The 72089-nt window shown below is 43.8% G+C and overlaps 1 protein-coding gene and 2 long non-coding RNA genes across 5 annotated transcripts; 1 reads left to right on the top strand and 2 right to left on the bottom strand.

Moving 5' to 3' along the window:
• Positions 1-40494: 40494 nt before the first annotated feature.
• On the bottom strand, positions 40495-47015 carry LOC106583115 (uncharacterized). The gene is made up of 2 exons (XR_001323440.3): positions 46917-47015; positions 40495-41020 (listed from the first exon to the last, which is right to left on the bottom strand). It is a non-coding gene; the product is annotated as an uncharacterized LOC106583115 (long non-coding RNA).
• Positions 47016-50056: 3041 nt separating this feature from the next.
• On the top strand, positions 50057-71523 carry klhdc8a (kelch domain containing 8A). 3 transcript variants are annotated; one of them, XM_082967460.1, is made up of 8 exons: positions 50058-50295; positions 61423-61844; positions 62086-62296; positions 63354-63518; positions 63625-63843; positions 66432-66533; positions 69589-69737; positions 69819-71523. In XM_082967460.1, the coding sequence occupies exons 2-8, from the start codon at positions 61680-61682 to the stop codon at positions 69867-69869; spliced, it is 1062 nt and encodes a 353-aa protein (XP_082823586.1). In that variant the 5' UTR covers positions 50058-50295; positions 61423-61679; the 3' UTR covers positions 69870-71523. The 3 variants fall into 3 exon arrangements, with proteins under 3 accessions (XP_082823585.1, XP_082823584.1, XP_082823586.1); XM_082967459.1 differs by having other exon boundaries at positions 50057-50276; positions 69589-71523; XM_082967458.1 differs by having other exon boundaries at positions 50057-50295; positions 69589-71523.
• LOC106583116 (uncharacterized) lies at positions 52855-54978 on the bottom strand. The gene is made up of 3 exons (XR_006761399.2): positions 53968-54978; positions 53772-53837; positions 52855-53495 (listed from the first exon to the last, which is right to left on the bottom strand). It is a non-coding gene; the product is annotated as an uncharacterized LOC106583116 (long non-coding RNA).
• Positions 71524-72089: the final 566 nt, after the last annotated feature.

The following is a 72089-nucleotide window of genomic DNA, read 5'->3' as shown; positions in this document are numbered from 1 at the left end:
GTGTCTGCGCTTTTTTTCTGTTTCTGTGTGTATTATCATTAATGGTGTATCAAAAGGCGATAATTGTGGCACTTCACTTTAGTCCCCATGGAATGGTATGTGGAATACGAGGTATGACTGTGGTTGACGTGTGTTTGTGTGTGTGTGTGTGTGTGTGTGTGTGTGTGTGTGTGTGTGTGTGTGTGTGTGTGTGTGTGTGTGTGTGTGTGTGTGTGGTGTGTGTGTGTGTGTGTGTGTGTGTGTGTGTGTGTGTGTGTGTGTGTGTGGCGCCACAAGGTGAGACTGACTGGGACTACACGCGCTCTGCTTATGAATTACTGACCATGGCTTTAGCTTCACTCCCTGCTAATTCACATTAAGCATGTAGACACACACACACACACACACACACACACACACACACACACACACACACACACACACACACACACACACACACACACACACACACACACACACACACACACACACACATGCACACACCACATTCCATGGCAGATTTAAGTATTTCCCAGGGGTGAACAAGAATAGACCTAATTCTAAATCAGGACTGAGCAGAGAGCTCGTGCTCAAACTCAGCCAGGTCACCCGTGATACAAGTAAGTATTCAATGTCCATCCATGTCTGAAGACGTTGGGAGATGAGGTTGAAACCGGCCACAAGGGGCAACAGTGAGCGCTGTTACCTTCAGTAGGTTTCGGGTTTGCTGAGGCGTTGTGGACGGGGATGATGGATGGGCGTAAGCATCTGCATCTGGTACCAAAGGTTGCAAGTTTGAATACAGCGATAGAAAGTTGTTTTGAGATTTTTGTTTTAAGCCTATCCCAAACCTTAACCCTCACCTTAACCATTCAGTGTTAATGCCTAACCTTAAGATTTTGGAGTTAATGCCTAAACTTAATCCTAACATTAAAAATTCAGAGTTAATGCCTAAACTTAATCCTAACCTTAAAAATTCAGAGTTAATTCCTAAACTTAACCTTTAACACTTTGAAATTTGACGTTTGCAACAACTTCGAAATTTGATGTTTGAGAAAGATGGATGAACGTCTAATTCTGACGTGAGACTGTGAGAGCTAGTTGCCCAAACTACTCTCATAGCACTTGTAGCCCTGGAACACACACACACACACAGACACACACATACGCATGAACACAAAAACAAACCCACACACACGCACACGTGACACACAAACACACACATTTCAGCTCAGCTGCTGCACAATTTCAACAAATTTCAAGTTCCTGATTCAAATTTCCTGGTGTTTTCAGGAGCTTATTAGGAGCCTGCTACTATAGTCCAGCTAAAATCCCAATGAGATCTGAGATGAGGATTAGAACAGGGGTTTTACCGTCTGAGTCAACCACAGATGTGGTTGTAAAATCATTGTGAGTTGGCAGATTCGACATCACACAAATCCTGTAGTGTGTGTGTGTGTGTGTGTGTGTGTGTGTGTGTGTGTGTGTGTGTGTGTGTGTGTGTGTGTGTGTGTGTGTGTGTGTGTGTGTGTGTGTGTGTGTGTGTGTGTGTGTGTGTGTGTGTGTGTGTGTGTGTTGTGTGTGTGGGGGGGGTAAAGGTATAGGAAGAGAGGAAGAGATTAGGAGAAGCAGTGAAGGCCAGATCCAGTTACAACTAAATGGGATAACGGCAAAGAAATGATAGTGTAGTGAAACAGAAGGAGCGAGGAAAAGGAAGAACAGGAGGAATGAGAGTGAAGTGGGAAAACAGGAAGAGGATGAAAGAGAAAATGTCTAGTGAAGAGAGAAAAAAGGATAAAAACAGAGGTGGAGGGAGAGTGAAGTCTCAACTGTAAAGGCCAGTGAGTGTTCTTCAAAGCAAGTGTGAGTGAAGTCAAGCCAAAACTCATTCATTCACACGCTTCCCCCTTCTCTCTCTCTTTTACTGCAGCCAGGGAGCAAGCAGAGAGGGAGAGAACGAGGGACATAGGAAAATCCATTCGTTCACACGCTCCCTCTCTCTAGCACTGAGCCAGGTAGAGGGAGGGAGGAAAGGGGGGAGGTGGAGGAGGTGGAGAGAGAGGGAGAGTTGTAGGAAGAAAGCGAGGGATAGAGGAAGAGAGGAAAAACATCTCTGGCATTGCATAGCTCTACTCACCATCTGATCAGTAATGATTTTGCATCATCTTACACACAGAGAAATAATTTCAGTTCTGCCAATTAAATGATTGCTAAATAACACTCTGAGTCAACAAAACATTAATCAGTTGATTGTCTTCCCTCCTCCTCCATCTCCTCTCCCCTCCTCCTTCTCCTCCTCCGCCTTCTCCCTTCCTCTATCTATGCCTAGGTGAGAGAATGTGTGATATGCTGCAAGGGCAGTATTGGGACAGATAAAGCTGGTTTAGCAAGATGAAATACACGCACGCACACACACACACACACACACACACACACACACACACACACACACACACACACACACACACACACACACACACACACACACACACACACACCCATTGGGATGAAAATTGAGGTAGCTTCCAGTTCCTCTGCATGTGCAGCAAGATTAATGAGCTGTCATCAGCTAATCAGGTCAGCCAGTGGGAGGGCTACGGAATACCAAAAAGCAGAGTGAGCCAGTGTAGGTCAATGCTGTGTGTGTGTGTGTGTGTGTGTGTGTGTGTGTGTGTGTGGTGTGTGTGTGTGTGTGTGTGTGTGTGTGTGTGTGTGTGTGTGTGTGCGTGCGTGTGCGTGTGTGTGTGTGTGTGCGTGTGTGTGTGTTTGCGCCTGTACGTGTGTGCATTCATGTGTGTATGAAAGTAGGTGTGTGATTGCGTGGAAAGGGTTGCTGTGAGAGATTGAGAGGGAGGATGCCCTGATTAGCAGTGAGCTTTTTAAAGTTCTCTCCTCCTCCTCAAGCGTGTTCCTCCCTCCCTCCTTCAACAAGCTCTCACAGTCTCATTGCAGAATTAGACATTCATCCACGTTCTGCAAACATCACATTTTGAAGTGTTTTTGTTGCTCCTGCTGCTCTGTATCGTTCCATTTCTCCAAACGTCACATTTCGAAGTAAAGGGTTAAGTTTAGGCACACATTACGAATAGTTAAGGTAATGGTTAATGTTCAGGATAGGGTTAACCCACTCCCCCCCCCCCCCCCGGGATTTAATACACAACCTTCTGATCCAGAGTCATGGGATTACGTCCATCCACCATCCACGTTCACAAGGCCCTAGCAAAACCCAAGTCTACTTGATGGTAATAGTGCTCACTGTTGCCCCTAGTGGCTGGTTTTGAAGGCATTTCCCGACGTCCTCAGGACATGGACAGACGTCCAATTTCAACATCAATCTTGAACAACCTGGCTGCCCTCCTTAGCTGGCTATTTCATCATCCCTCTCTACCTCTCTGTCTTTCTCAAAATGTTCTCTCCAAAGTCCTCATTTGGGGTACAGAGCAGGTGTGTGTGTGTGTGTGTGTGTGTGTGTGTGTGTGTGTGTGTGTGTGTGTGTGTGTGTGTGTGTGTGTGTGTGTGTGTGTGTGTGTGTGTGTGTGTGTGTGTGTGTGTGTGTGTGTGTGTGTGTGTTTGTGTGAGTGAGTGAGTGAGTGTGTAAGGGGTCGGGGCTACACGTCGACATCCTTTGATCACTAATCCTTTCTCTAGCCAGCCTTTTTATCCCTCTTTCTTCTGGTTCTGTCCATCTCCTGTCCTCTCTTCTCTCGTTCTGTGTGGCCCATTGCCACGTCTACATTGTGAGCAGCTTACAGAGAGCTATCTGGGGCAGGCTGCCCTCTCTCTTTCTCTCCCTCCCTCGGTCTAGCTCTGCTGCTCTCTTATTCTCTCTTTTCGTGCCTGCTTAAAGAGATCTATGCTGAGCTGACATCAATTCCTCATTCAATAGTCATTTTATTTTCCCCGACTCCTCTCTCCCCTCCTCCCTCTCTCCCCTCGCTTTTTGAGATCACTGTGACCTTTATCTCTTTCTTTCTTTCTCTCTCTTCCCAGACTGAAGTAATCCCTCCAGCCCATACTTAGCTCTGACACTCGTTCTCTCTCTTTCTGCTCTTTTTACACATTCCTCTCTTTCCTTCTTGCCCTTTCCTCTGCGGCTGGTGTCTGTGAGTTGAGCTGGGTGACGGACAAAGGGTTGGGTTGACTCAAAGTGCCCCAGTCATTACTGGTATCAGCCTATATTCAGCACGTTATTGAGTAGTCTATCAGCTATCAATTGTAAGGGACAGGATCAAGGTGAAACAGAGCTTACAGCTGCAGTCGGGCCACTTGTAATATTCTTTGATAGTGTGTGCTTAATCCTCTGTAATTGAGGGTAGAACAGCTCTTGTTCTCTGTGTTTCTATCCTCTACCCAAAGGAAGGAGGAGTTGAGCCAGTCTATGGTGTATATAGGGGGCAGTTAAATGGACTCCGAGCGCAGGAAGGAGGTGTGTGTGTGTGCACGTGTGCGTGCATGTGTGTCCAGTAGAGAGAGAAAGCCCCTGTGTGGTTGTGTGAATGGGGTCTTTGTTAGCAGAGCTGAGAGACAGTGAGCCGTGAGAGAGACTCGGACACACAGTATTACCTGACAACCCCCCTCTCTCCCCCATCACCCAAGCAACCCTGTGCCCCCAATCTACACATACACTCTCACACAAACATACATTTACACACACACACCTGAAATACCTCATCCTGTGCTATAATACATTTCCCCCTTCTCTCTATATCTCACTCTATACCGCCTCTCTACGTTGCTCCCTCTTTAGCTATTCCTCCCTTTCCCTCTAGATCGCCTTCTCTCTTTTTTTCTGTCTTTGTGTTTGAACAACTGAAACTGTTTTCCTGTTCCTGGCCCTCTGCTTTATCTGACCAGGTGGAGGGGAGGAGGGGGCTGTTGGCTTACCTGGGGCTAATACACAGAGAGCACTGTGTGTGAGAAGAGAGGGGGCGGGAGAAGAGGGAAAGAGAGAGAGCAAAAACAGGTGCATACAGAAGGAAGGGGTTTAGGGCAGTAGATATCAGAAACGGCAACTCTTTTATGTTTTCTTGAGTAGTCTTAACAAAAGGAACATAGGTTTTTACAGGAATGGGAATGCGAACTCTCAGACAGTCACAAGACTTCCTTTATCATTTCCTGTGGAAAGACATGGAGAAGAGGGTGAATACAGCATGAGATACGGAGAGGTAGAGGAGAAGGTGGAGAGGTAGAGTATCTGGTGTGGTCTGTTATATGGGTATTGTCTGATATTGACTGATGCATATGGAATTTATGATTTTGAGTGTGAATCTGATTGTAGATTTAGTGTGCAGAAGACATCATGCAATGGGTGAATGATAATCTTAGCTAAGTCTGTGGTGTCTTGTAATGCATTGAGTGGCTGAGGCAGCGAGCAGGGAAAGCAATGAAATAGCTACCTTCACATTCTCTCTGTATGTCTCACTCTCCTCTGCTCCCCTTCCCCTCTTCCTACCTCTCCCATTTCCTTCCCCTATCTTGCCCTCCGCTACCTCCCAATCTATCCTTTCTTTTCACTCTCCCGACTTCCCGTCTATCTCTATCTCTCCTTCTCCCTCCTATCTTCCCTTGTCTCAGTGTTCTTGCTTCTATCGCAAACGTAGACCGGCAGTCAGTGGCGTACCAAAGTTTGGTTGTTTTAAAGCACATTTCTGCTGTTTTAAAGATAATTTCCTGTAATTCTGCATGTATTTTATTGCAATGGGGCACAGATTAATATGTGAAGTTTTATAGTTAATCTCATGCTATTTTACACATTTTCCATGAGGCAGAGAGAAAACTTTGCAGTTTTCTTGGTAATCTTGTGCTATTCTACACATTTTGCAATGAGGCTGAGACAAATTTGCATTTTTTTATATAATTTCCTGCAATTCTACACACCATTCCGGGGCTGCGGGGATGTGTGGTACACCAGTGCCATCAGTGACTCATAGACCGTCAGTGACTCACAAAGTGATTTCCCCTAATTTTCTGTCTTTGAAATTCTGTTGTAGTTTTGAGGCTAACTGTTCTGTTCAGAGTATTACGTGTCCTAACTCATATCATTATTAGACGAATGGCCATACATTCATTTGAACTTAGAATTGATTAAGGTATAGCCCATACTCTATGATACAGCCGATATGACATAACCAATGGTGCATGGTTGGATGTGAATGGCTTAGGCCGGAGAACACAGGGACAGTATTGTCTATATGTAAGGAGGGGCTTCAACAAGGGAATGGTCCAATGTGTGTGTGTGTGTGTGTGTGTGTGTGTGTGTGTGTGTGTACATGTTTGTGTATGTGGAGGGTACAGGAGACTGCAGTAATCTCGGACTTCTCTGAAGTGATGAAGCTGGTTGGAATATGTCTGGAAGACAGGACGTCACATTTGATCCCAACGTGCCACCGGAGTTATTTAGGGACTCTGGGGGATGACTCATAACACCCCTTGCTCCCCCCACCCCCTTGTCTGCCCCTCACTTCAATTTCCTTTCTCCCTTTCTTCTCCCTTCTCCCCCTTTCTTCACCTGCCTCCTCTTTCTCCGGGGGCAAAGATCGTTATGTGTCTTATCTAGAGGTCTCATCACTCACAGCCCTGTTATCACTGCAGCCAGGGCACTGCTCGCTTCTCTCCTCCTTTCGCAGGAAAGTAATCCATTTTTTAACCAAGGGAGGGATGAAGGGAAGGGGGGGCGGAGACGTTCGACCTGTCTGGAGAGCCTCCGTTTCTTTTTTAGTTTGATTTGTTTTATTTAGAAGGGGCATTGACGCAGGCTGTACCAATGTAATCAATCCATTTTAGAATGTCACAACGGGTTCTGGAAATAAAATCTGCACAAACATGCACACACAGACACTCACACACATTTCTCAGTCTTATCACTACTGTCATGCGTGTGGACTCAGACAGCCAGTTTGCCTAACAAAGGCAGCAGAGTCTGGATTATATCTGTGTCCGTGTGTATAAATAATGTATAATAAGCTAATACGCTTTCCGTATTCTGTTAAACTTGCCTTGCTGTTGACAATAGGGATCAGTTTAAGGATTCTGTCACTCAAATTCAAGGCCTTTGCTTATCAGCACACATACACATGCACGTGAATGCACACACACAAACAGATAATTGTGACCCGTTTCAGAAAACTTGGCATAAGTCACGGGTTTGAACGTACCGTTTCAACGTACTTTTTGGGCAGAAATGCCTTCTCAAAAATGTGAACTTTCATGTGCCTTAATAACAAACTTGTATGCCATCTATAAATAGAAATACAATTGTTAAATTTCGAGCCTAGTTGGTTTAGCCACAGAAAAAGGAAGCAGCCTTCCCGCTAGCCATGATTGGCTAAGATAATGAGTGGGCTAGATATGCTGAGAGATGAGTTTTGATTGGTCTGCCATATAGCACGCTTCTGTCTATTTTAGCTGGTCAGTATGTCTAGGTAATCCTGTCTAACACTGCTTTTTAAAAAAACATATTGCGTAGTAAAACTGCACAAACCTAATGTCAAGTTAAAGTGTACCATTAGCAAGCTAACGTTAGCTGGCTGGCTCGATAGCTAATGTTACGTGTATGCTCTCCACTTTCTGGAGGACCAAGTTTTGAAATAATTTATGATCTCATTCTTCGTATCTCTGACGCGTTTGCTTGACTAGTTATAGCCTAATGTTAGCCAGCTAACATTCAACTTGGTTGGTTAGCTACCTGCAGATTCATGCTGGGTAGTAACATCATGAGTAGGGATAATGGTTAATTGTTTACCCAGCTAGCTAGCTTGCTAGCTACATGTCTTAACAAAAGACTCATCTTAGTGTGCGAGAGCGCAGAATAACTGATGAATTTATGAACGCTCAACATCCATTCAATATGGCCGGTGCCAGTAAACGTCGGCAAAAAAGCGTAATTAAATTGTTGCTAGCAGCACAGTTACAGTCACCAACGCTCGGGATAACATGAAATCAGCCTAACCAGCTCTGCTAGGGCAAGTAAAATGGTCAGAGTGGGGTGTTCTCTCATTATGTGTCTGGAAGTAGCTAGCAAGCCAGCCAATGTTAGCCAGTTAGCTTGGGTGCTTGATTGCCGTTGTGAGGTCAGAACGTTCGGATCAACCCTACTCAGGTAGCAGGTAGCCTACTGGTTAGTGCGTTGGGCCAGTAACCGAAAGGTTGCTGGATCGAATCCCCAAGCTGATAAGGTAAAAATCTGTCTTTCTGCCCCTGAACAATGCACTTAATGCATTGTTCCCCAGTAGGCAGTCATTGTAAATAAGAATTTGTTCTTAACTGACTTGCCTAGTTAAATAAAGGTTCAATTAAAAAAATATATATAAAAACTCATCGACCAGAGTGTCGTGTGTGTGCTCTGAACATGAAATGCTCTGAATTTACGAAGCACAGTTGCAGTCACCAACGCTCTGGATAACATAAAACCTAACCAGCTCTGCTAGGGCAAGTAATGTTCAGTGAGCTGTTCTCTCTCATATAGATGTCTGCAAGTAGCTAGAAAGTTATCTTGGGTGCTTGACTGTTGTTCTTAGTACAGAACACTCGGTTCAACCCGTAAAGAGATGGGTGGGGCTAAAGCTTAAGAGGGTGTGAACGATGTTGAATGGGTGTAGACAAAGAAGGGCTCTCCAGTAGTAGTACCAAAACATTCAAAGGCCATTTTCTCAAAAGTGAGTTTACAAGTTTATCAACTTTTAATGCAAAATTACTTTCCCATTGTTACTCAACTGTAGTGTATGATATATCATTTTGTAGCTCAGAGTCTCTACTTTTCTCCATTGTAAAAAACACAATTTCAAATTTTGCTACATAAGACCGGTTGGAACCAGTCGGTCACAAAAGTGTATATGCAATTCGACCTGTTCACACCACAAAAACATTCGATGATTAAAGTTTTACTATGCCCTGTCTTCCTCTCTCAGTCACTCTGTCTCTCTCACTCTACTTTTACTATCTGTTTGTCACACCCCATTTCCCTCTCCCATTGCCTGCTTCATCCCTCCTCTTTCTCAGTCCCTCTCTCTTAACCGCTTTCAGTTTTAGGTAATGATATTTCAGGTCATTGTTCCTCCCGTCCCTCTCTCCCTCCTCTCTCCCCTATACCAGAGCCGGATTTGGGTTAGGAGGTAGAGGTCAGGGGCCTTACGTGCCCATTCGTAAATCCGTCCCTGTCCACTTCGCTCTCTATCCCTCTCTCTATCCCTACTCTCTCCCCTCTACTCCCTCTTTCCCTTTCTCTATCCCTCCTCTTTCCCCTCGACTCTATCCTGAAACTCTAGGAGCTCTAAAAAGAAGATTTTCTCCCAAACTACAAAACAACTCCTTGTTCTTTGGGATCACAGAAGGCCTCCTTGTATGTGTGTGTGTGTGTGTGTGTGTGTGTGTGTGTGTGTGTGTGTGTGTGTGTGTGTGTGTGTGTGTGTGTGTGTGTGTGTGTGTGTGTGTGTGTGTGTGTGTGTGTGTGTGTGTGTGTGTGTGTGTGTGTGTGTGCTTGCATGTATGCCTGCATGCGTATGTGTGTGGTATTACCTTTCCTACGCCTCTGATCATTGACTCATCCATATTCAACCTGTTAATAATGGACAGGGTTTTCTCATCTTCTGCCTAGCCTGTAACATAGCTCCAATAATTACTTCCCTCTAAACAAGATAGAAGGAAAAGACGATGACGCAAATAGTGAGAAGATAAAAGGATAGAATGCAGGAGAGGACAGATGGATACATCGGCAAGTTCATAAGAGAAGAAGGGTGGGAGGAGAGGAGAGAGTGAGCATGAGAGATGGAGAATGTAGAAGAGATAGGCATAATGTATTTGCAGGATTATATCATGATGTCAGATCTTAGATAGAGTTGAAGATGAAAGAGTGGCCGTAGCAGAGGGCTTCATGTACAAATGTTAGAATAAAGATGGAGCATTAGTTACAGCAGTAAAGCTACTGATTGAGACAAAGTGTTGAAGGGCATGGACGATAGGACAGAAATAAAGAAAGTGGTGGATGTGATAACATCTAGCTGTACCAGCTCTCACAGTCTCACGTCAGAATTAGACCTTCATCCATGTCATCAAATGCTACATTTCAAAGTTGTTGCAAAAGTCAAATTTCAAAGTGTTTAAGGTTCAGTTTAGGCATTAACTCCAACATCTTAAAGTGAGACATTAACTCTGAATGGTTATGGTAAGGGTTAAGGTTTGGGATAGGCTTAAAACGAAAATCTCAAAAACAACTTTCTATCTTGATTAAAACGGGCAACCTTTGGAATCAGAGGCAGATTCTTACGCCCATCCCCCATCCCTGTCCACAATGCCCTAGCAAAACCGAAAGGTAACTGCACTCACTTTTGCCCCTAGTGGCCGGTTTCTACGTCATCTTCCGACATCCTCAGACATGGGTGGATGTCGAATACTGACTCATATCATGGGTGACCTGGCTGGCGATAGAGTGTTGTTCCAGTATTATTGTAACTTCCTGCTGTGGTGACGAAGCTGTCAGACAAGCTGAACGTTTTAAAGTTGGAGAGAGTGAGAACGCTACACACAACATTTATATAGACAGAAACGCTAAGGTTAAGAGGATAGGATGCTCACAAGTACACACACACAGTCCAAATGGGGGTTGGGGAGGTGGGTGTCTCTTTAACTAACTCGCTGCTGTTTTCTATGGCTTTCTATTCCTATGTGATTTTTTCTACTGTCACATAGGGTCCAAAGCCATTGGGTACAGAGTGGAACCTCTGCTATGTCACACACACAAACACACACATTCACACTGCAGGGACTAAAGCCATCGGGTACGAAGTGGAACATCTGCTAACGAAGGGGGAGAAGGGGAGAGGAGGAGAGGAATGGGGTGAGGTTGTCAGGGCTTGAGGAAGGAGAGGTTGCAACTAAACTGCGAAAGTCAACACACGCACACACAGTGTGCCTGTAGGCAGCCCTGGCTCTGGGTCAGAGATAACTGCCCTTGTATGAGATGAACACTTCCTTAGGACACACACACACAAAACACACATACACCCCACACACACGCTAGTTGACGCTTGTTCGTGCTGACTCTGGTATCTAATGAAGCTCTCAGTTTTACCACCTGGCTCGTAATCTCAAAGCAACATGCGATTGGCTAATGGCAGGGAGGAAGAACTGTTAACGTGGTACTTTCTCTATCCCAACAAAAACCCTACTGCAACTGTGACTGTCAATCCATGTGTGAGAGTAAGAGAATTCTGACAGTTAAAATGACCACAAAGATGTGCGAAATTATTCCCCATGACATATCCATGGGCTACACGGTCTACAAAGAGGTTGTCAAATAATAGAAAGACTGAAGATGTCAATCAAGAAACCAGTGTTTAGTGCTGCATATCACTTGTTTTTTCAGTGCTCGTTCTTTAGGTCTCAGTCAGATGGGAAGTAATCTGTCATAATTCATTATTTCTGGCTTAACTCCTGATAATCATTTTTCCTGTAATGCTGTAGGGGGAATATCTGGTATTCAGAGCGGGTTGAAAAATTGGCTTTCCTCCTGCTTGAGTCACAGAGATCAATAAACTGTCAATGTATTCCTTACCGCATTGTGTGTGTGTGTGCGTGCGTGTTTGCATGTGTGCGCATGTTGGCAGAGTTATGGGCTGACCTATGGATTGCCACTCAGTAACTTTCAGAGTTTCCCACACAACAGATCAGGAATCTATTATCCTCAAATGTTCTAAACAAAAATTAATTTGATCTTTAATGTTTGAAAATCTCTGGAGTGTTTTTGCCTTCTGGATTAGAAGTTTGCCTACGGGATAAGAAGTTTGCCTACTGGATAAGTGCAGCAATATTTACTGACATGAAAATCTGATTCTATACTGAACAAAAATATAAACGCAACATGTAATGTGTTGGTCCCATGCTCCATGAGCTGAAATTAAAGATCCCAGAAATGTTCCATACGCACAAAAAGCTAATTTCTCTCTAATTTTGTGCACAAATTTGTTTACATCCCTGTTAGTGAGCATTTTTCCTTTGCCAAGCTAATCCAGTCCACCTGATAGGTGTGGCATATCAAGGAGCTGATTAAACAGCATGATCACTACACAGGTGCACCTTGTGCTGGGGACAATAAAAGGGCACTCTAAAATGTGCAGTTTTGTCACACAACATAATGCCACAGATGTCTCAAGTTTTGAGGGAGCATGCAATGTTGCCAGAGAATGTTATGTTAATTTCTCTACCTTAAGCCGCTTCCAACGCCGTTCTAGAGAATTTGGCAGTACGTGCAACCGGCCTCACAACTGCAGACAACGCGTAACCAGGCTTGCACAGGACCTCCACATCCGGCTTATTCACTTGCGGGATTGTCTGAAACCAGTCACCCGGACAGCTGATACAACTGTGGCAGACAGCGTGTATGGTGTTGTGTGGGTGAGCGGTTTTCTGATGTCAACGTTGTGAACTGAGTGCCCCATGGTGGCGGTGCGGTTACAGTATGATATGGGCAGTAATAAGCCATGGAAAACAAACACAATTGCATTTTCTCGATAGCAATTTGAATGCACAGATATACCGTGATTGGTGTCGTGCCATTCATCCGCCGCCATCACATGTTTCAGCATGATAATGCACAGCCCCATGTCGCAAGGATCTGTACACAGTTCCTGGAAGCTGAAAATGAACCAGTTCTTCCACGGCCTGCATACTCACCAGACATGTCACCCATTGAGCATGTTTGGGATGCTCTGGATCAACGTGTACGACAGCGTGTTCCAGTTCCCGCCAATATCCAGCAACTTTGCACAGCCATTGAAGAAGAGTGGGACAACATTCTACAGGCCACAATCAACAGCCGGATCAACTCTGCAAAGAAGATTAATTACGCCGCATGAGAAAATGGAGGTCACACCAGATACTGACTGGTTTTCTGTTTCACGCCCCTAGCTTTTTTTTAAGGTATCTGTGACCGGCAGATGTATATTTGTATTCCTAGTCATGTGAAATCCATAGATTTGGGCCTGATTTATTTATTTCAATTGACTGATTTCCTTGTATGAATCATTGAAATTTTTGCATGTTGCATTTATATTTTTGTTCAGTGTACTTAACACCACCTCTCTGGGTCTCTGTCTCTCTCTCTCTCTCTCTCTCTCTGCAGGTATTACATGTGTCTCAATCAAACCATGCCCCAGTTCACCTTTGCCTGTTTCTGTGGTCTGCACGGCTTCTGCCGGAGACGGACGAAGAATAAAAATAAGAAAAGGGAGGAACAAGTGGAGATGGAGGAGAAACAGAGGGATCAGGAGACGGAGGTGTGAAGGAAGTCTCGGGGGACTTCACCCTCCTCTTCATCTTCTCAGAGACTCTGTTTTGGTCATAGTTGAAAAGCGTTTGAAACCCCTTCCTGTGTACCTCAGTCCTTGGGAATGAAGGCAGGATATCTTCACCAAACACATTCAGTACCACTGATTTTTACTCAATTTAACTTAAAACTGTGGTCTGTAATTTCTTTAAAAAAAATGTTACTCCATGTAGGCCAGTACACTTACAAAGTTCTGCCAAATTGAATTACAGATTGTGCCTTTTAGATGGGGAGATGGAACAGTATGTAATGATGGCATTCTTCTTTCTATGTCCAGATCCTTTCCAATTATTCACGCTGTGGTCCGTCTCTCCTCCACCCGAAGCAGCTGTCCAATCAGCAGTTTCACTGGACAGTATAGGTAGAGGTCAAAGGTTAAAACAAATGTTATTTACAATCTCCTCCACCAAGGGGACGGGCACACACATGTAAATTAAAGATACGCATGGGTCTGTAAATGTGACTCACTGCCTCGATTACAGTAGGTATTAAGTAACAAAATTATATATATATTTCTTTACATTGGATAAAAGTAGAGACTCAAAGGTAGAAAATGGTATATCATACACTGCAGTTGAGGAACAATGGGAAAGTAATTATATTTGAAAGTCGATAAACTTGTAACTCCACAATGAACCATAATTCCCAACTCATACAGTAATAGCAATACAAACTGATTGTCATAGTTAGCCACCATGCGTGAATCTGCAGGTAGCTAAAGCTAATCAACTATGTTCAATGTTAGCTAGCTAGCTAACATTGGCCTATAACTAGCAATGCAAATGGATTTCTGATATACTAATAATATTACTACACACGTAACGTTAGCTAGCGAGCCAACAAGCTAACGTTCGCTAGCCACCTAACATTATGCTTTAACTTGCAATGAGAATGACTTTCTAGCTAAATTAGAAACGTATAATATCTGAAATTTTAGCAAGTCTCTTTCCCGTATACATGGATGATCGCTTCATGGCAGACTGCTACCCCTTTAACGCCGTTTTGTTTGTAGTTACAGCTTGTTTGGCCCGCGTTGTGTCAAGTCACTCTGGTTCACACTGTCCGTAGTAGTAGTCCATCTAAACTTTTTCCCACTGATCTTTGTCTATAGCGCCTGCTAAAATTCAGGGCAGCAATGTTGTTGAGAGCAGTCCAACATTATATCTTTCAAAAAAGCCGTGGTAGCCAGGATTCACATACGAAGCAGCTCATGTTACAGACAGAAGCATGCTACATGGCAGATCAATCTGATCTCATCTCTCAGCATGTCCAGCCTATCCATTATCTCCGCCAACCCGGTCTTTTTCCGTGGCTAAGCCAACTAGGATCCTAATTTAACGATTGTATCCGTATTTATCAATTGCATGCCGTTTTTGTTATTAAGGCACATGAAAGTTTATATGTTCCAGAACGCATTTTGATAAAAAAATTATAACTTTCAAATGCCTCTCCTATGAAGTAGTGACGTGCGACATATGCCTAGCTTCTTGAAACGGTTTATAAATGCCACTGGTGGCGTTGGGACACTTGTCACCTGTCACCTGTTTAATATGGAAGTAGTGAATGTGATTGTGTGTGCATTGAGACTTCATTGCAACTGGAGCATTGAGAGTTTCAGCACCTAGATATTCATTTACTGCATAATGGCCTTTACACACACACACACACACACACACACACACACACACACACACACACACACACACACACACACACACACACACACACACACACACACACACACACACACACACACACACACACACACACACACACACACATGCACGCAAACAAACACACACCCCTTCTCATTAGCCTGTGTAATTATGCATGGCACATCCAGTTGGCCAGTGGAGATGTAATTAACCTTTTCCTGCAGGAAACAGCAGTCTGGATGTCTGACACACACACACACACACACACACACACACACACACACACACACACACACACACACACACACACACCACACACACACACACACACACACACACACACACACACACACACACACACACACACACACACACGTCTGGTGTCATGGAAATAAAGCGTCAAAGACGACGTCTGGCATTCAATATTAATCCCCTCACGCATATTTACATCCAAGGTTTAAACTATTAATGTCAGATTACCTCTCCTCTCCCTTTATCTTCCACCCTTTCTCTCTCTCCTTCTTCTCGTCCCCAGCTCCTTCTCTGACTTTCTTTCACCTTCACTCTCCAGCTCTGTGTCTGTCTGTGTCTGGCTACACAAACCCCTTTCTCTCTTCCCTTCTGACTGTCTCTGTCTCCTTTTTCTCCTTTCTCAACCTCCTCAATCTCCTCTGTTCATCTCTTTATCTGTCAGTAAAACATGTTCTCTGGGCAGTGAGCATGGCCTTGCCTGGCTGGCACCTCCATAGATTAACACCAGCACTCGCTCAGGGAGCCCTCTCACCAAAACCACAAAAGCTGCTTTACAACAGATGGAGGGATAGTGTGATTGTGTGTGTGTGTGTGTGTGTGTGTGTGTGTGTGTGTGTGTGTGTGTGTGTGTGTGTGTGTGTGTGTGTGTGTGTGTGTGTGCGTGCGTGCGTGCGTGCGTGCGTGTGTGTGTGTGCGTGCGTGCGTGCGTGCACACACGTGTGTGAGTGTGTGTCTGTGTGTGTGGTGGTCATGTGTGTGCATGTATGTGTTTATAAGAAAAGATAAAGCGATAGGGTTGAGTATTTTCCTATTCTACCATTGAGAACAGTGAAATAGGATAAAGCTAAGCCATTTCACAGAGATGAGCAGCTATTATGAGCCACCATGTTACAGAAAGGCTTTTAACAAGAAAGAGAGGGAGAGAGAAAAAGATAGGGAGAGGGGCAGAGAGAGTGAGAACAGTTAATGAGAAAAGGGATGTAAATGGAAGAGGGAGCTAATACTCGGCACTCATGCTAATTGGCTACAGTTGCTAACTCTCTGAGGCGAGAGGAGGAGGTTTAGAAAAGCACAGCCTGATCCCGGCATTACACTCGTTTAAAGAAACGATTCGCTTGAATAGTGCAGTGGAGCTGAAATTAATAACACGGTGTTATTAGAGGTGGGAGGGCTGTTTTTCACCTGAGTGACTACGTGCAGTCTTCTCAGCCAGGTCGCCCGTGATACAAGTCAGTATTCGATATCCATCCATGTGTAAGGACGTCGGGAGATGACATGGAAACTGTCACTAGGGGCAACAGTGAGCGCTGTTATCTTCAACTCAGTTTCGGTTTTGCTAGGACATTGTGGATGGATGTAAGCATCTGCCTCTGATTCCAAATTCAAATCCAGCAATGAAAAGTAGTTGATATTTTTGTTTTAAGCCTATCTCTAACCTTAACCCTTACCTTAACCATTCGGAGTTAATGTCTAACTTTAAGAATTTTGAGTTAATGCCTGAACTTAACCCTAACCTTTAAAATTCTGATTTAATGCCTAAACTTAACCTTGAACAATTTGACATTTGATGTTTGGAACAACTTCGAAATTTGATGTTTGAGAAACATTAATGAATGTCTAATTCTGACATGAGACTGTGAGAGCGGATACAGTCTTCTATGGATCATATCCATACCATGCATATATTTGTTTAATATTTTTTTTATTTGACTAGGCAAGTCAGTTAAGAACAAATTCTTATTTACAATGACGGCCTACCCCGGCCAAACCCGGATGACGCTGGGCCAATTGTGTGCCGCCCTATGGGACTCCAAATCACAGCCGGATGTGATGCAGGCTGGAGCCTTACTCAAAGACAAATAGCTACAAATAGATGGGAGTGACTATATAGGTACTCCCGGGCCTGGAAATGTACTGATTTTAGGGGCTAAGACATTTTTCCTTCAAGAGGTGCCCAATCTGCCAGGGCAACAAGGTCATCTGCTAGGGCACCAATGCCATTAACCAAAATTGGCAATTAAATAGTGTAGGTGATAGCCTATGCATATTGGCTACAGCCTGTCAAGTCCAGACAGATGCTGACATGAGGGAGTCGCAGGAAAATGTATGACTTTTAATTACATATATCGGCTAAACGCCAGTCATGTTTGACAAATATAATGTACGATCCTTATTAATATCTAAATGCTTGATTTTGTCGACATACTTGAGGCACTGTTCATTCTGATAGGAGAGAATGGCCAGTTCCTGTTGTGCACTGCATCACCCACCTTGCAGTCTGAGTGGAGGCAGTCAACATTTTGAAACTGTTGAACCATAAACATAATTGTTTAAAATCTAGACGTTTTTCGTCATTTTATGAGGCATGTCTTACCATGTTCCAACCATATGAATGTTAAGGGGATTATTTTATAAACACGTCCCCATATGTCATTGAAACTAGCATTTCCCTCATGTTTTCAACTTTCTTTCATTGTTCAGCAGCCAAAGACACAATCCTAGTCATATTAACTACCCATTCTTGTTATTGCGTCTTTAGAATTTCCCTCTTTCTAAATATCTGAAGGATATTTTAGTCTCTATCATATAAAACCGTTTCCCACTAATTGAATTTTGGAACATTCACCTTTATAGCCTACTGCCATGTGCACATTGCTGTGCTTATAATGTGAAGAAATAGCCTAATAGTTTATCAACATTTTAAGATAAACGTTCTGATCTGTTGCATAAGCCTCATTGGTTTTAAACTTTTTTTTTGTATGTACAGTGCTTGTATTGTTTTGGGTTTCTATCACACTGTCCCAGAGTATGTTTGGAATATTTATTTATTGCACAGAAGGACAAGCTGACCAATAGCATAGGTCAACTTCTGTACTACGAGGGATGGTAGATTGACATAGGCTAGTGCTTTTTCTGTTCATTACTCATCTCGTTAGCTGACAAAGTAAATGTGGACAGTTCTTCTAACATCTTCAATATGCACCTGGGAATTTGAACCTCGCCATTGCATCCCCAATCTGCCTTTTCTTCACTTGTAGCCTACTTTGGAGTTGCGGTGGTTGTGAGAAGGACCGGAACATGGAAATGGCATTGGCTAATAAGAATTAAGATATCTGAGCGAGCCATGTGTGAGGGGTGCATCGGAGCTGTGCTTCGGGGTACGGCGATTGGCAGCTGGGAGAAGGGAATTATAATTAGCCTACTATATTCAGCCCAAGGGCATAACGGGCACTGTCCACAAGGAATGGATTTTTTTAGGGGGCATTACGGCCACACAAGTGGGAATGGCCGTCGATGCCGCCAGGAAAATCGAGGCCTGGCGACTCCTATAAAAGTAGGAGCAAAGAAAAAAGGGAGAGGGCGGGAAAAGGAGTGCTGTCAGATTAGATTTGGGTCAGAAAGGAAGGGAAGAGCCAGTGGAGCAGAGGGTGTAACATATGGACGATATTCATCTCTTTTCCTTTCTCACTCTCTCTTTGTCTCACTATCGCTTTCTCTCCCTCTCTCCCTCCCCCCATCTCTCTCACTCTTGCTCTCTCTACTCAATACCTCACTATCTCACACCTGCAAGATAGGGAGAGGGAAGGGGAGAGGAAGATGAAAACATCCCCCTCTCCTCTCTTCCCTAATAAATACTAAAGTGATCTTTCTACTCTAATGCTCTAATTCGGCCATAAGAGATGGGAACTGATAGAGATTGATAGAGATGGATAGAGATATAGTGATGAAGAAAGGAGGGAGAGACAGGGAGTGAGGATTAAGATATAGAGAGGCAGAGAGGCAGGATTTGAGGTAGAAAGAAGAGCAGGAAAGGAAGAGAGAGAAAGTGAGGAGCTTTAGTGATTGAGAGACAGATAGGGTGATGGGAGATGAGATGGGATGAGTACAGTTAGAGAGATATTTCAAGAGCAGGAGAGAGAGAGAGCAATAGGTTAAGAGAGAGAGAGAGAGATGGTGTAATTGTGACGGTAATAGGGTTTGTCAGGAGCACCTGTCAGGGTCGAGCTGAAACCGCTCCGGAGCGAGGGAGGAGATGGAGGAGAGGAACGAAATAGGGGATTGGAGTCAGGATCTCTGAGGAGAGTCCTATATCCATGGCAGGATTACCTGATTGCCAATTTGTGTCTGTCTCCAGACATCACACACATAAAACACACTCGCATTCACTGCAGGGGAAGGATGGAGTTGATTGGACAGGCTCTTGGTGCCTAACGAGGTGTCTATGGTAATCACAGACCAGCTGCTTTGTGATTGGAGGAGAAGGCTGCAACAGCTTGTATTCACATAATTTCTAGATGAAAAGGGAGTGCTACACTGATTATCTTCTAAAACCCAGCTTAGAAAATCAAAGTGACCTTCATGGGAGAGATCTCAGATATTTCAGAGTACAGAGTATGTTGGCTTAGGCAGATTTCTGTTTTAAACATACAGGTGTTAGTTAACCTGAGAATGGTATTAAATGCCCACCCAGACGCCTGGGGCGAGGTAGAGAGAAGAGACAGTGAGAGGGAAGGGCTGGGTATGGATCCTCAGAGAGAGACTGGTCCTCGGATCAGAAAATATTGACAGGCTATAACCCAAGCACCCAGCTTTGTCTGACACTGTCTGACACCCATCATTAACACATGCACACGCACACCGCACACGCGCACACACACACACTGGATAGCAGGTTGTTTGTATGTGTAAAAAAGGAAGAGTTTGTGTGTGTGTCGTGGAGGGGTGTGTAGTGTGTATGTGTAGGGTAGTGGGCTGTATGCTTGGGATGCGGAGCACGTCAGAGGTCTGTGGAGGTTTCTTTGCAGAAAAGCCTCATTAAAGAGGCTCGTCTTAACACAGCTATCTACAGCCAGACCTGACCACACACACAGAGAGAGAGAGAGAGAGAGAGAGAGAGAGAGAGAGGGAGAGAGAGTGGGAGATGCTGAGGGAGACACTGAGGAACACTTAAAGCACACACACAGACACACATATGAAATACGATATAAAGCATCTTTCTCAGGGTGCTGTGGTATCACACAACGTTTGAGTGTGAGTGAATGGGTTTGTTCTCATCAGGATTTTACCTATCTCTCCCTCCAGACTCTCTCATCTTCTGGTTTTCTCTGCTCTTGTCCTCTATGATCTTTCCTTTGTCCTTAAACTATATTCTCCTATTCATGTATATTTGATTGTGTCAACTCCGCAGAGATTGCCTATGGTGTATATGTGTGCCTTTTAAATCGGTGCTTATGAATAAATAATAGATTCCTATGCACTCTGATTATTAAAGAAGCCATATTGCCAGGAACCCATGATGAAATTATATTGTAATTCATGCTTCTCCGATGAATAAACAGATATTTTCCTGTTTCTGTTCCAGTCAATGAAATCTAAAGCTCTGTTGTTTTGCGCCGAGACTCCCTGAGTTTGCATTTGTATGGTTTTCACAACTGCTCTGAGATTCTTTTATAAAATTGTCCTGTTTCTAAATATACAGCCCTCCTTCTCCTCTATTCTAAAGCAGATGATTGCACTCACACTGCTTCACCAAGGCAAGAGTTCATTCAACAAGAACGAGGGAGAGAGGGAGAGGGAGAGGGATACAGAAAGAAAGAAAGAAAGAAAGAAAGAAAGAAAGAAAGAAAGAAAGAAAGAAAGAAAGAAAGAAAGAAAGAAAGAAGAAAGAAAGAAAGAAAGAAAGAAAGAAAGAAAGAGAGCTTGAGGGTGGGAGAGGAAAGGAGAGGATATGTGAGGGATGGAAGTATGGAAATATGGAGAGATGAGGGAGGGACTGGAGACAGAAAGGGGAATGGAAGAGAGGCAGGTATAGAAAGAGAAGGAAACATGAGCAGAACAAATCAAGCGAACACAATCGAGAGCCCTTAGGCTAAAATATTCTCCATCCTATAAAACTAAATGCTAAGTTGCTGTTATTTGGTAAATTTCATAATTTGATGGATGCCTCAACACTTCACATTAAGACCTGTCACCTCTCTGTGACCCTGCGATAATCACATAAGCAGCATGGTGATGACACAGATAACGTACGCTGTACCCTGAACTTGCTTCACACCCTCGATTCACGCAAACGGCACAGACCTTGAAAAGTGATACATAATCAGTCACCCACACCCACGTCATTCTACCCTCATCCAGATATACAGTCCCTTCAGAAAGTATTCAGATCCCTTGACTTTTTTCACATTTTGTTATGTTACAGCCATATTCTAAAATGGATTAAATAAAACAATTTCCTCAGCAATCTACACACAATGACAAAGCAACAAAAAAAATCCACATTTACAATTAAAAAAAATAGAAATACCTTATTTACATAAGTATTCAGACCCTTTGCTATGAGACTCGAAACTGAGCTCAGGCGCTTCAACAAAGTACTGAGTAAAGGGTCTGAAAACGTATGTAAATGTGATATTTCCGTAAAAAAAAATATATAAATTTGCAAAAATGTAGAAATACCTGTTTTTCCTTTCATTATAGTGTATTGTGTGTAGATTGATGAGGGGGGGGGGAGACTGTGACCTAAAAAAAATTGGAAAATTCCTGCAGTCCAGATCATGTCCAATCAATTGAATTTACCACAGGTGGACTCCAATCAAGTTGTAGAAACATCTCAAGGATGATCAACAGAAACAGGATGCACCTGAATGGACATGATTTGGAAAGGCACACAACGGTCTGTATAAGATTCCACAGTCGACAGTGCATGTCAGACCAAAAACCAAGCCATGATGTCGAAGGAATTGTGCGTAGCGCTCCGAGACAGGATTGTGTCGAGGCACAGATCTGGGGAATGATACCAAAACATTTCTGCAGCATTGAAGGTCCCCAAGAACACAGTGGCCTCCATCATTCTTAAACGGAAGACTCTTCCTAGAGCTGGTCGCACGGCCAAACTGATCAATCAGGGGAAAAGGACCTTGGTCAGGGAGGTGACCAAGAACCCGATGGTCACTCTGACAGAGCTCTAGAGTGCCTCTGTGGAGATGGGAGAACCTTCCAGAAGGACAACCATCTATGCAGCACTCCACCAATCAGGCCTTTATGGTAGAGTGGCCAGGTGGAAGCCACTCCTCAGTAGAAGGCATATGACAGCCCGCTTGGAGTTTGCCAAAAGGCACTTAAAGACTCCCAGACCATGAGAAACAAGATTCTCTGGTCTGATGAAACCAAGATTGAACTATTTGGTCTGAATGCCAAGCATCACATCTGGAGGAAACATGGCACCATCCCTATGGTGAAGCTTGATGGTGGCATCATGCTGTGAGAAGATTTTTAGCGGCAGGGACTGGGAGACTAGTCAGGATCGAGGCAAAGATGAACGGAGCATAGTACAGAGAGATCCTTGAAGAAAACCTGCTCCAGAGCGCTCAGGACCTCAGACTAGAGCAATTGTTCACCTTTCAACAGTACAACGACCCTAAGCACACAGCCAAGACAATGCAGGAATAGCTTCGGGACAGGTCTCGGAATGTCCTTGAGTGGCCTAGTCAGAGCCCGGAAATTGAACCCGATCGAGCATCTCTGAAGAGACCTGAAAATAGCTGTGCAGCAACGCTCCCCATCCAATCTGACAGAGCTTGAGAGGATCTGCAGAGAAGAATGGGAGAAACTCCCCAAATACAGGTGTGCCAAGCTTCTACCGTCATACCCAAGAAGACTTGAGGCTGTAATCGCTGCCAAAGGTGCTTTAACAAAGTACTGAGTAAAGGGTCTGAATACTTCTGTAAATGTGATATTTCAGATTTGTTTTATATACAGTAAATTGCAAAAAAACTGTTTTTGCTTTGTCATTATTGTGTATTGTGTGTAGATTGGTGAGGGTAAAACAACTATTTAATACATTTTAGAATATTGCTGATACCTACCTTTTACATTTTTATCTTCCCCAATCTCTAATCAACATTTACACACATGCATACAAACAACACACACACACACAAAGTGATCAAACACACACACACGCACACACATACACACCCACACACTGGATCAAAGTGACTGGCTAATACCTGTCAAGACTTGAGTACCTGCCATAACTTTGTTCCACACACGTGCATGCACATACAGTACACACACACACACACACACACACACACACACACACACACACACACACACACACACACACACACACACACACACACACACACACACACACACACACACACACACACACACACACACACACACACACACACACACAGCAGAACCAGAATAGCGTAGGCGAGTCACACAGTGAGTTAATTGTGTTCTACCTGACAACCTCACACAGTGATTTAATTGTGTTCTACCTGACAACCTCACACAGTGAGTTAATTGTGTTCTACCTGACACCCTCACACAATGAGTTAATTGTGTTCTACCTAACAACCTCACACAGTGAGTTAATTGTGTTCTACCTGACACCCTCACACAATGAGTTAATTGTGTTCTACCTGACACCCTCACACAGTGAGTTAATTGTGTTCTACCTGACACCCTCACACAGTGAGTTAATTGTGTTCTACCTGACACCCTCACACAGTGAGTTAATTGTGTTCTACCTGACACCCTCACACAGTGAGTTAATTGTGTTCTACCTGACACCCTTACACAGTGAGTTAATTGTGTGGGCAGACTCTCTGCCCCGCTGTTGATCTCCTCTCAGTGCTACCACACACCATGCTGTATGAGCCTCTAATAATAACTAGAAGAGAAAGAACAAAACATCACGAAATCGTGTGTGTGTGTGTGCCGTGTGTGGGTTAATTCAGTGGAGTGACATGTTACAGCACAACAGAAGATACAGGCTGCTAAAAATAGATGTTATTAACAGATTGTAGAAACCCTCTGCACAATGACAATATGCAGGAAATATCCCAGGTAGACCCAATCTGGAACAAATAATCACTACTGCTATCTCTTCCCCAATTCAACTCATCTCTACATTGTTTAGTATATTGTAGTTTAATAAGAATTTATGGAGTGCTTAAATTGATCCTGTTAAACACTTGTAAAAGTGTTTAATGGAAATGTGTTTCTTACATTTCTTACAAACATACCCTCGTAAAACTGACCATCCTACCAATCCTCGACTTCGGCGATGTCATTTACAAAATAGCTTCCAATACCCTACTCAACAAGCTGGATGCAGTCTATCACAGTGCCATCCGTTTTGTCACCAAAGCCCTATATACTACCCACCACTGCGACCTGTACGCTCTCGTTGGCTGGCCTTCGCTTCATAATCGTCGCCAAACACATTGGCTCCAGGTCATCTACAAGACCCTGCTAGGTAAAGTCCCCCCTTATCTCCGCTCACAGGTCACCATAGCAGCACCCACCTGTAGCACGCGCTCCAGCAGGTATATCTCTCTGGTCACCCCTAAAGCCAACTCCTCCTTTGGTCGTCTCTCCTTCCAGTTCTCTGCTGCCAATGACTGGAACGAACTACAAAAATCTCTGAAACTGGAAACACTTATCTCCCTCACTAGCTTTAAGCACCAGCTGTCAGAGCAGCTCACAGATCACTGCACCTGTACATAGCCCATCTATAATTTAGCCCAAACTACTACCTCTTCCCCTACTGTATTTATTTATTTTATTTATTATGCTCCTTTGCACCATATTACATATTATTTATATTTTATCTCTGAACTTTCTTCAAACTACAAATCTACCATTCCAGTGTTTTTCTTGCTATACTTTATTTACTTTGCCACCATGGCATTTTTTAGCCTTTACCTCCCTTATCTCACATCATTTGCTCACATTGTATATAGTCTTATTTTTTTTTTTTTTTTTTTATTTTTTTTTTCTACTGCATTCATTGATTGTATGTTGTTTTACTCCATGTGTAACTCTGTGTTTTTGTATGTTGTCGAACTGCTTTGCTTTATCTTGGCCAGGTCGCAATTGTAAATGAGAACTTGTTCTCAACTTGCCTACCTGGTTAAATAAAGGTGAAAAAACATATCCCAACCCCCTGAGACACCCGCAGGGAGTGGGGTCACGGCCAGGGTCACCATTGTCCAGCACCCCTGGAGCAATAGAGGATTAAGTGCCTTGCTTAAGGGCACAGCGACAGATTTTTTACCTTGTCGGCTCTGGGATTCAAATCAGCAACCTTCGGTTACTGGCACGATGCTCTAACCTCGAGGCTACCTGCCAACTGTTTTACACTGGTAACTCTGAACTGTGTGTGCGTCCTTTTAGATGAGAAACTCCTTTTGACGAGTTATCTGGAACTCATCAGAGGTGTGATGGGGAAGTTTTAAGATAAGGAACTTTTTTAAAAGCTCTTTGAGTTAGTTTTTCCCTCTCTTTCCTCTGTGTGTTGAGTTTCCTGCCAAGCTGCATTGAGACGGAGCCTTAGAAAGACAGAGCTCTTTAATGAGCGTATCGATCAGCTGTTCTCACACCCCTATTTCCAGAGAGAGAAAAGCTTTAGAAAGCTTTACACTCACAACGTGGGCTTTTTCCAAAGGACCACAGGGAACTCTGCTTTGTGCCTGTAAAATTCAATGTACCTTTTCACAGATGGGTAGAACTGCAGCAGGTGTTTAGTATATACACACAGAAACACATGCACACACACACACACACACACACACACACACACACACACACACACACACACACACACACACACACACACACACACACACACACACACACACACACACACACACACACACACACAGACACACACACACACACACACACACACACACACACAGTACAAGTCAAAAGTTTGGACACACCTACTCATTCAAGGGTTTTTCTTTATTGACTATTTTTTACATTGTAGAATAATAGTGAAGACATCAAAACTATGAAATAACACACATGGAAACATGTATTAACCAAAAAAGTGTTAAACAAATCTAAATATATTTTTGATTTTAGATTCCTCAAAGTAGCCAACCTTTGCCTTGATGACAGCTTTGCACACTCTTGGCATTCTTTCAACCAGCTTCATGAGGCAGACACCTGGAATGCATTTTAATGAACAGGTTATACAGAAGATAGCCCTATTTGGTAAAAGACCAAGTCCATATTATGGCAAGAACAGCTCAAATAAGCAAAGAGAACATTAATTTAAGACATGAAGGTCAGTCATTCCTGAACATTTCAAGAGCTTTGGGAAAGTTTATTCAAGTGCAGCTGCAAAAACCATCAAGTGCTATGATGAAACTGACAGTACCCCATAATGTCAAAGTGTAATTATGTTTTTCTAAATTTTTACAAATGAATTTAAAATTAAAAGCTGAAATGTCTTGACTAAATAAGTATTCAACCCCTTTCTTATGGCAAGCCTAAATAAGTTCAGGAGTAAAATGTGCTTAAAAAGTCACATAATAAATTGGTATGGGTATGCTTGTAATCGTTACGGACTGGGGAGTTTTTCAGGAATAAAAGTACATGGAATGGAACTAAGCACAGGCAAAATCATAGAGGAAAACCTGGTTCAGTGTGCTTTCCAACAGTCACTGAGAGATTAATTCACCTTTCAGCAGGATAATAACCTTAAACTCAAGGCCAAATCTTAACTGGAGTTGCTTACCAAGACAGTGATTGTTCCTTTTGACTTAAATCTACTTGAACATCTATGGCAAGACCTGAAAATGGTTGTCTAGCAGTGATCAACAACCAATTTGACAGATCTTGAAGAATTTTGAAAAGAATAATAGACAAATATTACACAATCCAGGTGTGGAAAGCTCTTAGAGACTTACCCAGAAAGACACACAGTTGTAAATGCTGCCAAAGGTGCTTCTACAAAGTATTAACTCAGCGGTGTGAATACTGATGTAAATTAGCTATTTCTGTATTTCATTTTCAATACATTTGTAAAACTTTAAAAAACATGTTTCACTTTGTCATGATAGGGGATTGTGTGTTGATGGGTGAGGGAAATAATCTATTTAATCCATTTTGAATTCAGGCTGCAACACAACAAAATGTGGAATAAGTCAAGGGGTAGGAATACTCTCTGAATGCACTGTATACACACAAAAGGAAAATGGAAATTGCTAGCACCATTGAATGTGTGTCTGTATATTTATACAGTATGTAATGTATATGTGTGTGTGCGTGTGTGTGCGAGCAGGCTCAGGGAGGTGTAACCCAGCCCTGTGTGAACCTCTGTGTTCTCTCTGACTGAGATAGGGCTCAGTCTCGCTCCAGTTCTCTCTCTCTGCATCGCATTACCTCTCCACCCCCACCCAGAAAACAGCACAGAGAGAGAGGGTGAGGGAGAAGGAGACAGAGGGAGGAAACAAAGAACAAACGAGAGGGCTGTTGAAAATGGGTTGGGCTGCAATGCCCTGTGTATAGGCTTACAGCATCTGATGTGAACACAGAAAGGGAAGAGGGAGACGGGAGAGAGAGAAGGATGAAGAGAGATGGGAGGGAGAGATTGATGAAGAGAGAGAGGAGGGAGAGAGAAGGATGAAGAGAGGAGGGAGAGAAGGATGAAGAGAGAGAGGAGGGAGAGAGAAAGATGAAGAGAGAGAGAGGAGGGAGATAAGGCTAGAGAGAGGGGAGGGAGAGAGACGAGAGGGGAAAGGGGGAGAGAAGAAGCAAGAGAGAGGGGATAAGAGAGGAGAGAGAGGGAGAGAGAAGAGAGAGTGGAGATAAACGGAGGAAGAGAGGAGAGTGTAAAAAGGAAAATGACAGAGAAAGATATGATAGATATATAAGAAAGCGAGAGAAAGGGAATCAATGTCCATGACTATGATTACTCCGTCAGGTTGTGTTAGTGAGAAAAGCTCTCCAGCGTCGCTCTGCATCTGTGTGTGTGTGTCACCCAGATGGTTCATTCCTGCAGATTTTTAATGAGGAAGAAATTGCCTCGCTCGTTGCCTGCGCCTCTGTAATTTCTGACGCGCTGAAAGAGAAAGAAAACACTTGTGTAGCAAGCAGAGTAATATTGCCTCTCTGGCGTGATGCGAATGTGAAATGTTTACTGTTTATTTCTAAATATAGACACTATGTTCCTGTAGGAATAGCCAAGTGATGATCATTGATTTGCATTGAATTTAGCAAACTCTATTTCTAATTTATAATGATGATTTACCTTATTGTTTTCTCTCCACTTTTACATCAGGATAGACGTAGACTACAAACAGACCAGAGAGGAATCGAGAGAGGGGACTTCTATAACTCTCTTCTATAACTCTCGAGTTTGAGCTGTCCTGATCAGGCTATTGATCTACTGCTGAGGGATATGCACACACACATCTCTCTGTATATTTGGCAGTCTGTCAAAGCTGAGATTGAGCTCTGATCTGAATCAGGGTCTGAATAGAGAAGAAGAATGAGAAAAAGCAGTGCTGCGGATAGCAAAGCCCAGATTGGTGAACGGGCCGCCATGACTCCATACCAGACCTGTTACTAATGGAGCAGTGACCTCTCCTGGTTGAGCTATGTACTGCAACTCTATCTGCTTACTGTGGAAACATAATTGTTTAATTTTTTCTTTCATTTAACCTTTATTTAACTAGGCAAGTCAGTTAAGAACAAATTGTTATTTACAATGACGGCCTACCAAAAGGCAAAAGGCCTCCTGCGGGGACGGGGAAGGGGATTAAAAATACAAAATACAATATAAATATAGGACAAAACATACATCACAAGAGAGACACCACAACACTACATAAAGAGAGATTTCATTCAATCAAAGTAAACATGGCTATCAAACAGACACAGGTGAAGTTGTATTGATGAAATATATAGCAAGACAATGCTGTACAGGTAGTCGGAAGTTTACATACACTTAGGTTGGAGTCATTAAAACTCGTTTTTCAACCACTCCACAAATTTCTTGTTAACAAACTATAGTTTTGGCAAGTCGGTTAGGACATCTACTTTGTGCATGACACAAGTCATTTTTCCAACAATTGTTTACAGATTATTTCACTTATAATTCACTGTATCACAATTCCAGTGGGTCAGAAGATTACATACACTAAGTTGACTGTGCCTTTAAACAGCTTGGAAAATTCCAGAAAATTATGTCATGGCTTTAGAAGATTCTGATAGGTTAATTGACATCATGGGAAGATCAAAAGAAATCAGCCAAGACCTCAGAAAAAAAATTGTAGAACTCCACAAGTCTGGTTCATCCTTGGGAGCAATTTCCAAACGCCTGAAGGTACCACTTTCATCTGTACAAACAATAGTATGCAAGTATAAACACCATGGCACCACGCAGCCATAACACCGCTCAGGAAGGAGACGCGTTCTGTCTCCTAGAGATGAACGTACTTTGGTGCGAAAAGTGCAAATCAATCCCAGAACAACAGCAAAGGACCTTGTGAAGATGCTGGAGGAAACAGGTACAAAAGTATCTATATCCACAGTAAAACGAGTCATATATCGACATAACCTGAAAGGCCGCTCAACAAGAAGCCACTGCTCCAAAACCGCCATAAAAAAGCCAGACTACGGTTTGCAAATACACATGGGGTAAAGATTGTACTTTTTGGAGAAATATCCTCTGGTCTGATGAAACAAAAATAGAACTGTTTGGCCATAATGACAATCATTATGTTTGGAGGAAAAAGGGGGATGCTTGCAAGCCTAAGAACACCGTCCCAACCATGCAGCATGGGTGTGGCAGCATCATGTTGTGGGGGTGCTTTGCTGCAGGAGGGACTGGTGCACTTCACAAAATAGATGACATCATGAGGAGGGAAAATGATGTGGATATATTGAAGCAACATCTCAAGACATCAGTCAGGAAGTTAAAGTTTGGTCGCAAATGGGTCTTCCAAATGGACAATGACCCCAAGCATACTTCCAAAGTTGTGGCAAAATGGCTTAAGGACAACAATGTCAAGGTATTGGAGTGGCCATCACAAAGCCCTGACCTCAACCCTTTAGAACATTTGTGGGCAGAACTGAAAAAGTGTGTGCGAACAAGGAGGCCTCAGTTACACCAGCTCTGTCAGGAGGAATGGGCCAAAATTCACCCAACTTATTGTGGGAAGCTTGTGGAAGACTACCCGAAACATTTGACCCAAGTTAAACAATTTAAAGGCAATGCTATCAAATACTAATTGAGTGTATGTAAACTTCTGACCCACTGTGAATGTGATGAAAGAAATAAAAGCTGAAATTAATCATTCTCTCTTCTATTATTCTGACATTTCACATTCGTAAACTAAATTGGTGATCCTAACTGACCTAAAACAGGGAAATTTGACTAGGATTAAATGTCAGGAATTGTGAAAAACTGAGTTTAAATGTATTTGGCAAAGGTGTATGTAAACTTCTGACTTCAACTGTATAGTGATAAGAATACTTGTCCACTGATTCTGTTTACCCGGGCTGTGAGTAACCAATCACTGTGCAGCTCTCAGATGTCTTTCTAGATGCAGCCTACTGAGCTGTGAGGCTCTTTGAGTGGCTCGTATCAAAGCCTCTCAGTTTCCCATCCCTACATAGTTTTACATGGCTATCTCTTTGCAAAGATCCATTCTCTCTCAAACTACTGGGGAATGACACCAGAGTGAATGGTGGATGTTTTATGGTTTTTCTATGCATCAACAGGACAGAACATCAGAGTCCGGTGTGTGTCTCTTTATTAACAACAGCTGGTGCGGAATCTGTAATATTAAGGAAGTTTCGAGGTTCTGCTCACCTGACTTAAAATAAATACCTCATGATAATTTGTAGACCATACTATTTACCAAGAGAGTTTTCATCAGTTTTTTTCATGGCTGTCTATTTACCACCACAAACTGATGCTGGCACTAAGACCGCACTTAACAAGCTGTATAGGGCCTTAAGCAAACAAGAAAATACTCATCCAGAGGCCGCGCTCCTAGTGGCTGGTTCTTTTAATGCAGGAAAGCTGAAATCGTTTTACCTCATTTCTACCCGCATGTCACCTGTGCTACTAGAACAGGGGTGTCAAACTCATTCCACGGACAGCCGAGTGTCTGCAGGTTTTTGATTTTTCCTTTCAATTAAGAACTAGACCAGGATTTCCCAAAATGGGGGCCCACCCTAGGTGCACATTTTGGTTTTTGCCCTTGCACTCAAAACTGATTTAAATAACCAAGTTTGGGAAACCCTGACCTAGACAACCAGTTGAGGGGTTCCTTACTAATTAGTGACCTAGATTCATCAATCAAGTACAAGGGTAGAGTGAAAACCTGCAGACACTCAGCCCTCCACAGAAAGAGGTGGAGACGTGAACTAGAGGATAACATTTCTAGATCACCTTTACTCCACATACAGAGATGCATTCAAAGCTCTCCCCTGCCCTCCATTTGGCAAATCAGACCATAACTCTATCCTCCTGATTCCTGCTTACGAGCTAAAATTTAAACAGGAAGTACCAGTGACGCGCTCAATACGGAAGGGGTCCGATGAAGTGGATGCTAAGCTGTTCCGATTCATCCAATGGCATTGAGGTGTTTGCCACATCAGTCAAGGGCTTCATTAATAAGTGTGTTGACATTGTCCCAACAGTGACCATACATACAGTGCCTTGCAAAGGTATTCACCCCCTAAGAGTTTTTCCTATTTTGTTGCATTACAACCTGTAATTTAAATTGATTGATATTTGGATTTCATGCAATGGACATACACAAAATAGTCCAAATTGGTGAAGTGAAATTTAAAAAAGTACTTGTTTAAAAAAATATATATATTTTACGGAAAACTGGTGCGTGCATATGTATTCACCCCCTTTGCTATGAAGCCCCTAAATAAGATCTGGTGCAACCAATTACCTTCAGAAGCCACATAATTTGTTAAATAAAGTCCACCTGTGTGCAGTCTAAGTGTCACATGATCTGTCACATGATCTCAGTATATATACAGTCGTGGCCAAATGTTTTGAGAATGACACAAATATTAATTTCCACAAAGTTTGCTGCTTCAGTGTCTTTAGATATTTTTGTCAGATGTTACTATGGAATACTGTATAATTACAAGCATTTCATAAGTGTCAAAGGCTTTTATTGACAATTACATGAAGTTGATGCAAAGAGTCAATATTTGCAGTGTTGACCCTTCTTTTTCCAAGACCTCTGCAATCCGCCCTGGCATGCTGTCAATTAACCTCTGGGCCATATCCTGACTGATGGCAGCCCATTCTTGCATAATCAATGCGTGGAGTTTGTCAGAATTTGTGGGTTTTTGTTTGTCCACCCGCCTCTTGAGGATTGACCACAAGTTCTCAATAGGATTAAGGTCTGGGGAGTTTCCTGGCCATGGACCCAAAATATCGATGTTTTGTTTCCTGAGCCACTTAGTTATCACTTTTTCCTTATAGAAAGGTCCTCCATCATGTTGGAAAAGGCCTTGTTCATCACCAAATTGCTCCTGGATGGTTGGGAGAAGTTGCTCTCGGAGGATGTGTTGGTACCATTCTTTATTCATGGCTGTGTTCTTAGGCAAAATTGTGAGTGAGCCCACTCCCTTGGCTGAGAAGCAACCCCACACATGAATGGTCTCAGGATGCTTTACTGTTGGCATGACACAGGACTGATGGTAGCGCTCAACTTGTCTTCTCCGGACAAGCTTTTTTCCGGATGCCCCAAACAATTGGAATGGGGATTCATCAGAGAAAATGACTTTACCCCAGTCCTCAGCAGTCCAATCCCTGTACCTTTTGCAGAATATCAGTCTGTCCCTGATGTTTTTCCTGGAGAGAAGTGGCTTCTTTACTGCCCTTCTTGACACCAGGCCATCCTCCAAAAGTCTTCGCCTCACTGTGCGTGCAGATGCACTCACACCTGCCTGCTGCCATTCTTGAGCAAGCTCTGTACTGGTGGTGCCCCGATCCCGCAGCTGAATCAACTTTAGGAGACGGTCCTGGCGCTTGCTGGACTTTCTTGGGCGCCCTGAAGCCTTCTTCACAACAATTGAACCGCTCTCCTTGAAGTTCTTGATGATCCGATAAATGATTGATTTAGGTGCAATCTTACTGGCAGCAATATCCTTGCCTGTGAAGCCCTTTTTGTGCAAAGCAATGATGACGGCATGTATTTCCTTGCAGGTAACCATGGTTGACAGAGGAAGAACAATGACTCGAAGCACCACCCTCCTTTTGAAGCTTCCAGTCTGTTATTTGAACTCAATCAGCATGACAGAGTGATCTCCAGCCTTGTCCTCATCAACACTCACATCTGTGTTAACAAGAGAATCACTGACATGATGTCAGCTGGTCCTTTTGTGGCAGGGCTGAAATGCAGTGGAAATGTTTTTGGGGGATTCGGTTAATTTGCATGGCAAAGAGGGATTTTGCAATTAATTGCAATTCATCTGATCACTCTTTATAACATTCTGGAGTATATGCAAATTGCCATCATACAAACTGAGGCAGCAGACTTTGTGAAAATTTATATTTTAATATTTATTGTTAATATTATTAACATTCTCAAAACTTTTGGCCACGACTGTACACCTGTTCTGAAAGGCCCCAGAGTCTGCAACACCACTGAGCAAGCGGCACCACCAAGCAAGCGGCATCATGAAGACCAAGGAGCTCTCCAAACAGGTCAGGGCCAAAGTTGTGGAGTACAGATCAGGGTTGGGTTCTAAAAAAATATCAGAAACTTTGAACATCCAACGGAGCACCATTAAATCCATTATTAAAAAATGGAAAGAATATGGCACCACAACAAACCTTCCAAGAGAGGGCCGCACACCAAACTCACGGACCAGGCAAGGAGGGCATTAATCAGAGAGGCAACAAAGAGACCAAATATAACCCTGAAGAAGCTGCAAAGCTCCACAGCAGAGATTGGGGTATCTGTCAACAGGACCACTTTAAGCCCTACACTCCACAGAGCTGGGCTTTATGGAAGAGTGTCCAGAAAAAAGCCATTGCTTAAAGAAAAAAATAAGCTAACATGTTTGGTGTTTGCCAAAAGGCATGTGGGAGACTCCCCAAACATATGGAAGAAGGTACTCTGGTCAGATGAGACTAAAATTGAGCTTTTTGGCCATCGAGGAAAATGCTATGCCTGGCACAAACCCAACACCTCTCATCACCCCGAGAACACCATCTCCACAGTGAAGCATGGTGGTGGCAGCATCATGCTGTGGGGATGTTTTTCATCAGCAGGGGCTGGGAAACTGATCCAAATTGAAGGAATGATGGATGTCGCTAAATACAGGGAAATTCTTGAGGGAAACCTGTTTCAGTCTCCCAGAGATTTGAGACTGGGACGGAGGTTCACCTTCCAGCAGGACAATGACCCTAAGTATACTGCTAAAGCAATACTCGAGTGGTTGAAGGGGAAACATTTAAATTTCTTGAAATGGCCTAATCAAAGCCCAGACCTCAATCCAATAGAGAATCCGTGGTATGACTTAAAAATTGCTGTACACTAGCGGAACCCATCCAACTTGAAGGAGCTGGTGCAGTTATGCCTTGAAGAATGGGCAAAACTCCCAGTGGCTAGATGTGCCAAACTTATAGAGACATACCCCAAGAGACTTGCAGCTGTAATTGCTGCAAAATGTGGCTTTTCAAAGTACTGACTTTGGAAGGGTGGGGGGGTGAATAGATATGCATGCTCAAGTTTTTTGCATCTTCAAAGTGGTAGGCATGTGGTGTAAATCAAATTATACAAACTCCCCAATTTTAATTCCAGGTTGTAAGGCAACAAAATAGGAAAAATGCCAAGGGGGGTGAATACTTTCGCAAGCCACTGTACACATCCCAACCAGCAGTTGTGTAAATTACTAGAATAAAAATACTTCAAAGTACTACTTAAGTCGTTTTTTGGGGTGTCTGTACTTTACTTTTTATTTTTTTGACAACTTTTACTTCACTAAAGAAAATAATGTATTTTTACTCCATACATTTTCCCTGACACCTAAAAGTACTCGTTACATTTTGAATGCTTAGCAGGACAGAAAAATTGTCAAAGTCACACACTTATCAAGAGAACACGTGGTCATCCCTACTGCCTCTGATCTGGCGGACTCACAAACACAAATGCATCATTTGTAAATGATGTCTGAGTGTTGGAGTGTGCCCCTGGCTATCTGTAGATTTGGTGCCATCTGCTTTGCGTAACATAAGGATTTTTTTATTATTTATACGTTTACATTTACTTTTGATACTTAAGTATATATGGATTACCAGGACATGTACTCAGAGCATGTGCTGACCAGCTAGCAAGTGTCTTCACTGACATTTTCAACCTCTCTCTGACCCAGTCTGTTACAAGCAAATCACCATAGTCTTTGTGCCTAAGAACGCCAAGGTAACCTGTCTAAATGACTACTGCCCCGTAGTACTCATATCTGTAGCCATGTAATGTTTTGAAAGGCTGGTCATGGCTCACATCATCACCATCATCCCAGAAACCCTGAACCCACTCATATTCGCATACCGCCCCAACAGATCCACAGATGACTCTTTTGCACTCCACACTGCCTTTTCCCACCTGGACAAAAGGAACACCTATGTGAGAATGCTGTTAGTTCACTACAGCTCAGCGATCAACATCATAGTGCCCTCCAAGCTTATCACTAAGCTAAGGACCCTGGGACTGAACACCTCCCTCTGCAACTAGATCCTGGACGTCCTGATGGGCCGCCTCCAGGTGGTGAGGGTTGGCTCTAACACATCCGCCACGCTGACCCTCAACACAGGGGCCCCTCAGGGGTGTGTGCTTAATCCCCTACTCCACTCCCTGTTCACGCACAACTGCGTGGTCGCGCACGACTCCAACACCATCATTAAAGTTTGCCGATGACATGACGGTGGTAGGCCTGATCACAGACGACGATGAGACAGCCTATAGGCAGGAGGTCAGAGACCTGGCAGTGTGGTGCCAGGACAACAAGCTCTCACTCAACATGGGCAAGACAAAGGAGCGTATCGTGGACTACAGGAAACAGAGTGCCTAGTACACCCCCATTCACATTGAAGGGGCTGTACATCACTAAGGAGGTATCATGGTCCAAACACACCAACATAGTCCTGAAGAGGGCACGACACCGCCTCATCCCCCTCAGGAGGCTGAAAAGATTTGGCATGGGCCCTCAGATCGTCAAAGACTTCTACAGCTGCACCATTGAGAGCATCTTAACTGGCTGCATCACCCCTCGGTACGGCAACTGCTTGGCATCCGACCGCACGGCGCTACAGAGGGTAGTGCGTATGGCCCAGTACATCACTAGGGCCAAACTCCCTGCCATCCAGGACCTCTATACTAGGCGGTGTCAGAGGAAGGCCCTAAAAATGGTCCAAAAAAAAGTCTGTGACCAAAAGGCTCCTGAACAGCTTCTACCCCCAACATAAGACTGCTGAACAGTTAATCAAATGGCTACCCAGACAATTTACATTGACATACTTAATTATTTGTTATCTTAATGGTTTTGCACTGACTCCCTTGTTCTGGCTCTATGCACACTCATAAGACTCTACCCACACATACTACACTGACACTCCAACACTCACACACACACACACACACACACACACACACACACACACACACACACACACACACACACACACACACACACACACACACACACACACACACACACACACACACACACACACACACACACACACACACACACACACACTCACACACACACACACAAAACACACATGCATATTGATGCCACATTCACACACTCACACATAGACACACGTTCACACTTCACATACGCTGCTGCTACTCTGTTTATTATATATATTGATTGACTAGTCACTTTTACCCCTACCCACATGTATATTGAACAAAAATATTAATGCAACAATTTCTAAGATTTTACTCAGTTACAGTTCATATAAGGAAATAAATGCATTATCTATGGATTTCACATGACTGGGCAGGGGTGCAGCCATGGGTGGGCCTGGGAGGGCATAGGCCCACCCACTGGATGGCCAGGCCCAGCCAATCAGAATTCGTTTTTCCCCACAAAAGAGCTTTATTACTGACAGAAATACTCCTCAGTTTTCTCAGCTGTCCGGCTGGCTGGTCTCAGACGATCACGCAGTTGAAGAAGCCTGATGTGGAGGTCCTGGACTTGTGGTCTGCGGTTGTGAGGCCGGTTGGACGTACTGCCAAATTCTCTAAAACACTGTTGGAGGAAACTTATGGTAGAGAAATGAACATTCAGTTATCTGGCAACAGCTCCGGTGGACATTCCTGGAGTCAGCATGCTAATTGCACGCTCCCTCAAAACTTGAGACATCTGTGGCATTGTGTTGTGTGACAAACCTGCACATTTTAGAGAGGCCTTTAATTGTCCCCTCATGCTGTTTCATCAGCTTCTTGATATGCCACACCTGTCAGGTGTGTGAGAAATGCTTACTAAAAGGGATATAAACACATTTGTGCATAACATTTGAGATAAATAAGCTTTTTGTGCATATGGAACATTTCTGGGATCTTTTATTTCACCTCATGAAACATGGGACCAACACTGAACATGTTGGGTTTATATTTCTGTTCAGTATACATACTGTATTACCTGAATTACCTCAACTACCTCGTACCCCTGCACAAAGCCTCTTTGTTTTTGCTTGGTAGGCCTACACTGTGTTAAAACGCTCGGAATAATTCCCTTCTGTTATGTTACTGTTATATGTTCTGTTTCTCATTGGGAATGTTTGGTTTTTCCTTCTGGCTTTCATCCCTTTTCTGTGGAACACTATGTGTTCTCTATTCTTCAGCTCGCTGTTCTGTTTGTTCAGATAACGAGCGCAGCCACTCACATCCTCCCTACAGAGACACACTGAAGGATTTTATTCTGAGACTACTACGTGTGTCCCAGTTTTAGCAAAATGGCCTATTTGTGTACAGCAATCTCTCACTGCAACACCTCGCCCCGAGGCTTGGGTTATTTTAAACAGTGTGTGTGTAGGTCCCCCAGTGTATTATTATCAGTACACACGTGTGTGAGTGTGTGTGTGTGTGTGTGTGTGTGTGTGTGTTGCTTTGGGAGGCCAACTCTCGCTCCACTCATCTGTCAGCTCTGTGGGGTTGCTATGGGAACTATAGAAGGGCACGCAGAAGTAATGAGCATCCCATAATTGTTTAAGGTGACCTTGAAGATTCCATTAAGGTTGCATATATGTGTATGTGTACATGTGCGTGTATGTGCACGTGTGCTACGTATGTTTGTGCAGATGTGTGTATAAAGTTAATTTAATTCAGTTGAAGTAAATTAATACTTAGTGGATACCCTGTGAATAGTTTCATGATGCACCACAGCCCTAGTCTTTCCCCTACCTGTCACTTCTCCATTCTTTCTCTCCATCTCTCTCCTAGCTAGCTGTCTCCTGTCACCAGTCCAGGGAGCTTCCACCTGCCACTGTCTGTCTGCCATCATCATCTGAATGCCCTCTCCCCTGGGACTGAGAAACCGCTGCCTGTGGAGGACTGGAGTGGCAGCCAACAGATACAGGGTAGCATATAATCTCCCTCACACTCACCAGCTCTGTCATTGCCATAATGGACAGATTTTCATCATCACCATAACAACCAGTTGTGTAGTGTGTGGCATTCTAAACTGGGTGGTTCGAGCCCTGAATGCTGATTGGCTGAAAGCTGTGGTATATCAGACCGTATACCACGGGTATGACAAAACATTTGCTTTTAGTGTTCTAATTACGTTAATAACTAGTTTACTCCGCGTTGCGTCGTGCCTAAGAACAGCCCTTAGCTGTGGTATATTGGCCATATACTGTACCACACCACCTCACGCCGTATTGCTTAATTATAGTGTAGCATTATAGTGTGTAAGTGTATAAATGTAAAAAAGCTCTTGGCAAGTGGTCTAGACCTCAATTCCCTCTCAATGGTTAGTTACATTATCCTTGATTGCTGTTGGTGTACAAAACTCTTCATTATACTATTTCACCCATTCTGTAGAATATACTGAGCTGGGCTGCATAACTCTCCCTCTACAGTGTCTGCTCATTTTCATTCTGGCATTTTAAATCAAGGACTGTTTTAATACCTGTCTCACCAGGTGTGTGAACACATTAACTGATCAGTTAACACGTTCCAGGAAGAAATTAAAACCTGCAGGACTCTCCAGGACCATTATTGATTGCTCCGAGTTCTCCTCACCTTTCTCTCATTTGTCTGAATAATTGGCTCTGATCCACCATAGTAGTAGCTGTATCGGAATGTAAATTCATAACCTGCACATGGGAGAAACAACATGAAAAACTTTAAAGCAGAACAGAGTTTTCACTGCTACATTATAATTACAGTACCTTGACATTTATCTCCAATGTTCATTAGTGTAAGAATCACTGGCCGATGTATTCTATATTATTCATAACTCTAAAGCTTGTGTTGAAAAGGCTGGCACATGCTATCATTCCAGCCTTCCCCTTCAGGCTTTTGCTACTTATGTATGTCTTCATTTCTAGATATTTCCCCTGTGGCGGAGTAGCGGTATCTTAGACGGAGTCACTGTCCACTTTCACGTGGTGCTGAACTTCAGAATTCTGGTTCTGTCACTGTTCGCTTCAATGGTGCTGAATTTCTGCTCTGCTTCCTATTACAAATTACACCATCGAACCTTCAAGCCTTTCTTACCGACACCAATGGGGTAGAAAAACTCATAATTATCAGCTCCCATTCAGTCAGCCCATAATATCCACACTTCCTCATGACACATTAATATCTTATCGCCTGTTGAAACCTGGGATTCCTACTTTACTCGTAACATTACTGTCCTTTACTTTCATTGAAATATCCTCAAACTTTGTTGCGCTCCTCAGAATTAAAGGCCAAGCTATTCTTGTCTCTACCCCATTCATATCTCCATGAACCTAGGCCAAACAATTCTTCTCTCTACCCCCATTCATATCTCCATGAACCTTCAAAAGATTCCTTTGAAAAACAACTCCCACCCTTAAAGAACAAATTACCATACAAAAGCCTGGTACTACCCCAGACTTCACTACACTGCTTCTCATCACAAGCTTGGGATTGTCATCGATTGAAGCCAAGCCTTTCTGATTCCACTCTGTTCAGCTCGATGATCAAAGTGGATCAGGGCAGACAGTTAGTGAGAAGCCCCCAGATGTAGAGCCCTGCCTGGGGCACACTCGGTTCTGTGCATGGGTAATGTGTTCTCTGGTTCTCTACTCTACAGTGTGTGTGTGTGTGTGTGTGTGTGTGTGTGTGTGTGTGTGTGTGTGTGTGTGTGTGTGTGTGTGTGTGTGTGTGTGTGTGTGTGTGTGTGTGTGTGTGTGTGTGTGTGTGTGTGTGTGTGTGTGTGTGTGTGTGTGTGTGTGTGTGTGTGAAGAGCCTTCTATGCCATCAAAAGGAACATAAAATGATCAACCAATCAATCAAATGTATTTATAAAGCCTTTTTTACATCAGCAGATGTCACAAAGTTCTATACAGAAACCCAGCCTAAAACCCCAATCAGCAAGCAATGCAGATGTAGAAGCATGGTGGCTAGGAAAAACTCCCTAGAAAGGCAGGCATGTAGGAAGTAACCTAGAGGAACCAGACTCTGAGGGGTGGCCAGTCCTCTTCTGGCTGTGCCAGGTGGAGAATAGAAGACTACATGGCCATTAAGGCCAGATTTTTCTTCAAAATGTTCAAACGTTCATATATGACCATCGCAGTGGTTGTAGAGGGTGCAACAGGTCAGTAACTCAAGAGTAAATGTCAGTTTGCTTTTCATAGCCAAGCATTCAGAGGTCAACACAGCAGGTACGGTAGAGAGAGAGTCGAAAACAGGTCAGGGTTCCATAAGCGCAGGCAGAACAGATTAAACCGGAGCAGCAGGACAACCAGGTGGAATGGGGGCAGCCAGGAGTCATTAACCAGGTAGTCCTGAGGCATGATTCTTGGGCTCAGGTCCTCCGGGAGGGGAGGGAGAGAGGGAGAGAGAGAGAATTAGAGGGAGCATACTTAAATACATAACAGACAGACACTAGCCCCCCGGTACATAGACTATAGCAGCATAGATACTGGAGGCTGAGACAGGGGTGGGACAGGGGACACTGTGGCCCCGTAAGATAATACCACCGGACAGGGTCAACCAGGAAGGATATAACCTCACCCACTTTGCCAAAGCACAGCCCCCACACCACTAGTCTTCAGTAAAGACTTAAAAGTCGAGGCCTAGTCCACGTCTCTCACATGGATAGGCAGACCATTCCATAAAAATTTAGCTCTATAGGAGAAAGCCCTGCCTCCACCTGTTTGCTTAGAAATTCTAGGGACAATTAGGAGGCCTGCGTCTTGTGACCGTAGCGTACGTGTAGGTACGTACAGCAGGACCAAATCGGAGAGATAGGTAGGAGCAAGCCCATGTAATGCTTTGTAGGTTAGCAGTAAAACCATGAAATCAGCCCTAGCCTTAACAGGAAGCCAGTGTAGGGAGGCTAGCAATGGAGTAATGTGATAAACAAAAATTAGGTTCTAGTCAAATCTCTAGCAGCCGTGTTTAGCACTAACTGAAGTTTACTTTGTGCTTTATCTGGGTAGCCGGAGAGTAGAGCATTGCAGTAGTCTAGTCTAGAAATGACAAAAGCATGGATTAGCTTTTCTGCATCATTTTTGGACAAAAAGTTTCAGATTTTTGCAATGTTACGAAGATGGAAAAAAGCTGTCCTGGAAATGTTCTTGATATGTTCTTCAAAAGAGAGATCAGGGTCCACGAGATCAGTAATGCCGAGGTCCTTAACAGCTTTATTTGAGATGACTGTACAACCATCAAGATTAATTGTCAGATCCAACAGCAGATCTCTTTGTTTCTTGGGACCAAGACATAGCATCTCTGTTTTGTCTGAGTTTAAAAGTAAAACATTTGCAGCAATCCACTTCCTTATGTCGAAATGTACAGCTGTGTGTCATCCACATAGCAGTGAAAGTTGACATTGTGTTTTCGAATGACATCACCAAGAGGTAGAATATATAGTGAAAACATTAGTGGTCCTAAAACCGAACATTGAGGAACGCCGAAACTTACAATTGATTTGTCAGAGGACAAATCATCCACAGAGAAAAACTGATATCTTTCCGACAGATAAGATCTAAACCAGGCAAGAACTTGTCCGTGTAGACCAATTTGAGTTTTCTAATCTCTCCAAAAGAATGTGGTGGTCGATGGTGTCAAAAGCAGCACTCAGGTCTAGGAGCAGAAGGACAGATGCAGAGCCTTGGTCTGAAGCCATTAAAAGGTAATTTACCACTTTCACGAGTACAGTCTCAGCGCTATGATGGGGTCTAAAACCAGACTGAAGCATTTCGTATACATTATTTGTCTTCAGGAAGGCAGTGTTTTGCTGCGCAACATATTTTTCTAAACATTTTTAGATGAATGGGAGATTTGATATAGGCTGATAGTTTTTTACATTTTCCCGGTTAAGGTTTGGGTTTTTCAAGAGAGGCTTTATTACTGCCACTTTTAGTGAGTTTGGTACACATCCGGTGGGTAGGGAGCCATTTATTGTGTTCAACATAGGAGGGTCAAGCACAGGAAGTAGCTTTTTCAGTAGTTTAGTTGGAATAGGGTCCAGTATGCAGCTTGAGGGTTTAGAGGCCATTACTATTTTCATGAATATGTCAAGAGATACAGGATTAAAAAACTTGAGTGTCCTGGCAGTTCTGTGCAGACTCAGGACAACTGAGCTTTAGAGAGATACGCAGGTTCAAAGAGGAGTCCGTAATTTGCTTTCTAATGATCATGATCTTTTCATTGAAGAAGTTCATGAATTAATCACTGCTGAAGTGAAAGCCATCCTCTCTTGTTGAATGCTGCTTTTAAGTTAGCTTTGCAACAGTATCAAAAATAAATGTTGGATTGTTCTTATTATCCTGAATTAGGATCATTGAGCAGCAGTGAGGGCTCTTCGATATTGCACGGTGCTATCTTTCCAAGCTAGTCGTAAGACATCCAGTTTGGTGGAGCGCCATTTCCGTTCCAATTTTCTGGACGCTTCCTTCAGGGCTAGGGCATTTTCTGTATACCAGGGAGCAAATTTCTTGTGAAAAACATTTTTTGTTTTTAAGGGTGAGACTGCATCTAGGGTATTACGCAAGGTTAAATTTAGATTCTCAGTTAGGTGGTTAACCGGTTTTTGTACTCCGATGTCCTTGGGTATGTGGATGGAATCTGGAAGGGCATCTAGGAATCTTTGGGTTGTCTGAGAATTTATATCACGGCTTTTGATGATCCTTGGTTGGGGTCTGATCAGATTATTTGTTGTGATTGCAAACATAATAAGATGGTGGTCTGATAGTCCAGGATAATGAGGAAAAACATTTAGATCCACAATATTTATTCAATGGGACAAAACTAGATCCAGGGTATGACTGTGGCAATGAGTAGGTCTGGAGACATGGTGGACAAAACCCACTGAGTCAATGATGGCTCTGAAAGCCCTTTGGAGTGGGTATGTGGACTTTTCCATGTGAATACTAAAGTCACCAAAGATTAGAATATTATCTGCCATGACTACAAGGTCCAATAGGAATTCAGAGAACTCAGTGAGGAACGCTGTATATGACCCAGGAGACCTGTAAACAGTAGCTATAAAAAGTGATTGAGTAGGCTGCATAGATTTCATGACTAGATGTCCAAAAGATGAAAACGCAGTCTTTTTCTTTGTAAATTGAAATTTGTTAGCAACACCTCTGCCTTTGCGGGATGCACGGGGATATGGTCACTAGTGTAACCAGGAGGAGAGGCCTCAATTAACACAGCAAATTCATCAGGCTTGAGGCATGTTTCAGTCAGGCCAATCACATCAAGATTATGATCAGTGATTAGTTCATTGACTATGTGTCACATGGAATGACGCTGGAGAGACAAAGCAGGTACGGGGAGTAAAACATTTAATAAATAACAGATATGGACCGAGACAGGAACAGTGTCAGCAAACAGGTAACAAAAACAAAAGACAATTAATGCATCAGCAGGGAACTGACAAATATAGGGGAGGAAATAAACAGATGAGTGAGTGAGTCCAGGTGAGTCCAATATCTGTCACGTCCTGACCAATATAAGTTGTTATTTTCTATGGTAGAGTGGTCAGGGCGTGACAGGGGGTGTTTTTGTGTTTGTTCTATGTTTTCTATTTCTATGTTGTAGTTCTAGTTTGTCTATTTCTAGGTTGGGGTTTATTGGGTTGACCTTCAATTGGAGGCAGCTGGTCCTCATTGCCTCTGATTGGAGGTCATATTTAGTAGGGGTATTTCTGCATGTTGTTTGTGGGTTATTATTTCTTGAGTAGTATGTTGTCTCTCTGCGTCACGGTTTGTTGTTTTGTGTTTTCTAATAGTTAAGTGTATTGCATTAAGTTTCACGATTAATAAATATGTGGAACTACGAAAACGCTACATCTTCGTCCGCTCCTTCGAACAGCCGTAACAATATCTCTGATGCGTGTGACGAGGGAAGGCAGGTGTGAGTAATTGATGACAGAAGTGCATGACGCAGGGCAGCCCGGCACCCTCAAGTGCCAGGGGAGGGAAGAGCGGGAGCAGACGTGACAGTACCCCCCACTCTTGGGGCGCCACCTGCGTCCCACCTGGGCGAACCGGCCGAGACATGGGCGCTGGGCAAGCCGATTGGGGCATGGGAGCCCAACAAACCGTCAGGAGCGTGAGAGCCTGGCGAGCCGGCTGAGGCATGGGAGCCTAACATCCGGCTGAGGCAAGACGCTTGTCGATCCCACAGCAGAGAGGGAGCCCGCTGATCCGGTGGAGAGTGACATGGGATGGGAAGCCGCCGAGCCAACCGAGGCAAGGAAACCTCTCAAGCCAGCCAGGGCGTGGAAGCCCGACGGGCTGGCTTAGGCACCCCCCGGTTACATCGGCGGTGGAATCCACCCCGATGTCAGCAACAAAACAAAAAACAAACAAAAAACTCCTGGACCGGCTGGGTGAACAAGAACTGACAATCCAGCTGAGGCCCGACGTGGGTTGGGCGCCATCCGAGCCAACCGGGGCAAGCAGATGCACAGATGCACTCGAGCCAGCTAGGGCGTGGAAGCCCGACGAGGTGGCTAGGCACCCCTGGTTCCATCGGTGGCGACCCAGAGCCGATGCCACTATACCAACCGGAACGCCAGTTCTCCCTGATGCTTCCTGTGTTGGCTGATGCATTCTGTCACATGGAATGACGCTGGAGAGACGAAGCAGGTACGGGGAGTAAAACATTTAATATGGAACGGACATGGAACGAGACAGTAACAGTGTCAGCAAACAGGTAACACAGACAAAAAACAATTAATGCATCAGCAGGGAACAGAGCAGGGAACTGACAAATATAGGGGAGGAAATAAACAGATGAGTGAGTGAGTCCAGGTGAGTCCAATATCGTTGATGTGCGTGACGAGGGAAGGCAGGTGTGTGTAATTGATGACAGGAGTGCGTGATGCAAGGCAGCCTGGCGTTTGAGCGGGAGCAGACGTGACACTATGACTGCCTTGGAAGTAAGGGATGTAACAGTAAGTAGCCCTATTTTGAGATGTGAGATATCACAATCTATTTCAATAAAGACAGGAATGGAGGTCTTTATTCCAGTGAGATTGCTAAAGCGAACACCAGCATGTTTAGTTTTGCTCAACCTAGATCGTGGCACAGACACGGTCTCAATGGGGATAGCTGAGCTGACTACACTGACTGTGTAGTGGCAGACTCCACTACCAATTAGGATCTGGGTAAAAAATCTGGCTAAAAATATTTGAATCAGTTATAGAACCCATTGCCCTTTATGGTTGTGAGGTCTGGGGTCCGCTCACCATCCAAGAATTCACAAAATGGGACAAACACCATATTGAGACTCTGCATGCAGAATTCTGCAAAAATTTCCTCTGTGTACAACATAAAACCTGACCACTGTGACTGACCAAAAATTAAGGAAATCTCTGACTTTGTACAGACTCAGTGAGCGTAGCCTTGCTATTGAGAAAGGCCGCCGTAGGTAGACCTGGCTCTCAAGAAAAGACAGGCTATGTGCACACTGCCCACAAAATGAGGTGGAAACTGAGATGCACTTCCTAACCTCCTGACAAATCTATGACCATATTATAGACACATATTTCCATCAGATTACACAGACCCAAAACAATTTGAAAACAAATCCAATTTTGATAAACTCCCATATCTATTGGGTGAAATACTAGGGTGCAATCACAGCAGCAAGATTTGTGACCTGTTGCTACAAGAAAAGGCAACCAGTGAAGAACAAACACCATTGTAAATACAACCAGTATTTCGTTACAACACTGTATATAGACATATTATAAACTGGGTGGTTTGAGCCCTGAATGCTGATTGGCTGACAGACATGGTATATCAGACCGTATACCACAGGTACAACAAAACATTTATTTTAACTGCTCTAATTACATTGGTAACCAGTTTCTGATAGCAATAAGGCACCTCAGGGGTTTGTGGTATATGACCAATATACCACAGCTAAGGCCTGTATCCAGGCACTCTGCATTGCATCGTGCGGAAGAACAGCCCTTAGCCGTTGTATATTGGCCATATACCACACCTCCTCAGCCCTTATTGCTTAAATATGACATTTGAAATGTTTTTATTATTTCTTTACTGTTGTGAGTGTAATGTTTACTGTACATTTCTATATTGTTTATTTAACTTTTGTTTATTATCTATTTCACTTGCTTTGGCAATGTAAACATATGTTTCCCATGCCAATAAAGCCCCTTAAATTGAAAAATTGAGAGAGAAAGAGAGAAAGATGAGGCCGGAATGAAGATAGAGAGAAGAATAGTACCATTTGCCGGTTAGGTTCCATGTGGCCCTCCAGACAGCTGAGCAGACAGAATGAGTCCTCTGGTTTAACTGAGGATCTAGACACACTGTTCCATCATACAGAACTAGAGGAAGAGAAAGAGAGAGAGAGAGAGAGAGAGAGAGTTGTTGGTCCCACCATTTATTTATATAGAAATATATAGATATATATTTTTATTTTATATATGCATACTTTGACAATGTAAGTAATAATGAACTTGTCAATAAAGTCAATTGAATTGAAATTGAATTAAATTGAGAGTGAGACTCAGCATGTTGTAATTACTTGGTTCACTCCAGACCTGACTGCCCTTGACCAGCACAAAAACATCCTGTGGCGTACTGCATTAGCATCGAATAGCCCCCGCGATATGAAACTTTTTCAGGGAAGTTAGGAACCAATATACATAGGCAGTTAGGAAAGCAAAGGATAGCTTTTTCAAACAGAAAGTTGCATCCTGTAGCACAAACTCCAAAAAGTTCTGGGACACTGTAAAGTCCAAGAGGAATAAGAGCACCTCCTCCCAGCTGCCCAATGCAATGAGGCTAGGAAACACTGTCACCACCAAAAAATCAACAATAATTGAGAATTTCAAAAAACATTTCTCTACGGCTGGCCATGCTTTCCACCTGGCTACCCCTACCCCGATCAACAGCTCGGCACCCCCCACAGCAACTTGCCCAAGCCTCCCCAATTTCTCCATCACCCAAATCCAGATAGCTGGTGTTCTGAAAGAGCTGCAAAATCTGGACCCATACAAATCAGCTGGGCTAGACAATCTGGACCCTCTCCTTCTAAAATTATCCACCGCAATTGTTGCAACCCCTATTACTAGCCTGTTCAACCTCTCTTTCGTATCGTCTGATATCCCCAAAGATAGGAAAGCTGCCATGGTCATCCCCCTCTTCAAATCGGGAGACACTCTAGACCCAAACTGTTAGAGGCCTAAATCCATCCTGCCCTGCCTTTCCAAGGTCTTCGAAAGCCAAGTTAACAATCAGATCACCGACCATTTCGAATCCCACCGTATCTTCTCCACTATGCAATCTGGTTTCCGAGCTGGTCATGGGTGCACCTCAGCCACGCTCAAGGTCCTAAACGATATCATAACCGCCATCGAAAAAAGACAATACTGCGCAGCCGTATTCATCGACCTGGCCAAGGCTTTCGACTCTGTCAATCACTTCATTCTTATCGGCAGACTCAACTGCCTTGGTTTCTCAAATGACTGCCTCGCCTGGTTCACCAACTACTTCTCAGACAGAGTTCAGTGTGTCAAATCGGAGGGCCTGTTGTCCGGACCTCTGGCAGTCTCTATTGGGGTGCCACAGAGTTCAATTCTCGGGCCAACTCTTTTCTCTGTATACATCAATGATGTCGCTCTTGCTGCTGGTGATTCTCTGACCCACCTCTACGCAGACGACACCATTCTGTATACTTCCGGCCCTTCTTTGGACACTGTGTTAACAAACCTCCAGACGAGTTTCAATGCCATACAACTCTCCTTCCGTGGCCTCCAACTGCTCTTAAATGCAAGTAAAACTAAATGCATGCTCTTCAACCGATCGCTGCCCGCACCTGCCCGCCCGTCTAGCATCACTACTCTGGACGGTTCTGACTTAGAATATGTGGACAACTACAAATACCTAGGTGTCTGGTTAGACTGTAAACTCTCCTTCCAGACTCACATTAAGCATCTCCAAAATTAAATCTAGAATCAGCTTCCTATTTGGCAAAAAAGCATCCTTCATTCATGCTGCCAAACATACCCTTGTAAAACTGACTATCCTACCGATCCTTGACTTCGGCGATGTCATTTACAAAATAGCCTCCAACACTCTACTCAGCAAATTGGATGCAGCCTATCACAGTGCCATCCATTTCATCACCAAAGCCCCATATACTACCCACCACTGCGACCTGTATGCTCTCGTTGGCTGGCCCTCACTTCATATTCGTTGCCAAACCCACTGGCTCCACGTCATCTATAAGTCTTTGCTAGGTAAAGCCCCGCCTTATCTCAGCTCACTGGTCACCATAGCAGCACCCATCCGCAGCATGCGCTCCAGCAGGTATATTTCACTGGTCACCCCCAAAGCCAACTCCTCCTTTGGCCGCCTTTCCTTCCAGTTCTCTGCTACCAATGACTGGAACGAATTGCAAAAATCACTGAAGCTGGAGACTCATATCTCCCTCATTAACTTTAAGCATCAGCTGTCAGAGCAGCTTACAGATCATTGCACCTGTACATAGCCCATCTGTAAATAGACCACACAACTACCTCATTCCCATATTGTTATTATTATTTTTTGATCCTTTGCACCCCAGTATCTCTACTTGCACATTCATCTTCTGCACATCTATCACTCCAGTGTTTAATTGCTAAATTGTAATTATTTTGCCACTATGGCCTATTTATTGCCTTACCTCCCTAATCTTACTTCATTTGCACACACTGTATATAGCATTTTGTATTGTGTTATTGACTGTACATTTGTTTATTCCATGTGTAACTGTGTTGTATGTGTCGAACTGCTTTGCTTTATCTTGGCCAGGTCGCAGTTGTAAATGAGAACTTGTTCTCAACTGGCCTAACTGGTTAAATAAAAAATAAAAAATAAAATAATTTAAAAAATGAAGTATAGATGAACAAAAGTGAAGTTATGAGAAAAGCTTTGAGCTTCATGATGTAGGCTGCTGTGGTGTATGGTATTCCAGGCCATACAATGTGCCTACAGAGGACATTATGATAGATCTAAACGACTTAATTCAATGGCACTGATACACAGACATTGACAGAAAAAGTTGTGTTAAATGATAAACGCAAACAAAAGGAATATTAGATATAACATTTTATTGACATAATTCTGCAGAGCTATGTACTCACTATAACATTTCATGCAGTGATTTGGGTTGAGTCTACTGAAGGCAATAAATGTGAGTGATTTACTTTTTATGCAAAACTACTTAAAATTAAAATGCATAAATGTGTGTCAAAGTGCGATGTGGGTTATCGGTACAGCACAGTCTCTTTCCGATTTCCACAGTTAATGTATGAATGACAATTAGTAGGCTACGGTGAAGGCAGAAATGTATATTTCAGGTGTGACCCACACAATGACGATGGATGGAAGTGGCTGGGTTTGTTTAAAAATGTTTTTAAGTGTGCGGTACCACAAGAGACTGCCTGTTTCACAGCGAGGATAGAAGGGGGAGGGTGTGTCTATTAGGCTACTTGAGTGGCTTATTGCACTGAAACCTCTCTCCATCTCTCAGCCTGGCCAGGGGAAACGCCGACGGATAGAAGGCATGGGAGCACCTGGACCGCGTGAAGATCGTAATGTAACTGAGAAGGATTAATGTAAATATTGTCGTTTTTAATGTGACCGACAGATCGTTGTGTGCGCCGCGTCCGCTTTGGGATCAACTTCTCTGGGGAGTGTGGCTGCACCTCACGGTGTTATGAAAAATCAGTCGCCGGAAGCTCTGCAGCCTCTTATTGTATGTGGGGTCTTCCTATTCCTGATAATAGCCTTACTTCTACATACAAAACGTTGTTTCAGTACACCAGTAATTTATTTTTGGTTGGCTGTGTCATTCAGACGAAATGCGGCGTAAATAAAGCAACGTTGAATGGATATTGTAGGCTACAGAAACAACTAAGTTATTAGCATCCTTAACGTTGATTTTCACATACCTCAGTGTATATTGCGCTGACTGGATACATTGTCATTTGATTTGATCATACAAAGCCTCACATATTGATCTTGTTCATAAATCTTCTGTTTGAACTTATGCCGCGTTCAGATCATGTCGGAAACTCTGGACGTCCGAGTTAAAATGAACGTAAGTTATTTACGTAGAGCTTCCGATTGGTTGATTCTGGTTACTCCCAAGTGGGAAACTCGGGATCCGAGATCTTCTGCCTAGGTTATCAAGTCGGACATTTCCGTCTTTCCGACATGATATGCATGCGGCATCAACAGACACTTCCGCTTATGCTCAATTGCCCTGGGGATGAGATCAGTTTGAACTATGTGAGTATTGAAAGACTTTCAGGTCATCATGATGCACCTTAATACAAAACAGATAAAAGTGTGCAATACATTCCGTAGATTATAAGCCTATTATTCATGGTGGTACACCTATTATCTATTTTTATGTTCTAACTTGTTATTTTTACAAGTGGTAAGATGATGATGATGAGGATTGTGATGATGATGATGATGATGATGGTGTTGTTGTGGTGGTTGTTGTTGTTGGTCATGATGATGATGACTGTGCTTGTGGTAGTGATGAGGAGATTGATGCTGAAGATAATGAATAATGACTCATGCATTATTCTGTCTGAATTGTCATCTGTTTGTTATGCTGTCTGAATGTCTCACCCCCAGCCCAATCGCACGCTATACAGCTAGGAGCAAGGCTGAGAGATCTGGGACACTCTCTGAGCTGAATATAGACTGAAATCCCCTTTCCCTTTCCTGAAATCTCCTTTCCTCCTTCTCTCCTCTTCCTGTCCTCTCAGCGCTTATTGATTAATTTCAATCACAAACACCCTGTAGATCAGTGAGCTTGTGCATTGAGCTACTCTGTGGGATTTATTTTAGGCCAGCTCTGGCCTGTCAGTCTGCTACCTCTCACTGCTGGGGAGCCTTGGCAGTCCCCTACCCCCTCGCCCCTCTCCTGCTCCCTGCCTCCCTCTCTCCTACCTCTCCTGCACCCCCCATCTCACTGGCCCAGGCAGCACAGCAGAGAGTGACACAAGGGAGTCCAGTTCTGCTGACAGAGAAATTAAATAGGGAGACCTGGTCCTGTAGGCTCTCATTTCTTTCTCTTACACACACACACACACACACACACACACACACACACACACACACACACACACACACACACACATACACACACACACACACACACACTCACACTCACACTCACACTCACACTCACACACAGACACACACACACTAGTAATTAAGTATAAAACCCTAGGGATTGTGTCCCAGGCTCCCCAACCATCAATAACTCTACTTGTTCTTTATTGCTCTCTCAATAATCTCTCTCTTTCTCTACCTCAGCAAAACTCTCTCCTTTATCCCACTCCTCCTCAATACCCTCCTCATCTCTCTTTCCTTCTTTTTGCTCTCTCTGTCTGCACTCATGCCTTCTCCAGGCTGCCACGTTGGATAAAGTCATTCTAATGGGGCTCTTTCACAGCAGCCAGTGTACTGAGTGTCCGTGTGTCTCCAAGTGTGTATGCATGTTTGTTCCCAGGGGGTATTGTGCAATATGTCTCAATTGAGTATACCGTCCAATGGCTTACATAACAGAATGCCTAAAATATGTGTCCTCAGTTTTATGCCTTGATACCTCAATAAATAATGAAACATGTTCAATTTGGTTTAAATAATGCAAAAACAAAGTGTTGGAGAAGAAAGTAAAAGCACAATATGTAAAAAAGCTAACGTTTAAGTTCCTTCCTCAGAACATGAGAACATATGAGTCTTCAATATTCCCAGTTAAGAAGTTTTAGGTTGTAGTTATTATAGGAATTATAGAACTATTTCTCTCTATACCATTTGTATTTCATATACCTTTGACTATTGGATGTTCTTATAGGCACTATAGTATTGCCAGCCTAATCCCGGGAGTTGATAGGCTTGAAGTCATAAACAGCACTGTGCTTCAAGCATTGCTAAGAGCTGCTGGCAAACGCAGGAAAGTGCTGTTCGAATGAATGCTTATGAGCCTGATGCTGCCTACCGTCAGACTGCTTTATCAAATATCAAATCATAGACTTAATTATAATATAATAAACACACAGAAATACGTGCCTTAGGTCATTAATATGGTAAAATCCAGAAACTATCATTTCGAAAACAAAACGTTTATTCTTTCAGTGAAATATGGAACCGTTCCGTATTTTATTGAACGGGTGGCATCCCTAAGTCTAAATATTGCTTTTACATTGGACAACCTTCAATGTTATGTCATAATTTATTGAAAAATTCTGGAAAATGAATTATGGTCTTTGTTAGAAATAAATGGTCTTCACACAGTTCACAACGAGCCAAGCGGCCCAAACTGCTGCATATACCCTGACTCTGCTTGCACTGAACGCAAGAGAAGTGACACAATTTCCCTAGTTAATATTGCCTGCTAACATGAATTTCTTTTAACTAAATATACAGGTTTAAAAAAAAATATATTTGTGTATTGATTTTAAGAAAGGCATTGATGTTTATGGTTAGGTACATTGGTGCAACGATTGTTCTTTTTTCGAGAATGCGCTTTTGTTTACCATCACCCGTTTGGAGAGGTTGTAGTAGGCTGTGATTCCATGATAAATTAACAGGCACTGCATTGATTATATGCAACGCAGGACAAGCTAGTTAACATAGTAATATCATCAACCATGTGTAGTTAACTAGTGATTATGTTTAGATTGATTGTTTTTTTATAAGATAAGTTTAATGCTAGCTAGCAACTTACCTTGGCTCCTTGCAGCCACCAGGTTCTTTTGATGCTGCACTCGCGTAACAGGTGGTCAGCAGTCTCCTGCAATGTAATCGGCCATAAATCTGTTAATTGGCCGATAGGGAGACATTCTATCTAAGTTTTTGATGTTTTCATTTCTAACTGCCACACCGCCTTGTATCCGCTTGTGCTGCCTGTATGTACGCTGCTGGGTTACTATGGAAACCATTGGTCTGCTTTTACAGCAGCTGTTTACTCACATGCAGACAGCATACAAACACACACACACACACACAAGCGATGCCAGGAGGGTGAGACAGACATTAGCCTTTTAACAGAGCGAGATTAGATACTTACTTGGCCAACTATTCCTCCAGCTCTGCCAACAATCTACCACAACTCTCTTCTCCCTGGTCCTGTGTTCTGAAACCCATGTTCATTTATTTAGATAGAGCTATGTGGGGCTGCTAATTGCTGATAAGAAAGTAAGACGTATGAGAGAGAGAAAGAGCAGTAGCAGTGTAGCGGAGAGAGCTGACATTCAAGACATTACCTCAGCCTCCTCTCAGCGTTGCTATTGTGTATTAACCATCAGTATCGGTGTATCAGTCATCAGATATTGGTCATCGGGTCAAACCCCCTGAGAGAGAGAGAGGTTAGATTTAATGAGGGATGTGCCCACAACCTCACAATCAGCCTTGGTCCTTTAGTCCAGCACCACTAACGCGCCTGACTCAACTACTCAACTGCCGGGCCTTGACTATCTCTATTGCTGTGTGGTAGTATTGGGCTGTAACAAAAGCCTGCACACCCTGTAGATCTCCAGGACCAGGGTTGGTAATCGCTAAGCTCGGAGTAGAGCAGCTCCAAGAGATGCATTTGTCTGTTACAAATAGGAAGATGTAGCTGAGAGTCAACATCTGTCACTGTTAGTTAATGTGCTACTGTGTGTGATGATGTCGGTACATTCATACTGTACAACATGTTGTGAAGGAAAGGGAACTGCGTCCCATCAACAGCGGAGCCATTTAAAGTAAATCAAACATCATTGTTGTTGTTATTGTAATGTTCATAGACAACAACAACAGCGAGGCACAAGGCAGGCACCATTTATTTTGTCTGAAAGCAGGAGAGCATTGCTGATGCTAATGAATGCAATCAGAACAGAGTATGAAATCCTTCGAAACAACTTTTTTAATGATGAGAAGTGACGATGAGATTTTCTGTAGGGAGAATGTTCTTCTTGTTCTTGGTCTTCAAAGTGTAGTAAGCAGTAACGTTAGCCTTCAGGGTGGTATGACGCTGTGAGAGACTGCCTCCCTGAAATGTACTGTACTTAAGCTGTGTAAACAAAGAATAATAGCATGAGCAGTATACTGCAGTATAGCAAGCCCTCAAGCTAGTAAATCACTATGGTAAAACTGCTGTGAGGAGTAATGTATGAAAAGGTACTACATTACCAGTTTTAACAACGTAGGTTTGATTCTATCCTCCTCTGGTCTGTGTCTGGGAGTTGGTCTAATGGGGCCAGTACTGTTATTGAAATGTGTTAGGCATGAGTCATCCACCTTATTGTGAACAGTCTTGTATGAGTGGAATAAAGCTGTGTTGGACTGTATTTACACTGAATGACCAGCAGTTTTATAACGTTAGCAATGAGTGGCTCTCCTGGGTGTCAGTTTACTTAAGCCCACCCCAGCGTAAACACTGCTATTAGAGCAGGATTAAGACCTGCTACAAAAAACCCTGACTACTACACACACACACACACACACACACACACACACACACACACACACACACACACACACACACACACACACACACACACACACACACACCCCTTGCCCTGACTCCACTGCTCACACTTCAGTGGTTCTGAGGTGTGGGGAGTAAAGCACTATTTGAATACTGCAGGCTAATTAAATGTTAGTTGTTAAACAATCCCTTGCTTGGCAGTTTTCACCCGAGAGAGCGAGAGAGAGAGAGAGAGAGAGAGAGAGAGAGAGCAGATGGAGTGGGAGAGAGAGGAGAGACAATAGGGAGACCATTGGGAGTACGCCATCACCACGATCAAACCAAGCTCCTTGTATCTTAAACATGGACTAATAGCTTTGCTGAGGATTACATTGTAACTATATAGGCAGCCGACTCGTGCCTATATAGGGATCGAAGGAGACTAACTAACTAATTAAAAGTATGAAAAGAGACTCATGCTGATTGTGAATGACTTCCTTGGGTGCTGGTGGGACTACTGTTGATCTCAAGCTGTTCAAGCAGTTAATTTAAAAAAAGACGTGGCGAAGCAAATCGGTTACTGATTGCAATTAATATGCTCTGCAAGGCACGCCAGGAGAAAGCAATTCTGTCTCACTAACAAGACTCTGCCTGCCGGGTTCAGAGTGGAGAACAACACCACAGCTTTTATTTGCTGTTATGCTTTCCTTCTTTAATCCATTATTAAAACCAAACCAAGTAATATACTGGCTGGCTGGCCATCTGTACCCTGGCCTTGCAACTCCAAAACGTGTCACTGTTTCTATGGTAACCCACTCCTTGCTCTCAAAAGTTACACAGTGGAGAAATTTTTTTTTTCTTCTAAAAGAAGCGTCTATCTTTCTTTATTCTCTTTGTGCATGCATCCTTCCTTTTATTTGTCTGCAGAGAGAGAGAGAGAGAGAGAGAGAGAGAGAGAGAGAGAATGCATTACCAGGGTGGAGGAAATCTTCTAAGCGTTTATAGTTTTATTGGTTAGGTGTAGGTCAAGTCCCGTACACCGCTTTAACCTTATCATACCTCAAATGACCCATAAAGGGACCACTCTGAACATTTCTGTAGAAGAGTCCACCATGCAAGCTGGTCCTGGGGCTCTGTTCACAAACACAAACAGACCCCAAAGAGCCCCAGGAAAGCAACACAATTAGACCCAACCAAATCATGAGAAAACAAAAAGATAATTACTTGACAAATTGGAAAGAATTTACAAAAAAACATCGCAAACTAGAATGCTCTTGGCCCTAAACAGAGAGTACACAGTGGCAGAATACATTACCATTGTGACTGACCCAAAATTAAGGACATCTTTGACTATGTACAGACTCAGTGAGCATAGCCTTGCTATTGAGAATGGCCACCGAAGGCAGACCTGACTCTCAAGGGAAGACAGGCTATGTGCACACTGTCCACAAAATGAGGTTGAAACTGAGCTGCACTTCCTAACTTCAAACCCAATTTTAATAAACTCCCATATCTATTGGGTGAAATACCACAGTGTATAGGGAACGGGGATACCTAGTCAGTTGTACCACTGAATGCCTTCACCTGAAATGTGTCTTCTGCATTTAACCCAACACCTCTGAATCAGAGAGGTGCAGGGGAGTGCCTTAATCGACATCCACGTCTTCGGCACACGGGGAACAGGGGGTTAACTGCCTTGCTCAGGAGCTGAACAACATATTTTTGCCTTGTCTGCTCAGGGATTCGATCCAGTAACCTTTCGGTTAAAAGGCTACCTGCCACCCCTATACAACCTATATTTATTTATTTATTGAGTGAGTGAGTGAGTGAGTGAGTGAGTGAGTGAGTGAGTGAGTGAGTGAGTGAGTGAGTGAGTGAGTGAGTGAGTGAGTGAGTGAGTGAGTGAGTGAGTGAGTGAGTGAGTGAGTGAGTGAGTGAGTGAGTGAGTGGGAGTGAGTGAGAGAGAGAATCTGATGCTAGTTCTAGGTCCCAAAAAACAAATCTTCTGTTGGATCTGACAATTAATCTTGATGGTTGTACAGTCGTCTCAAATAAAACTGTGAAGGACCTCAGCAGTACTTTGGTCTGATCTCTCTTTTGACAAACATATCAAGAATATTTCAAGGACAGCGTTTTCCCATTTCCGTAACATTGCAGAAAAGCTAATCCATGCTTTTGTCACTTCTAGATTAGACTACTGCAATGCTCTACATTCTGACTACCCGGATAAAGCACTAAATAAACTTCAGTTAGTGCTAAACACGGCTGCTAGAATCTTGACTAGAACCAAAAAATGTGATCATATTTCTCCAGTGCTAGCTTCCTGTTAAGGCAAAGGCTGATTTCAAGGTTTTACTGCTAACCAACAAAGCATGACATGGTTTTGCTCCCACCTATCTCTCTCCGATTTGGTCCTGCTGTACATACCTCCCGACCCCTCCTGTCTCAGCCTCCAGTATCTATGCTGAAATAGTTTGTGTCGGGGGGCTAGGGTCAGTCTGTAATATCTGGTGTAATTCTCCTGTCTTATCTATGACCATGCCTCAGGACTACCTGGCCTGATGACTCCTTGCTGTCCCCAGTCTACCTGGTCGTGCTGCTCCTGCTGTTTCAACTGTTCTGCCTGCGGCTATGGAACCTTGACATGTTCACTGGACGTGCTACCTTGTCCCGGACCTGCTGTTTTAGACTCTGTCGCTCTACTGCACCTGCTGTCTCAAACTCTGAATGCTTGGCTATGAAAAGCCAACTGACATTTACTCCTGAGGTGCTGACCTGTTGCACCCTCTACAACCACTGTGATTATTATTATTTGACCCTGCTGATCATCTATGAACGTTTGAACATCTTGGCCATGTTCTGTTATAATCTCCAACTGGCACAGCCAGAAGAGGACTGGTCACCCCTCAGAGTCTGGTTCCTCTCTAGGTTTCTTCCTAGGTTCTGGTCTTTCTAGGAAGTTTTTCCTAGCCACCGTGCTTCTACATCTGCATTGCTTGCTGTTTGGGGTTTTAGGCTGGGTTTCTGTATAGCACTTTGTGACATCAGCTGATGTAAAAGGGGCTTTCTAAATACATTTCATTGATTGAGAGATTGACTAACTAAACTTCCATTGTTGAATGTGCCAAACTCACACTAGTTCCCTCGCAGGAAAAAAAATACATACTGAAATAAGCCAATTATATTTGAGTGATGTGGACCCAAGCACTTCGTCTACTAAAGGCTTTTTGTCAATGAAGCCTAATGATATCCATATTTTATGTTACCCACCTACACTCTCAGTGTGATGTGTGGGGGTGTTAATAGGTTGTCACTGCTCAGTAGAAATAGGTATTTTGTAAGTGATCCTGTCGCTACCAGGATTTTAGCTGTGGACTCTTACGTCATTTATATTTGACTTTGTAGTCATTTACTGAAGCAGATGCTCTTATTTAAGATACTCTTTGAAAAGCTAGGGTTTCAGATGTTTTCAGATGGGCAGGGACTCTGCTGTCCTAACTTTAGGTGTAGAAGGGCCAAGAGACCAGAGTTGGCAGAACGTGGTGCTAGAGTTGCAGTTGTCCAGATCGGAGATGTCATGTGACTGGATTAGGACCTGTGGCCCTTCCTCTGTGAGGTATGGTCATACCCTACGAATGTTGTAGAGCATGAACATGCAGGACCAAGTCACTGCTTTGATGTTTGCAGAGAACATGTTGTCCAGGGTCATGCCAAGGCTTTTTTAACTCTGGGAGGGGGACACCGTGGAGTTGTCAACCATGATGGAGAGGTCTTTGAGCAGGCAGGCCTTCCCCAGGAGGAAGAGCAGCTTCTTCTTGTCTGTTGAGCTTGAAGTGGTAGGCCGACATCCAAGCTGAGATATCTGCCAGGCACACAGAGATGCGTGTCGCCACCTGGGTGTCACAAGGGGGAAGGAGAAAAGTAGTTGAGGATCATCCGCATAGCAATGATAGGAGATATCATGTGAGAATATGACAGAGCTGAGTGTCTTACATTTACGTCATTTAGAAGACACTCTTATCCAGAACGACTTACAGTAGTGAATGCATACATTTCATACATATTTTGTATAAATTTTTTCTGTGCTGGCCCCCCGTGGGAATCGAACCCACAACCCTGGCGTTGCAAACACCATGCTCTACCAACTGAGCTACAGGGAAGGCTGGTCTTGGTGTATAGAGAGGAGGAGAGGGCCTAGAACCAAGCCCTGGGGGACACCAGTCATGAGAGTACATGGTGCAGATACAGATCCTCTCCACTACACCTAATAGGAGCGGCCTGCCAGGTAGAATGCAATCCAAGAGTGTGCAGAACCTGAGACACCCAGCCCTGAGAGGGTGGAGAGGAGGATCTGATGGTTCACAGTGTCGAAGGCAACGGACAGATTTAGGAGGATGAGAACAGAGGGGAGAGAGTCCGCTTTGGCAGTATGAAGAGCCTCCGTGACACAGAGAAGAGCAGTCTCGGTTGAGTGACCCATCTTGAAGCCTGACTGGTTAGGGTCAAGAACTTCGTTCTGAGAGCGATAGCGAGAGAGATGCTCAAAGACAGCATGCTCAAGTGTTTTGAAAAGAAAGAAGGAATACCGGTCTGTAGTTTGAGTCAGAGTGTTGGTTTCTTAAAAAGGGGAACGACTGCCAGTGGTCAAGGATAAGTTGATGAGGAAAGTGAGGAATGGGAGAAGGTCTCCAGGGAAGGGAAGAGGTCAAGTGGGCAGGTTCTCGGGTGGACGGACCTCACTAGTCGCAAGATTTCATCTGGAGAGAGAGGGGAGAAAGAGGTCAAGGCGCAGGGTAGTTCTGTGTGAAAGTGAACAGTGGATTCAATAGGCTGAGTGAATAAGGAGCAGATGTCGTTAAACTTCTTTTCAAAGAGGTTGACAAAGTTGTCCGCAGAGAGGGAGAAGGGAAAGGGAGGGGCTGAGGATTAAGGAGGGAGGAGAAGGTGGAAAAGAGTTTTCTCGGGTTAGAGACAGAAGGTTATAATTTAGAGTAATACAAAGTGCATACAGAGCAACAGAAGGTAGAGAGGTGGGAGTGGAAGGATGATAGGTCCTCTGGAAATGTAGTTTTCCTCCATTTTCGCTCAGCTGCCCGCAGCCCTGTTCTGTAAGCAGTGAGTCACTCAGCCAATGTTTCAGGAGGGGAGGGCCAAGCCGGGTAGGAGGAAAGGGGACAGTAAGCCGGGTAAGAGGAAAGGGGACAGTGCGAGTCATAGGATGCGGGAAGCGATGAGAGTAGGGTTGAAGAGGCAGAATCAGGAGAGAGGAGGGAGAAGGGTTTAGCAGAAGGGAGAGATGATAGGAGAAAAGAGGAGAAAGTAGTGGGGGAGAGAGAGAGTGAAGATTGCGACATGGTGCATGACCATCTGGGTAGGGGCTGAGTGACTAGGGTTGGAGGAAAGGGAGACAGAAAAGGAAAGTAGTGATCAGAGACGTGGAGGGGGTTGCAGTGAGATTAGTAGGCGAACAGCATCTTGTAAAGATGAGGTCAAGCATATTGCCAGCCTTGTAAGTGGGAGGGGACTGGCAAAGGGTGAGGTCAAAAGAGGCAAGAAGGGGAAACAGAGTTGGAAAGAAATTACTTGAAGGCAGATGTCAAGAGGTTGGTCTCCAAGGGACGAGTGACAGTGACAGCATGGAATTCAAATGAGGGTATGGTCAGGTGAGTGAGGGCGAAAATAAAAATCCCCACTTAGGAGAAACGAGTAGTTCCGTGCCACCGTTGTGACGACCAGATGATCTCGGACTATGAAAGAACACTGAGCTGATCCAACATGCGGCTGCTGCTGCTGTCACACTGTCTGTGTGGGTAGAAGAAATAGGTTACAGGCAAGAACTAGACACGGAGAGAGAGGAGGAAGAGGGAGGGGGATGTGGGGAAGGGAAGGCTGGTTGCCTGGTTACTGATGGATGTTTTCCTCTGCTTGTAAAGCCCAATTCATCCTGATTTTGTACACAGCTAAAGAGGGCCATGACACATACACATAAACATACACACACACACACACACACACACACACACACACACACACACACACACACACACACACACACACACACACACACACACAGACACACAGCCAAAGGCCAGAACAGAACATCCAATCTATTCAATAGTAAATAGCTGTAGGTTGCTTTGATTAGAAGCATCTGCTAAATGACCATATTATTCTGAGTCAGTGGGAACTTAGACAAGTACTCTTCTATTGGATTATATTACATTGTCTTTCCTGTTCCATACTAATCATCCTTCCCTCCCATTTCCTCCAGGACCTAGTACGAGCCAGTGGTCAACTCCAGGGGAAGAGCCTCCGGTTGGGCTTTGCTGACCTTGCTCCATCCGCTATCTCTGGTCTTCCACCTAGTTCTCTGGATCTCCTGACAACACCACTCTCTCGACTCTTCCCGTTGACACGGCACTATACCCAGGGGTGCTAACCCTGTCCACCTCCATCTCTGGTTCCCTGGACCCACCTCTCTCTCACCTCTCCCCCAGCAACCCTTCCCGTCCCTGGGCCGAGATATAGATGTCTGTGCCCTCGGCCTTGGAGTTCCACTGGCAGAGCCTGGCTCGGCTGCCAAGCGGTCGTGTCTACCACTCCCTGGCGGAGGTGGGGGGGCAGATGTACATGCTGGGGGGCTGTGATGCTGCAGGGAGGCCCTCCCCAGCCCTGGAACTCTACTCTCCAGAGGTAGGTTGGAGCATACACACAAGCACGCACACACACACACACACACACACACACACACACACACACACACACACACACACACACACACACACACACACACACACACACACACACACACACACAAACACACAACCCACACACACACAAACAGACACAGGATTAAACACAGAACGCATCGGTTCAAACATTTACACAGGACTAATCAACCATGTAATTAATTACACTTTTTTGTTGTTTTCAGGGGGACCAATGGCTAAGCTTGCCCCCCATGCCCACCCCTCGGGCGGGTGCGGCCGTGGCGGTGCTGGGCAAGCAGATCCTGGTGGTGGGTGGTGTGGGGGAGGACCAGCGCCCTCTCAAGGTGGTGGAGGTGTACAACACAGAGGAGGGGAGGTGGAGGAAGAGGTGCGCCCTCAGAGAAGCACTGATGGGGGTGGCCGTCACTGTGAAAGGTGTGTAGGTGGGGGGTGGCTGTTGCTGTGAAAGGTGTGTAGGTGGGGGGTGGCTGTCGCTGTGAAAGGTGTGTAGGTGGGGGGTGGCTGTTGTTGTGAAAGGTGTGTAGGTGGGGGGTGGCTGTCACTGTGAAAAGTGTGTAGGTGGGGGGTGGCTGTCACTGTGAAAGGTGTGTAGGTGGGGGGTGGCTGTCGCTGTGAAAGGTGTGTAGGTGAGGGGTGGCTGTCACTGTGAAAAGTGTGTAGGTGGGGGGTGGCTGTCACTGTGAAAGGTGTGTAGGTGGGGGGTGGCCGTCACTGTAAAAGGTGTGTAGGTGGGGGGTGGCCGTCACTGTAAAAGGTGTGTAGGTGGGGGGTGGCCATCACTGTAAAAGGTGTGTAGGTGGGGGGTGGCCGTCACTGTAAAAGGTGTGTAGGTGGGGGGTGGCCGTCGCTGTAAAAGGTGTGTAGGTGGGGGGTGGCCGTCGCTGTAAAAGGTGTGTAGGTGGGGGGTGGCCGTCGTTGTGAAAGGTGTGTAGGGTGGGAGGTGGCCGTCACTGTGAAAGGTGTGTAGGTGGGGGGTGGCCGTCGTTGTGAAAGGTGTGTAGGGTGGGAGGTGGCCGTCGTTGTGAAAGGTGTGTAGGGTGGGAGGTGGCCGTCACTGTAAAAGGTGTGTAGGTGGGGGGTGGCCGTCGTTGTGAAAGGTGTGTAGGTGTCGGGTGGCCGTCACTGTAAAAGGTGTGTAGGTGGGGGGTGGCCGTCGTTGTGAAAGGTGTGTAGGTGGGGGGTGGCCGTCGTTGTGAAAGGTGTGTAGGTGGGGGATGGCCGTCGTTGTGAAAGGTGTGTAGGTGGGGGGTGGCTGTCGTTGTGAAAGATGTGTAGGTGGGGGGTGGCTGTCGCTGTGAAAGGTGTGTAGGTGGGAGGTGGCTGTCGCTGTGAAAGGTGTGTAGGTGGGGGGTGGCTGTCGCTGTGAAAGGTGTGTAGGTGGGGGGTGACACAAGGACATATATACTTGCATTCTGTACATGGCCAGATCCATGTTAATGGATCAGTTTCTCTCTCTCACCCTTATCTGTAGATGGGCGTGCGTTGGCAGTGGGTGGAATGGGTTCAGACCTGCTCCCTCGTAGTATACTACAGCAGTATGACCTGAGGAAGAATGTGTGGGCACTACTGCCCCCTATGCCCACACCACGATATGATGCTACAGCACACCTACTGGGCAACAAGATCTACGTGGCAGGTAAGGAAAGGGTGTGCGTGTTTGGGTGTCTGTTCATGCTTGTGTGCGTGTTTGCCAGTTTGCCCGTGTAATGTGTATTCTAAGTGTGTGTGTGTGTTCTCTTTAGGTGGGCGTCAGTGTAAGCGCACGTTGAAGGTCTTTGAGGTATTTGATTCAGAGACACGCTCCTGGAGTACACTACCCAACATGCCGTGTAAACGTTCGTACGGTGGCGTGTTCTGGGACAGTTCGGGGAGGCTGTGTCTGCTGGGGGGGCTAAGGAAGGGAGGGGGCCACCAGAGCTCCAAGTTCACCAAGAATGTCAACATCTTTGATACTAACCAGGGTAAGAACCACAAAAAAAACACATACACAAAACACATACATATGCATTTAAGTGCACTGATTTCCTCTCCAGGTACACAATAAAGTTATATTTCTCTCCAAATAAAAGCTAGCTGCACATACACACACCTCATACTCCTGGAAAAACGACTTATCTTCCGTCTCACAGAAAATTTATATCAAATGGTCAAATTGAAAAGAGACCAGGAAGAGAAAAGTAAGAGCCATACCCAGGTAAAAAATCGATAAGTAATTTCAAACAATAGGCTGTTTTGTCACGCATTTGAATTTTTCTATTTTTACCAGTCGAAGCCAAATGAAAGAAGCAGTGGGAGTCTGAATACTAATCTAACACCACGGTGAGAATGTCTGTCTGGCCAGCTGGCAGGCTGGCTGGGTTTTACTCCAGAGATATCAGACAGGCATTTACTCTACCTTCTTCCCTACCTTCCTCCTCACACACACTCATCACTCACACACACACAGTAAACAATAAGGCCCATTCACTCCCCCTCCCAATCTAATCTAAGTGGAGATGAATTGGGAGATGAGCTACAGTGAGGAGGGAGGGAGGTGTTTAAATTACAGGATTCAGAAACAGATTGCGTTATTATCTGCCTTCCTCCACAGATGGTCATGCTGTCTGCAACTATCACACTGGGATATTATACTCTGTAGCTCACTCATTGTTAGATTTACCCAGAGCCATTTATTTAGATATCTGAATATATGGCTCTGGATTGACCTAGAATTTAATGTCTTGAGAGAATGTTTTGAGAATTTTGACAGAAAATGTGTGTGCAAAATAGCAGCAACAAGGCAGTCTTGTGGGAGAAAACAGCTTGTTAATGAGATGTCGAAGGAAAATGGCAAGAATCGTGCAAGCTAACAGGCATGCAAATAACGGCGCAGAATAGTGGTGTGCAGAACGGCATCTCAGAACGCACAACTCGCCAGTCCTTGTCACGGATGGGCTATTGCAGACCATACCAGGTTCCACTCCTATTGAGGAGTGGAAAAACATCGCCTGGTCCATTGAATCCCGGTTGCTGTTGTGTCATGCTGATGGCAGAGTCAGGATTTGTCGTAAACAGCAGGAGTCCATGGCCCCATCCTGCCTTGTGTCAACGGTACAGGCTGGTGGTGGTGGTGTAATGGTGTATGGGATGTTTTCCTGGCACACATTAAGTACCTTGATACCAATTGAGCAACGTTTTCTTGCCCCAAAGAATTCGGGCTGTTCTGGAGGCAAAGGGGGGTGCGACCCGATACTAGATGGGTGTACCTAATAATAAACTGGCCACTGAGTGTAGATTACATTGATAAAAGTAGAATATTAAAAGGACTCCAATATACAAAGACAGACATTGACATAACTCATAACAATGTAGAGCACCGAATTTTCTAGTATCCAGAACTGTGTTCTCCATGTCTGTTTGACTGTAGCTCATCATGATCTGTTCAAAGGAAAACCACTGACTACCAAAGCTTCTACAAAACTGTAGAAAATACATCACACCAATGCACACTCTCTGTATACAAGATACACTCACACACAGCCCAGAACATACATTAACTACACAACTGCAATATCTCCAGTCCCTTCTAGTTCAACTATCTGTAGTAGAGCAACTAAACTCTCTGAACCTTTCTTCCCGCTAGTGTGTTAGTGTGTGCCCCTCCCTCTGAATCTGAAGGAAAAAGGGAACTTAGTGCTGAATATGATATGTTTAAAAAAGTTATTTGGAGGAAGCCCCTGAGAGTGCCAGCCAGCCAATACTTCAACAACAAAGGCCCTGGCAGTGAGTCGCAGAGCAGTGTGCCCGTCGCCAGCTGTGCTCTGCCTTATTCCCTTTCAAGCTCAAATATGGGCTGGATTGGCAACAGTTCATTAACAAAGTGCTTTTATCTGCTCTGGTTATGTTTTCGTCTCTATGTCTCTCTGTCTCCCTCTCTCTCTCCCTCTGTATTTCTCTTCCTCTCTCTCTGTGGAGCTGATTGTGAAGTCAGAGACACTAAACTCACGCAGGCTTGGGTTTCTTACAGACAACATAAAAGCTTTAAAAGAGTCTTTGAAAAACAAAAAATCTCCCTAGATGCTGTTTCTCTGAAATAGTTTCACTGTCTTTAGCAGCACAAATGTTTGCCTAAGTAGAAGTGTAAATAATATGCCAATTTACTGTAATAGTCATCCCCTGCCAACATATAACTTGTTTTTCTCCTTTGAAGCAAGTGAAGTGTTCAGATTGGATGGTTTTACAGGAAATGTACCATATTTTCTTATTTCCAATATCTGGGGCCATGACCTGGTAGCTTGATGTGTATGTGTGTGGACATTTGTATTCAAGGTGCGCACAGTATTTCTTATTGAGTTGTGGTGCCACCAGCATTCAGGCACACACCAAATTGTAACTGCAGAATTCAAAAATAAATGGAGAAAAAAAAAGTGTCACCTTGCTGGAGTTTTATGCAGTGGTCAAAGTTGATTGTACGCACACTTCCCTGCCTCCCCCACCCTTATTAAAATGAGGTTTATACTTGCACACACACACACACACTCTAACATCATCCTCTCCTGTCTCCCTCCAGGGTTGTGGTTGAAGTCAGAGGACACGGTGGCCATGAAGACTAAGAGGGCTGACTTTGCCTCATCTTTCCTCAGGGGCAGGATGGTCGTAGCAGGAGGACTCGGTGAGGGAGTGTAAATGGGAGTGTGAATAGGCTCATATATGTGTGTTTTTGGTCATGACAATGTGTGATGACCATATAGTGCATTCAGAGAGTATTCAGACCCCTTGACTTTTTCCACATTTTGTTACGCTAAAGCCTTATTGTAAAATGAATGAAATAAAACAATTCAAATCCTCATCAATCTACACACAATACCCCATGATAACAAAGTCAAACAGGTTTTTAGAAACTTTTTCTATTTTATAAAAACGAAATAACAGAAATACCTTATTTACATAAGTATTCAAACCCTTTGCTATGAGACTCGAAAATTAGGTGCATCCTGTTTCTATTGATCATCCTTGAGTTGTTTCTACAACTTGATTGGAGTCCACCTGTGGTAAATTGATTGGACATGATTTGGAAAGGCACACACCGGTCTACATAAAGTCCCACAGTTGACAGTGCATGTCAGAGCAAAAACCAAGCCATGAGGTCGAAGGAATTGTCCATAGAGCTCCGAGACAGGATTGTGTCGAGGCACAGATCTGGGGAAGGGTACCAAAAAAGGTCAGGGAGGTGAGCAAGAACCTGATGGTCACTCTGACAGAGCTCCAGAGTTCCTCTGTGGAGATGGGAGAACCTTCCAGAAGGACAACCATCTCTGCAGCACTCCACCAATCAGGCCTTTATGGTAGAGTGGCCAGACGGAAGCCACTCCTCAGTAAAAGAGACATGACAGCCCGCTTGACAGGACTCTCAGAACATGAGAAACAAGATTATCTGGTCTGATGAAACCAAGATTGAACTCTTTGGTCTGAATGCCAAACGTCACGCCTGGAGGAAACCTGACACCATCTCCACGGTGAAGCATTGTGGTGGCAGCATCGTGCTGTGGGGATGTTTTTCAGCGACAGGGACTGGGAGACTAGTCAGGACCGAGGGAAAGATGAACGGAGCAAAGTACAGAGAGATCCTTGATGAAAACCTGCTCCAGAGCGCTCAGGACCTCAGACTGGGGCGAAGGTTCACTTTCCAACTGGACAACGACCCTGAGCACACATCCAAGACAACGCAGGAGTGGCTTTGGGACAAGTCGCTGAATGTCCTTGAGTGGCCAAGCTAGAGCCAGGACTTGAACCCGATCAAACATCTCTGGAGAGACTTGAAAATACCTTTGCAGCGACGCTCCCCATCCAACCTGACAGAGCTTGAGAGGATCTGCAGAGAAGAATGGGAGAAACTCCCCAAATACAGTTGTGCCAAGCTTGTAGAGTCATACCCAAGAAGACTCTAGGCCGTAATCGCTGCCAAAGGTGCTTCAACAAAGTACTGAATAAAGGGTCTGAATACTTACAGTACCAATTCAAAAGTTTGGACACACCGACTTATTCAGGGGTTTTTATTTATTTTTACTATTTTCTACATTGTAGAATAATAGTGAAGACATCAAAGCTATGAAATAACACCTGTAATCATGTAGTAACCAAAAAAGTGTTAAACAAAGATTATTCAAAGTAGCCACCCTCTGCCTTGATGACAGCTTTGCACACTCTTGGCATTCTCTCAACCAGCTTCATGAGGAATGCTTTTCCAACAGTCTTGAAGGAGTTCCCACATATGCTGAGCACTTGTTGGCTATTTTTCCTTCACTCTGCGGTCAACTCATCCCAAACCATCTCAATTGGGTTGAAGTCGGGTGATTGTGGAGGCCAGGTCATATGATGCAGCACTCCATCACTCTCCTTCTTGGTCAAATAGCCCTTACACAGCCTGGAGGTGTGTTTAGGGTCATTGTCGTGTTGAACAAATGATAGTCCCACTAAGCGCAAACCAGATGGAATGGCGTATCGCAGCAGAATGCTGTGGTAGCTTTGCTGGTTAAGTTTGCCTTGAATTCTAAATAAATCACTGACGGTGTCACCAGCAAAGCACCCCCACAGCATCACACCTCCTCCTCAATGCTTCACGGTGGGAACCACACATGCGGAGATCATCCGTTCACCAACTCTGCGTCTCACAAAGACACGGCGGTTGGAACCAAAAATCTCCAATTTGGACTCATCAGACCAAAGGACGGATTTCTACCGGTCTAATGTCCATTGCTCGTATTTCTTGGCAGAAGCAAGTCTCTTCTTATTATTGGTGTCCTTTAGTAGTGGTTACTTTGCAGCAATTAGACCATGAAGGCCTGATTCACACGGTCTCCTCTGAAAAGTTGCTGTTGAGATTTGTTACTTGAACTTGGTGAAGTATTTATTTGGGCTGCAGTTTGAGGTGCAGTTAAATCTAACAAACGTATCCTCTGCAGCAGAGGTAACTCTGGGTCTTCCTTTCCTGTGGCGGTCCTCATGAGAGCCAGTTTCATCATAACGCTTGATGGTTTTTGTGACTGCACTTGAAGAAACTTTCAAAGTTCTTGAAATTTTCCAAATTGACTGACCTTCATGTCTTAAAGTAATGATGGACTGTCGTTTCTCTTTGCTTATTTGCGCTGTTATTGTCATAAATGGACTTGGTCTTTTACCAAATATCTTCTGTATACCACCCCTACCTTGTCACAACACAACTGATTGGCTCAAATGCATTAAGGAAAGAAATTCCACAAATTAACTTTTAACAAGGTACACCTGTTAATTGAATTGCATTCCAGGTGACTACCTCATGAAGATGGTTGAGAGAATGCCAAGAGTGTGCAAAGCTGTCATCAAGGCAAAGGGTGGCTACTTTGAAGAAACTCAAATATAAAGTATATTTTGATTTGTTTAACACTTTTTTGGTTACTACATGATTCCATATGTGTTATTTCATAGTTTTGATGTCTTCACTATTATTCTACAATGTAGAAAATAGTCAAAAAAGGTAATACATTTGCAAACATTTCTAAAAACCTTTTTTTGCTTTGTCATTATGGGGTATTTTGTGTAGATTGGAGAAAAAAACTATTTAATCCATTTTAGAATTAGGCTGTAATGTAGCAAATGTGGGAAATGTCAAGGGGTCTGAATAATGTACTTTCGAATGCACTGTATATTGACTGTATGAACACCGTGTGATGACCGTGCATGGTCCCCAGGTCACCAGCCTTCAGTTCTGGACACGGTGGAAGCCTTCCACCCTCAGAAGAGGAAGTGGGAGAGACTGGCTCCCATGGCAATGGCGCGATGCTCTGCCTCGTCCATCGTCATCAGGGACCGCTTGCTGGTGGTGGGAGGAGTCAACCAGGTGCTAGAATATTGCTGTGCATGTTGTCACACACACACACACTCGTCATTTACTATCTGTCTCTGTCTAACTGTCTTTAAGGTCCCTAGTTCAGCCCATGAGATCCTGTATGTGAAAGAGGAGTGTCTGTAGGCTAGAGGACACGACCCTTACAGGATGATTGACAGCAGGATGACGACAAGAAGATTCTGAATTCTAGAACATTCTATTCAAGATCAGTGGTTCCAGTGCTTTCATAATGGCTGCTGGTCTGGGACAAGTGCAATATGTTTCCTAAGATCTACAGAGGAATAGAAAGGATGGGGAAATAATGCCACAAACACAGAACAGTGCCCTCTGCTGGGTTGTCTATACACACTCAACTCCAACACACAGTGAGAGAACTTATATCACACAGGCTACACACACAGAGAATAGATCCCAATTATCACCATACTGACTCACATCGTACAAAATATTCTACACCAGGGATGGCCAACTTTGATGGTCGTGGGGCCCACTAAAAATCTGAACTCATCATGAGGGGCCGTAGTTACTCGCGGGTCTGCGTACCCACATGTGCACAACCACATTTCGAAATTGCGCCTTGTGTATTCTAAAAAAAGGCCGCCAGTTGCACATCCCTGTTCTACACACACGAGGAGCTGGCTTTCTCTGTGAATAAGTTATTCAGAAGAGTTTCAGTAATGAAAAGATTCCTCTTCACTGTGTGTGATCTCCCTATAGAGATTCTCAAGCTAGTCAATATTTTTTTACTTTTGCATCTATTGTTGTAGACTTACTGCTTGCCTTGCCTTAAAAGTTTTTTTAACTGGACATATAGATGTGATCTTAACAGGGAGTAAAGACTAAAGCAAGGTAATACATTTTGTATTGTTACTTAGATAAATGCTGTATATTTGTTGTGTATGAAATGTGTGCAGTTTGTCAACAGTTTGATATTCGTTACTGTAGATGCAAGTGACATGTTAGTGTACACCCATCTCTAACACCTAAATTAGTCAACTCCTGACATACAGTACAGTACAGTATGCAGTGGCTTGGACTAGCATGAAGACATGCACTTAACTGGAGTGTGCATATAGCATGCATGCAGACATAGCATGCAGATATCTGGAGCAAGTCAAAAATAATGTATATGAATTAACTGCACTGTACTGAAACAGAGTGTTCACTCATCAGGAGTTGACTATACCCACTGATGGAGGCTGCTGAGGGGAGGACTGGAATGGCTGGAATGGACTGAATGTATTGGTATCAAACACAACCATGATACCATTCCATTTACTCCATTCCAGCCATTATTATGAGCCATCCTCCCCTCAGCAGCCTCCACTGATACCCACATATTTGAATGGGTTGCCTATGGATTGCTATGGCAATAGGAATTATATAGGTGTGATATCATACTTTTATATATTTGTCAATGAGAAGATTAATCATGTAATGTCTGGTTTAGAGTATATATCAAATGGTGTATGTTCTTTAATCCTATTTAAGATCTGTTGGGGAGACTGCTCTTTTTAACATCCCCATTTAAAAAAAAAAAAGTTATACCCATGATACCTGCAATACTGGTTTTCGGTTCATCTGTTTTGGTTTGTTATTAGTGCACTGTGTATTGACAATTGATTAATGTGAAAATGTATTAATGAATAGCTTCATTCTCAGGATGTTATTAAAAAGCACAAATTACTGGATGAATACTTCTACAGTAAGTGTGGGTTCAATGGGGTATTCTTCTAACTTGATTAGAAAATAAAACAAAAGAAGCTTAACAAAATAATTCCATGGAGTGCATCCAGTTCCTTCCTGTATGTAGTATTCTTCTATATCATTCTTGTTTAATTCTTAATCTGTACTGTTAGATTTCAGTGCAGCCTTTTATATTATTGACCATAACCTGTTGTTAAGGAAACGTTTCATCCTCTGCCATATCAAGGATTCAGAGCTACAGTGAATTCAGAAAGTATTCAGACACCTTGAATTTTTCCACATTTCGTTACATTACAGTCTTATTCTAAAATGGATTAAATTGTTTTTTTGGCGATCATCAACCTACACACAATACCTCATAATGACAAAGCAAAAACAGGGTTTTAGAAATGTTTGCAAATGTATTAAACATATATAAACAGAAATACCTTATTTACATAAGTATTCAGACCCTTTGCTATGAGACTCAAAATTGAGTTCAGGTGCATCCTGTTTCCATTGATCATCCTTGAGATGTTTCTACAACTTGATTGGAGTCCACCTGTGGTAAATTCAGTTGATTGGATATGATTTGGAAAGACACACCTGTTTATATAAGGTCTACAGTTGACAGTGCATGTCAGAGCAAAAACCAAG

Source organism: Salmo salar, chromosome 22 (genome assembly GCF_965601325.2).
Source record: "Salmo salar chromosome 22, fSalSal1, whole genome shotgun sequence".
NCBI lineage: Eukaryota > Metazoa > Chordata > Actinopteri > Salmoniformes > Salmonidae > Salmo > Salmo salar.
The sequence above is the reverse complement of the archived record's forward strand: the minus strand, read 5'-3'. Positions and strand labels throughout refer to the sequence as shown.

Coding starts and splice junctions, on each gene's coding strand:
- klhdc8a (XM_082967459.1), top strand. CDS start 61,680: ATGTCTGTGCCCTCGGCCTTGGAGTTCCACTGGCAGAGCCTGGCTCGG. Junction 63,519..63,624: donor CAACAAGATCTACGTGGCAG/GTAAGGAAAGGG, acceptor TGTTCTCTTTAG/GTGGGCGTCAGTGTAAGCGC. Junction 66,534..69,588: donor GGTCGTAGCAGGAGGACTCG/GTGAGGGAGTGT, acceptor CATGGTCCCCAG/GTCACCAGCCTTCAGTTCTG.